The 72089-nt window shown below is 39.0% G+C and overlaps 3 protein-coding genes and 1 non-coding gene across 4 annotated transcripts; 2 read left to right on the forward strand and 2 right to left on the reverse strand.

The window, feature by feature from the left end:
* The first annotated feature begins 32603 nt into the window (after nucleotides 1–32603).
* Nucleotides 32604–34207, forward strand: LOC138900172 (uncharacterized). Its single transcript, XM_070186887.1, has 4 exons — nucleotides 32604–33086; nucleotides 33175–33283; nucleotides 33378–33604; nucleotides 33671–34207. The coding sequence occupies exons 1-4, from the start codon at nucleotides 32604–32606 to the stop codon at nucleotides 34205–34207; spliced, it is 1356 nt and encodes a 451-aa protein (XP_070042988.1).
* An 11426-nt stretch (nucleotides 34208–45633) lies between these two features.
* LOC138900173 (uncharacterized) lies at nucleotides 45634–46715 on the forward strand. Its single transcript, XM_070186888.1, has 2 exons — nucleotides 45634–45822; nucleotides 45885–46715. Exons 1-2 carry the CDS (start codon nucleotides 45634–45636, stop codon nucleotides 46713–46715), a joined length of 1020 nt encoding a protein of 339 aa, XP_070042989.1.
* Nucleotides 46716–51805: 5090 nt separating this feature from the next.
* On the reverse strand, nucleotides 51806–52935 carry LOC138900174 (uncharacterized). Its single transcript, XM_070186889.1, has 2 exons — nucleotides 52600–52935; nucleotides 51806–52375 (listed from the first exon to the last, which is right to left on the reverse strand). Exons 1-2 carry the CDS (start codon nucleotides 52933–52935, stop codon nucleotides 51806–51808), a joined length of 906 nt encoding a protein of 301 aa, XP_070042990.1.
* A 1023-nt stretch (nucleotides 52936–53958) lies between these two features.
* Nucleotides 53959–54037, reverse strand: TRNAR-ACG (transfer RNA arginine (anticodon ACG)). The gene has a single exon. It is a non-coding gene; the product is annotated as a tRNA-Arg (tRNA).
* Nucleotides 54038–72089: the final 18052 nt, after the last annotated feature.

The following is a 72089-nucleotide window of genomic DNA, read 5'->3' on the forward strand; positions in this document are numbered from 1 at the left end:
ATGAAACCATTTAAAAGGCACTTTTGACATCCATCTGGAAGAGCCTAAATCTTTTAAAGGATGCGTATGCAAAAGGAATTCGTATTGATTCCAGTCGAGCTACTGGAGCAAAGGTTTCGCCGTAGTTGACTCCTTCCTGTTGTGAGTATTCTTGAGCTACTAATCTGGCTTTCTTTCTCACAACCTTTTCATCCCCATTTAGCTTATTTCTGAAAACCTATTTTGTTCTAATTACAAGAGCGTTTTTAGGCTTAGGCAGCAGTTTCCACACTTGATTTTTGTCAATTGATCTAGCTCTTCTTGCATTGCTTGTAACCAGCTTGAGTCTTTTAGAGCTTCCGCTATTTTCTTTAGTTCAATCTGGGAAATCAGTGCTATGTTTGCTTTCTTCTTGAGAGCTCCCCTGGTTTTCATTCCTTCGCTTGGGTCTCATATGATAAACTTTTGAGGATATTCTGGTTCACCTCTCCATTCATTTGGACGAATTGTACTTGTATGAGTAGTTGACTCCTTCGGAGATTCTGATTGACTGTTGCTAATCTCATTAGTTGACTCCATTACACCAATAGGTTTATTAGTCGACTCTTGAGATTTGATTGTCTCCTGAATTTTTTGAATTTGATCTTCATCATCTGCAATAATTCCTTTCTCGGCCGAAGTATTATTTTCATAAAAAAATAACATGTACTAATTCTTTTACACACTATGTGCGTTTATTATAGACTCTAAAGGATCTACTATTTAATGAATAACCCAGAAAAATACCTTCATCACTTCTTGGATCGAATTTTTCAAGATTGTCCTTACCATTATTGTGAATGAAGCACTTGCTTCCAAACGGATGAAAGTAACTTATATTGGGTCGTTTATCTTCCATAATTCACAAGGAGTCTGCTTTAGGATGGGTCTTATGAGGCATCAATTAAGAATGTGGCATGTTGTACTTGCTCCTTCTACCCAGAAGTGATTTGGCAATGAATATTCTAGTATCATAGTTCTTGCTATATCTTGTAAAGTCCCATTTTTTGGCTCAACAACTCCATTCTATTGGGGTGACCTTGGAGCAGAGAAATTGTGGGTGTATCCTTGATCATTGCAGAAATCTTCAAATGCTCTGATTTCAAATTCTCCTCCATGATCACTTTGAATTGTTGTAATAAGATACCCCTTTTCTCTTTCGACCTTTTTACAGAAGATCTCAAAAATTTTCAAAGCTTCATCTTTGTGAGATAGAAAAATCACCCAAGTAAAGCGTGATTAATCATCAACAATAACAAAGGCATATCATTTTCCTCCTATGCTAGCAGTTCTAGTGGGTCCAAATAAGTCCATATGAAGCAATTTCAAGGGCTTTGAAGTAGATACAATATCTTTGTTTTTGAAAGAGTTTCTAGTTTGTTTACCAATATGACATGCATCACATACATGATTTCTAGAGAAATTGCGTCTAGGTAAACCAATAACTAAATCATTCTTGGAAAGTTTCTCTATCAGATGCATGCTTGCATGACCAAGTTTCTTATGCCATAACCATGGATCATCATATATGGATGTTAAAGAAATATGACCATCTATATTTTCAAAACCATCAAGAATATAGACATTTCCATACCTTTTACATGGGAGGATTATTTTACCTGTATCATCTTCAATAGCACAACCTATTTTCTTGAACTTTACTTCATACCCTGAGTCGCATAGCTAACTTATACTCAGAAGATTGTAGTTAAGTCCGTCAACAAGATAAACCGCAGTGATATCACAATTATTATTGAAAGGAACTGTTCCGGTACCGACTATTTTTCCTTTTGAGTCATCACAAAATTTGACACTTCCTCTGTCTATTTTGTGACTTCTTTAAACAGGTTTTTGTCACCTGTCATGTGACTGGAACACGCACTATCTAAGTACCATTTTCCTTTGCGACACCTTCTGTGGTGTTCCTGCAAAATATAATTATCACTTTATTTTAGATACCCAAGCTTGCTTGGGTCCTTGTTGGTTAGTATTACTGGACTCAATGTTTATTTTTGGGTTTCCAAACCCATACTGAGACATTTGATTTACGAAATTGACAAAAAGAATATTTATGTCCACTTTTGTTATAGTAGTGACACGTAAGTCCTGATCCATTTTTGGATCTTTCATTTGTATTAGTACTAGTGGACTCTGTTCTGGCTGGTCCTTCTCCAGTTGACTTGTAAGTTGCCTGGTTCGACTTGACAGAACTATGACTGGTGGATTTGCGCATGCCATTGAGTTGCATCTGCAATTCCTGAAACTCATCTTGAAGTACTTCTTTTTCAATTTCGCATACATCAAGCTTGAGTTTCCAGTCTTTTACTTCTTTGTTGAGTCTCTTTAGTTCATTCATCATTTTTTGAGACTCTTTCAAAGTAAGTTCAAGAACATCCTGCAATTCATTACATCTTTCACAGTTATAAGATCTTACCTCGCTTCTTTCACCTCGTGCCATGAAACAGTTCTCATTGTCATCTTTGCATTCGTCATCTGAAGTGTCCTCATCTGTCCAACACCCTGAGAGTTTGTTCATGTCATTTTCCAGAATTGTCCTGAAATATAGGTTTTCTATCTCTTCGTATTTTGAACTGTCTTCATCACTCCAGCTTCCAAATAATTTGTTCTTGTTAAAACCTCTAGAAACCTTTCTTTTAAGATCAGGACACTCAGCTTGAACATGCCCAAATCTTCCATACTCAAAGCATTTGCCATCATTTTTCTCTTGTTAGTTATATTGCCTAGTTCGCCTGTGTGGTATCCTGCCCCTTCTTGTATTCATGTATCTCCTCATTAAACCATCCATGTTCCTTGATACCATGAAAATTTCTTCTTGAAGAGCTTCAGGGTCGTCATCAATATCATTGTCTGATCTTTCAGTTGTAGCCTTGAAAGCAACTGTTTTCTTCTTTTCTTCTTGGTTTGTTTTCTTGAGATGAGTTTTCTCGAAGGCTATAAGTTCTCGTCGAAGTTCATTGTATGATAATTTTTTCAAATAATGTGATTCAAGTGTAACCACTTTTGTTCACCAAGTAGTGGGTAGACTTCTCAAAATTTTCCTAACTTGATCACCACTTGAGTATGGTTTGCCAAAAGCTTTTAGATTGCTAATGATTTTGCTAAATCTAGAAAACATCTCTTCAATGGATTATCCTTCTTTCATCTGGAAGAGTTCGTAGTCATGAACCAATATGTTGATATGGGTTTCTTTCACTTTAGTAGTTCATTCATAAGTAACTTCAAGTTTATCCCACATCTTTGGTTGTATCGTAACTGGAGATTTTCTCATATTCCTCACCACTTATAGCATTATAAAGCATATTCCTTGCTTTAGCATTAACTTGCACAACTGCTATTTGTTCATCAGTATATTCATCTATATCTTCAGGATCAGCAGGTGGTTGAGCAGCAGCCGACAGAGGATAGTTCCCCTTTCTGATAACTTGCCAGACCTTGACATCATAAGACTTTGCATATATTTCCATACGCACTTTCCAGTGAGAGAAATGTTGATCATTGAAATATGGTGGCCTTACATGCGATGTTCCTTCTTGGAAGAGTGCTCCGACAATAACTTGATTAGCCATGATCTTTTCTCACAAGCTGTTAAGCAAAAGAAAAATGTAAGCCTTGCTCTGATACCAATTGGAAGTACAAGAGGGGGGGTTAATTGCTTATTTTAAAATTAATTATTATAAGTTGACTGGTTTTCCAATTAGTCGACTAGATCTAATAGCGAGATAATAAGAAGTGCAGAATTAAAATGCAGAAGTAAAGTACATGAATTAAAGATACCAGAGTTTTTATACTGGTTCAGATTCAATGTGAATCCTAGTCCAGTCCTCTTAGGTTGCAAGGGAGTTCTCTTTCAGTGATTGAGTTTCTTGAGTACAAAGTGAATGGTGTAGTTTACACCAACAGCTCAGTTTCTATGTCACTCATCTTTTCTTGATACAATGCCTCACCAGTATTTTTCTCTCTTTCTTCTCTAACTTGTTACACATCAGATCTAGTAGAGCTACAATGTTTGTTTGAAGTAGAACAAAGAGAGGGTAATTGGTTTGATCAAAGTATGTCTCTCTAAGACTTAAGGTTGCGTATAAATACTTTGTAGAAGACCGTTACCGAAGAGATTTTCCAACCCAAGAGATTTGATCCTTGGAAAGAAATTGATTCTTTCCAAGAATAAGGTTAATTCCTGTTACTCTTCCTTAATGTCTGGACTTTGACAGCTTTTCATTTTTAAGTCTTGATAGCAACGAATTTGCTCCTTAATTCTGGGTCCTTCCAGTAATATCTACTGATTGATTATCTTGCCGGATCTTCAATGCTTCTTTTCCTTTTTAACTCTTCTATCAATCTCGGATTGATTATCTCGCCGGATCGTGAGTGCTTCTTTTCCTTTTGAATGCTTCAATCAATCTTTGATTGATTTCTTCCTACAGCTTTGATATTTTCTCTTTGTGCACTTCGATCTTGGTTGATTTCCTTGAGTCCCTACACGAAAAGCAAATATATTATTTTTCATCATTAAAACTAAAACCTAACAAATACGAATACCGTATGTGATGCAACACAATGAAAACCTCAAGTACTCACACTCCCAGAGTACTCAATCTGACTGTCTCAATTCTCGCTCGGCATACTCAGTCACTCAGCACTGTACGGTACCTGCTGCGTTGTGCAGCCCAATCCACATATGGCCATAAGACCTATTGTGGCGTGCAACCTGATCCACATATAGCCATAAGGCTTGTTACTGTGTGCAATCCGATCCACATATAGCCATAAGGCCTGTTGCGGCGTGCAACCCGATCCACATATAGCCATAAGGCTTGTTGCGGCGTGCAATCCGATCTACATATAGCTAAAAGGCTTGTTGCGGCATGCAACCCGATCCAAAAATATCACTCACAACACGGCTCTCAGGTCCCAACTTAGTCATCAATCTCTCCAGTCTCTCAGGCTTACAAATCTTATGCTAATTAGCCCACACAATGATATATAACACAACAATAATTGTAACAGAGACTGAGATATGATATGAAAATAATGGATGTGACTGAGTATAGAATAGCCATCTAAGCAAATAATTCAAGAGCAAAAATGACCATGGTGAGTCTCAACAGGATAAACATATAACCTAACATGGTTTCTATCATGAATCGGCAGCTCAATTACTCTAACACATAAAGATCAGATGAATGGCTACAAGGTCTGATGACTACGAAGTACCATAGAATCAACTAGATCACAATTTCTTCGGTGCACACACACGCCCGTCACCCAGCATGTGCGTCACCTCAACATCAATCACATAGCACGCAATTCAGGGATTCGTACCCTCAGAACCAAGCCCTTGCCTCACGAATTGGCCTCCGACCGCCTCAAATCTAGCCACAAACAATTTGATACAATCAACACGAGCTATAGGAATCAATTCCATATGAAAATGCTAAGTTCTTAATCAAAAGTCAAAAAGTCAACTCACAAAGTCTACCCCAGGCCCACATCTCGGAACCCAACAAAAGATACAAAATCCAAACACCCATTCAACCACGAGTCCAACCATACCAAATTTACTAATTTCCGACACCAAATCGTCACTCAAATCCCCAATTTTAACTCTCCAATCCCTAGCCCAAAACTTCCAAAATTCCACCTCAATAATACATAAACTAGGTGGGAAATTCAATGGGTAAACAATATTATTACATAAAAATGATCAAAAGTGGCTTACTCAAGAAATCATTCGAAACCCCTCTCAAAAATTGCCATAATCCGAATTTGCAAAGTCCAACAATAATAAAAACCTCGGAATCCTTTGATCTATATTCTGCCCAGTGCTTTCGCACCTGCGACCCTTTTCTTCGATTTTGTGATGCCTCTTTTGCATCGGCATCTTCGAACAGTAAAACTCTGCTCCATCGCTTTCGCGGCTGTTGCGACCAAACACACTCACGCAAGTATACGCGGTCGTCAAGTAATAAAGTGACTCAAAGTCGGATGTCGAACCCACGAGGACTTATGATTAACTATTAACTAAATTAGCCTATCTTAATTATCTAAACAAGAATTAAATCTAAAAATATTTTATTCTAACTAATTAAATAAGAATAATATAAATAATAAACTTTGAACAGAGAAAGAGCAGACTTTTATGATATCAATGTAATGAAAACGATCTAGGGTTATGGGCTATCTAACAATCCTATTGTATTCTTCAATTGAATTGACCGACTAATTTATCTAGCTTATTGGTTGACAGGGTTAATGCTCATAAGAATCTGTCGAGTTCTTACTCGCCTATTCAAGCTAACCTAACGCCTATATGTCTATGGAGTTAGAATCAACAAGAACGCATTTATAATTCCTGTAAATCAACCAAGCAAGGCAATTAGGTATATGTCTATCCTAACTACGAATCCGTTCCCCGATGCCCGAGTTCAAGAACTTGCCCTACTCAATCCTATATGCAATATAGAATTTCCACTTTCGAGTTCAATTCTAGATTCGTAGATAATATTCAATTGATGATCAAGCAATTAAATAATTAAGTGCAAGATTGAATAAATAAACTAATATGATAAATCAAGAAGTCAAAATCAATATCCGAATAACAATAGTCATGAAAGAACCACAACCCTAGAACGTGAAATTTAGCTCCACATAGACATGGTAGCCAAACAACAATTCATATAAAGAAACATAAAAATTACTAAGTTTGGTGGGAGAAAGATGAAACTCGATGAATTCCGGCCTCCACAGCTTTTTCGTGGCTTTTTCCCCTTCCCAATATGTTAGATAACCTCAAAGAGGCGTTTTTAGCTTATATATTGCGTACAAAAGTCGTGGGCCAAAGCTCTCCTATTCCTAGTCCAAATCGGCTTCAGGGGTTGATGCTAAGGTGGATGCGACGCATCCACCTTGTCCTCCATTTCAATTTTTTGCCTGCGAAGGTGGATGCGACGCATCCACCTTGTCCTCTATTTCTCAGCTTGCATGCGATGGTGGACGCGACGCATCCAACTTCACTGCTAAGGTTGCATGCATGATGATGTTTCCCTAGGTTGGATGCGACGCATCCAACCCTTCTTCCTCTAGCTAAACCACCTTTTCTTCATATTTTGCACTCCGAACACCTTAAATCGTCACACATAACTTAATTAGTCATCAAACCAATAATTACACCATGTTGGGTGTTTTAAAGATTAAATAACATCAAAAAGTGGTTAAAGCATGGGCAAAGTAACATCAACACATATCGAAATATGCCAAACATCACTACCCCACACTTAAACCTTTGTTCGTCCTCGAACAAACCATCATATAGTAGACGAAACAAAATTAAACTCTTATCATTCAAAGCACACTGCACCTATGACCATGGTTATTTGCTACAATTAGGCTCTAGACTATGCATCAACACACTTCCCTTTTCTTAGGCCCTTCTTTAAACATATTCGAACAAAGACAACATGCTCATAACAATCCTAACCTCAAAAACCGACTCAATGTCACAATGCACTCATGGCTTGAACACCCAACATCATAGAGAAGTCTAATAACGTTACCTATCCCTCGTGAAACCATGTGCCCTCACAACAAAAGCAAAGAGAGTAGAATCAATCCACACATTCGAATCTCATGCTCACAAAGAAAATCGCTCACTCTCACAAAAGAAGTCGCATGCATGCAGTTGGTACCATAGGCTTGCCCTTAATGTAAATCTCTACTAATGTAAGCTCGCTCGATCTAAAATCAATTAGGACTTTTTCATGGTTGTAATGTGGGCTAAGGGACGGGTAGGATATATTTAAGGAATAGTGATTCACCCTCCTAAGCACTTTAACACATCATCAAATAACTTAAGCGCAAATTCTTCAACACCACTTCAATTTCACAAATAATATCACCCCAACAATATTTCCTCTTTCTTTAAGCACTACTTTAATTCATACCCACTAGCAAGAACAAGACAACAATTTATTCATTTATATTTTTCTTTCTTTCAATTTCCGCTAGTGGTGTATTATTTTACAAAATAAGTGCACCCTTCTTTCTTTCATTGGTTCCACTCAAAAGTCACCCCACACTTAGTCCCTTCTTACTTCTTTTAGCGCTCATCTAACACTTAAAGTGCTTTAAGAGGTAAAAGGATCAAAACAATGTCAATTAAGAATAAAAAGGGTATAGGCTTGTAATGTGGGTACCAAATAAAAGGTCTACAGGCTCAAAAGGTTTAACTAGGGATAGATTTTATTTGTGATAAGCAATAAGCTCAAAAAGATCAAAGAAAGCCTAAAATCATTTTTCAAACCGAGCATCACCTAAAATTTCGCTTCAACTCACATACCGGGCAAGTTCTAGACACAAGTACACTACATGGACTACACAAAAAACCTCACCACACATGGCACATGACTCGCTAAGGACGGTCACATTCCGACTCTCAAACAATGCAAGTATTCACGGAGCAACGAGATATTAAGCATTAAGCGCAAAGTGAACACAAGTCAAGAAAATGAGAAATAGGCTGCAACAAAACATGCTATCCGTTTTAACAAGGCATCATCAATAATTTCAGAGTGAGAAGGGAAGATATTACATATGTAAAAGCTTAAATATGCCAGTATCAACCAAGTCAAGGTCACCTAGGTTCATCATTCTTCCTCCTTTTATTCCCTACATTCCTACTCTACTCTAAAAAGAAAACAAAATTACCCGGTTCAAACTACATCCCATGGAAAAGAACCGAGGTACAAAGAAAAACCACAGGGGATTATTACTACCTAAAGAAAGCTAAAAGACATATTTTGAATTTTTGTTTAGACTTTAATCCCTCAAGAAAACTGTCTAGGAGATCAATCGTCGGGAAAAGTCCAATTTTTCTACTTTTTCGTTTTTTTTTTTTTTAATTAATTTTTTTTTTCTTTTTTTTTTCACAAAAGCTACTACACTTAAGAATGAGTACTACAACTAAGCTAAAATAGCACAGAAACTCATCCAAACGATCTCCTCACCCCACACTTAAAATTTTGCAATGTCCTCAATGCACATTATAAATAATAAGAGGGTAAACGAGACTCCCTGGTAGGCCAAAGGCCGAAGCAATAGCGGCTCACGAGGTACTCAGACTTCCCCCAGGCATCGTCCTTTGTGTGGGCACCCCACACTTAGTCCTCACCATCTAGCTCGCTTTTGCACTCTTCTAATGGCTTTGCTTCCTATGCTCATAATCCTACAAAACAAAAATAAATACTACAAAATAATAAAAATAAAATAAAATAAAATGTAAACAAAAATAAAAGAAAGCAGTAACGCTGGGTTGCCTCCCAACAAGCGCCTGATTTAACGTAGCGGCACGACGTGAACCACTTTTTGCCTCCACCTCGAACTTATGAATTGAGCCCCTAACATGGCATCCAGTTTGCGGCTATGCTCCAGTGGTGGGGCTACAAAGATAACCAGGCCAAGTAATAAATTTTTCACTCTACACTTCTCGGCCTTTAGATGAGAAATGTATTTTTTGCTTTTTGGCATGACAAATTCAAAAATATAGGCATCATGTTCCTCTTCCATTGACTCCTCCAAAGGCTTAGATGACTCGATTTCCATGTCATCATCCAAATACAATGTCGAAAAATGTTTAGAATGAGGACCAACACGCCCCAACTTTAGAATTGTATTACTATTTATATCCTCATATGTGCACACATTAGAGTCTTCAAATATAACATTATCTGCTACCTCGCATGGCTCTAGTGTACTTTTCTCAACATGGGCATCATCAACAGAAATATGCTCGAATGATTGGCTCTCCACTTTTAGCTCCTCAATTTGGCGTATAAGCTCCTTTTCAGCTTCTGACAACTCATTACTATTTTGTTGGGCGATAGACGCAACAACCTTTGCATTTAATTTATCTTGCAAGTCGTGAATAGTAGTGACAAATTTATAGATCCCTTGTCCCAGTTTAGATCTTCCCTCTATAAAGTGTCTCATCCCATCAGTAAGTTCCTCATGTTGAGCTTCATATATTTCTAACTTTTCAGCCTGTTCTGCCAGCCAAGTTTGGCTCAAAATCTCCTCTTTTTCAAAAATTTTCTCTTGCTGGCACTCGCTCTCTTCATTCAATTCTTCCATATTGGCCTTCATTCTTGTGATTGCTGCCCTCATTCTTTTCATATCTTTTTTGAGTTCATCCTGTTGCTCTGCTACTTGCCTCAGAATATCCCTAATATATGCATCAGGCTCCATATCCTGCACTTCATTGCCCCTATCAAACTCAGAAATATCATTAGAAAGATCATAATAAGGGCTCAGAGAAGGATGAACAAAATTAGGACAACCATCCCAATGGCCATCTTGACCACCACACATATTACAAATATTCCACTCAAAGGATTGAGATTGTGCACACAACTCGCTCCTGGGAACATTCTGACAATTTTTCCACCAGTGGGGTCCTCCACAATATGGACAAGGATCATCAAAATAAGAATAACCATCATTCGAACAATTTTTATTCCAAGATGCCATGCTAAAATAAATAAAAAATACTAACTAAAATAAAATAAAATAAAAAAACATGAATAGATAAAAAAATGTCTAATCTAGAAAAATAGCAAATTTCTAAGTCCCCGGCAACGGCGCCAAAAACTTGTTGCGACCAAACACACTCACGCAAGTATACGCGGTCGTCAAGTAATAAAGTGACTCAAAGTCGGATGTCGAACCCACGAGGACTTATGATTAACTATTAACTAAATTAGCCTATCTTAATTATCTAAACAAGAATTAAATCTAAAAATATTTTATTCTAACTAATTAAATAAGAATAATATAAATAATAAACTTTGAACAGAGAAAGAGCAGACTTTTATGATATCAATGTAATGAAAACGATCTAGGGTTATGGGCTATCTAACAATCCTATTGTATTCTTCAATTGAATTGACCGACTAATTTATCTAGCTTATTGGTTGACAGGGTTAATGCTCATAAGAATCTGTCGAGTTCTTACTCGCCTATTCAAGCTAACCTAACGCCTATATGTCTATGGAGTTAGAATCAACAAGAACGCATTTATAATTCCTGTAAATCAACCAAGCAAGGCAATTAGGTATATGTCTATCCTAACTACGAATCCGTTCCCCGATGCCCGAGTTCAAGAACTTGCCCTACTCAATCCTATATGCAATATAGAATTTCCACTTTCGAGTTCAATTCTAGATTCGTAGATAATATTCAATTGATGATCAAGCAATTAAATAATTAAGTGCAAGATTGAATAAATAAACTAATATGATAAATCAAGAAGTCAAAATCAATATCCGAATAACAATAGTCATGAAAGAACCACAACCCTAGAACGTGAAATTTAGCTCCACATAGACATGGTAGCCAAACAACAATTCATATAAAGAAACATAAAAATTACTAAGTTTGGTGGGAGAAAGATGAAACTCGATGAATTCCGGCCTCCACAGCTTTTTCGTGGCTTTTTCCCCCTTCCCAATATGTTAGATAACCTCAAAGAGGCGTTTTTAGCTTATATATTGCGTACAAAAGTCGTGGGCCAAAGCTCTCCTATTCCTAGTCCAAATCGGCTTCAGGGGTTGATGCTAAGGTGGATGCGACGCATCCACCTTGTCCTCCATTTCAATTTTTTGCCTGCGAAGGTGGATGCGACGCATCCACCTTGTCCTCTATTTCTCAGCTTGCATGCGATGGTGGACGCGACGCATCTAGCTTCACTGCTAAGGTTGCATGCATGATGATGTTTCCTAGGTTGGATGCGACGCATCCAACCCTTCTTCCTCTAGCTAAACCACCTTTTCTTCATATTTTGCACTCCGAACACCTTAAATCGTCACACATAACTTAATTAGTCATCAAACCAATAATTACACCATGTTGGGTGTTTTAAAGATTAAATAACATCAAAAAGTGGTTAAAGCATGGGCAAAGTAACATCAACACATATCGAAATATGCCAAACATCAGCGGCCCCAATCCCGCATCTGCGGACTCGCTCCTGCGTAACAGGGTTCGCTTCTGCGAACTTCCATTTTCAGCTCACCCTCGCTTCTGCGGAACCAAAAACGCATCTGCGGGCTCCATTACATATATGTATTACATTTTCATACTGTTTATTTATATCCTAGTAAGTGTCTTGACCTGGCCTTGTCACTACTTTTCTGAGATTAGGCTTGATACTTACTGGGTAACGTTGTGGTGTATTTATACTATGCTTCTACACATTTTGTTTTGTGCAGATCCAGGTACGTCTACTCGTGCCGGTCGTTAGAGATTTTCTGCTAGCTGCTTTTATCAGAGACTTCAAGATATGCCTGCTCGGCGTCCGCAGGCCTCGTAGTCACCTTCCTTTATTCTCATATACTGTTGTACTTTCTTTTGAACATTGATGTAGTAGTTACTCTAGTTGTACTCTGTAGAACTTATGGCTCGGTTCCACCGGTTTTGGGGTGTGTATTATGAGATTTGTTTTCGGAAGGTCTTTATCTATTATTCAGTCATTTCCAGTAACTTGTTAATTTATATCTGTCCAGTTATTATTATCTGTTAGGCTTACCTAGTTATAGAGACTAGGTGCCATCACGATATCCTTCGGAGAAAAATTGGGATCATGACACTTTTGCGATGCTATATCCGCATTTGCGGAGGTCGTATTTGCGAACTCCATGTCGCAAATGCAACATCTACAGCTAGTTTATAGATGAGCACTTCGGGATTTAGCTTCATTTTAATATGTTTTGAATTCTAGACTCGGTGGGAGACGATTTTGTGAAGATATTTTCATACAAAACTATTGGGGTAAGTAATTTTAATCAATTTTCAATTATATTTTAGATTTAACATCAAATTCATGAGAATCAAAGAGGAAATTTTGGGATTGTTTTCAAAGTTTTGAAAAATAAAAATTGGGAATTTGAGAGTCGAATTGGACTCGGATTTGGAAACAAAATACATGTATGGACTCGTAGGGTTATGGGTATTTAAGACCTACCCTGTGACCTGGGTATTCATAGCTTTGTTAATTCTCTTGCATTATTTGATGTATTTAAGTCATCTTTGGCTAGATTTAGCCGAACGAAGGTGAATTTATAAAGGAAAAGATAATTTGAGTATTGATTTGGCCAAATTGAGCTAAGTATCTTGCCTAACATTATGTGTGTGTGTGGGGGGGGGGGGGGAGAATTACCCCTTAGGTTTTGGATTGATGGTACTATTTGAATTATGTGGAAGGCATATACATGAGGTGACAAGTGTGTACAAAAACGTATATGTGGTATTGGACCGGTTTAGACCATTAGGCTTCTTTCATGCAATTAATTGTAGTTATCGTTTCATGTTATATCTTTTGTTGTTAGGCTTGATCTCACATGCTTTACTTGAAGTTGTTAGTACATGTTCTATCTTTTGTTATCAAGTTCACCCTTATATGTTAATTGTTATTTGCAATTACTTGTTGAATTCATGCTTTATCTGTTATATGCTTTAATTGTTAATTGATTCTCAGAAATCGTGTCTTGGTTTATGAATTCTCATTTCTTTCCATTTGATTTTATGAGTTATCGTATAACTTTTTCATCTGTTGTGACTTCTTTGTGTAGCCTCGTTATTTCGTTTGATTTTGTGGTACGCCGTAGTTGGTTGTAATTTATTTGCTTAATTTATGTTTCTTTTGGAGAGGGTTGCACGCTGCAACAGTAATGATAATGATGATGTGGTGGAATAAGGGAGGATTATGATATTTATAAATGATGATATGGTGGGATCTGGTTACACGTCGCAACAAATATTGTTCTTATTGTGTGGGATCGGGTTGCACGCCGCAACGGATGTACATGTTGTAATTGTTGTGATATTAAGGTTATTCCCAGTTGTGATTCTCATGGTACATTTTATATAGGACGGTAATTGTTGTTTCTTAAATAAATTCATTGTATTTTGATCGTATTTGGTTAACCGTCAGTATTCTAATAATGGAACGGTATTGACTTGTTGTGCGAGTCATGCAATCGACGTGATATTTTGTGTTGGTTCAACATGCCAAATTTGTGACTCTGTCATTTCTTGACAAATTGATTGTCAAGGTGAATTTATAAGTACGAGGTCATTATCTTATATCCGATTGAGTTGTTAATAATTTAACGGATTTAAATGAAAGAATTCTTAAGGTGTTTAAATTGTGTGTCTTTCAAAAATAAAACCCGTGTATCATTAGGGGCTTTACTAATTTAAATATGAGTTAAATCTATCTCGAGGATTGCTTCCCCTTCACTGTAACTAACTTCCTGACTCTAACTAATTTCTGGATCCTAACTAACTGCTTGCCACATCAGCTAAGTAACAGCTAAATAAGGCTAATTCATTACTAAACAACACTAAACATTGCAACGTGTGGGTATCGAATACGAGATGAAAAACCAAAGAAAATATGAAGTTTGCTCTACCCTGATAAAAATTAATTAAAAGTCACTACTTTTAACATTAAAGGTTGCTCAAAATATTAACTTGTGAAAGCTTAGGTTAAAGGATCGAGAAAACCTTTTCCTATTTATTCGTTTTATGCCCCAAATTTCTTCCTCTTGCTACTGAATATGATATATTCCGAGTTTCCATACTCAGGTCCTGATGTCTTAGTTGTGCGCGGGAGGGTATTGGAGAGTTCTCGATGGTGTCGACAATGGCTTGAGATGGTTATCTACTACGTGCATAAGGAATATGTTGTGCATTATGGTTTTCTCCTGGATGGATATCAGGAGTTAAGAGAATGCTGGCATTATTGTTTATCGCACGTAAAGAGCGTATATTTTAGGAGGAAACTTGTGTTTTGACTTGCGGATGCTTGACTAGTGTTACAGTGATTGTCGGGTTTTGGGGCTTCTGAGGTTCAGGTCTTGCATCATGGTATGGAAGATCTATGTGAGTGTTTCCGTAAGATGATGGAGTGTGAGTGATGTATCAGCTATTTGAGTAGCGTAGTTGAGATCGGGTATTGAAGTTCTAGTATTCATGAGGTTTTGGGGCTGGATGTTCTCGTAGGTGAACTATCCCTTGATTGTGGATTGTGAAGAAATGTTAAGAATATAATAACTAATGGCGTATGTTATGGATATGTTGCTATAGACTTTTGGAAGGTTATTTACCTGTTTGGAAATGATCGGAATTGGTTTGGGGGCTATTTGGATGCCCAATGAGAATGTGTATTCTATATCATATCAGATTTAGTTGCTATTATGAAATTGATATCCTGGGTTTAGTACCGGCCATAATGGATGTTATCCGCGCCCAGTCTATGTTATGTGATTCTCTCTTATGCTATGATGGGTTGTGAAGTTATATGATTATTCGCACATATGTTTTAATCTCGTTCAGGCCTTATGGCGATATGGGAAAGATGGCCCTCGTGATGTTTATTTGCTCATTGCACCTTTCTTGTTCTTGTTTTTCGCCACGTTGTATTATTTCTTTTCATCTTCCCACAGTTATACTTGTGCACTCTATCGTACTTGATGTTGGCATACATGTGATCAGTGGGCCCGAGCACTTTGGCCCGATGGGTATCCCTATGTAGATTGATATATTTGGGATTCGGTTGTGCGCCGCAATGGATGTTATATGGGATATCCTTCCTTGTGTTTATTTCGTGTTTTATTTTCCCTCTGTGGGATGAGTTAATGAATTTGTACTCCTGTTGTTATGTCTGTTGCATTTGTTAGATAGTCTTCGTACATTTCTTTCTTTCTATTGTTAGATATTGTCTTTCTAAGTTATTGCTTACTTGGTGTATGGACCGTGTTGCGTGAGAATCCATGTGGTTTTGGTGTGACTTGTCAGTGGGCTACTTGTATTGGCCGAGATGAGGTTTCTAGACCTGATGTTTGCATTATCGTATCAAGATGAGGAGTGTTTGGAAGGATGATGCTATATTTCTACTCAGAATTTGGCAATGGCCCTTGGCGTACGAGAGAGCTTCTTGGCTTGTTGATTTCATGTATGGTTATGAGTTTCTGCATGTTTCTTTTATCATAGGCAGCGTTGCGGAGGTCTGGAACGAGGTTTTATCCGATATGAAGTGTATTAACAAAACTAAGACTGTTATTGGACATCTGTGGTGGTCGGAAGTTATGGCTCTGGACCTCTGAGTTATGGTGAATATCAGGTGATTATACCTTGGGTTGAAGTAGTGTCTAAATTCAGCTTGTTCGGGCTTATACAGTGTACTAAAAAGATATTCGGGTCTTATGATGAGTTTCAGATGTTGAGGATTAGGTTACGTTCTAAGGTTTATGGACTTAGGATGAAGTGAGATCTTCAGTTAAGTTGTGTTGTTAGACCTACATGGATTGGGGTGATGTGGAATCATCCCGGGGTGTATGTATGGTGAGCTCATGCAGTGATTTGATAGCTTTGGAATGAGTCTTAGCACGCTCGAGAACGAACGTATGTTTAAGTGGGGGAGGATGTAACGACCCGGCCAGTCATTTTGAGAAATTGCGCATGGTTCGGCAGTTTGAGGTCATGAGTAGCTTCACATAGTGTATTATGACTTACGTGCATGGTCAGCATTGGGTTTTGAGTGATCCAAGATTTGATTTTGAAGGCGGACTTCCACTTGAGAAGCTTGAAGTTGAAAAATAGACCACGTTTGACAGTATTTGACATCGGATCGGAGTTTTGATGGTTCCTTTAGGTCCGGATGATGATTTTGGACTTGGGCATAAGCCCAGGCTTGCATTTAGATGTTTGTAGAAGGTTTCTGCACCATTCAGCGAAAGTTGGCAATTTAAAGGTTTGGAATTTTCCGAAGTTTGACCATAATTTGCCTTAAAGGCTATCGGGTTCGGATTTTTATTTCAGAACTTGGAATAGGTCCGTTTCGTCATTTGGAACATATCTGCAAATTTTGGTGTCATTTGGAGTTGATTTGATGTGGTTCGGACACGGTTGCAATTCTAGAAGTTCTTGAAGTTCATTGTGATTTTCATGCGTTTTTGCGTCCGATTCATGATTCTAGATGTTATTTTGGTATTTTGATCGCGTGAGCGAGTTCGTGTTATATTTTTAGACTTGTGTGATTTTTCGGTTTGGAGCTCCCAGGACTCGAGTGGGTTTTAGATTAGTTTCGGAGTGTTTTGTTAAGAATTGTGTGTGTTGGTACTTGTGCCATTGCAATTACGATGAGCAGGTCGCAAATACGACCACCGCATTTGTGAGTATTTTCTCGCTTTTACGAACCAGGGGAGGATTGGGATTTTATCGCAAATGCGATGCTGGAGTTACATTTGCGACTCTGGGCTATCCGATTTTGCGATGATAATGTTCGCTTTTGCGGCTGTTGTTGCTTCACAACTTTGTATGATCTGTCAGGGGTCGCTTTTGCGATGCTTTGTCCGCATTTACGGAGGTCACATTTGAGAACCCCGTGTCGTAAATACGAAATTTGCTGCTGGTTTATAGCTGAGCACTACGGGATTTAGCTTCATTTTAATGTTTTGTAACCTAGACTCGGTGGGAGACGATTTTGTGAAGAGATTTTCATACCAAACTATTGGGTAAGTGATTTTAATCAATTTTCAATTATATTTTATGATTACATATTAGATTTAATATCAAATTCATGAGAATCTAAGAGGAAATTTGGGAATTTTTGTCAAAGTTTTGAAAAATCAAAATTAGAAATAGAGAGTCGAATTGGACCCAGATTTAGAAACAAAACAAATATATGGACACGTGGTGTTATGGATAGTCAAGACCTACCCCTGGACCCGGCGGACCCGGGGTTGACTTTTGTTGACTTTTTGAAAATTGTATAAAGATCTTAGCTTTGTTAATTGAAATTGTCTCCTCTTGCTTGTTTGATGTATTTGAGCAGAGCGGAGGTGAATTTGTAAAGAAAAAGTTAATTTGAGTATTGATTTGGCCAAATTGAGGTAAATATCTTGCCTAATTTTGTGGGGGGGAGGGGGGAGGGGACCCCTTAGGTTTTGGATTGATGGCACTATTTGAATTATATGGATGGCGTGTACACGAGGTGAAGAGTGTGTACACAGACTTATATGTGGTATTTGACAGGTTTAGACAATTAGGCTTTTTTCATGCAATTAATTGTAGTTATCGTTCCATGTTATGTCTTCTCGTTTGACTTGCTCATACGTTCTTTACTTGAAGTTGTTAGTATGTGTTTTATCTTTTGTTGTCAAGCTCACCCTTATATGTTAATTGTTATTTGCAATTACTTTTTGAATTCATGCTTTATATGTCACATGCCTTAATTGTTAATTGATTCTCAGAAATCATGTCTTGGTTATGAATTCTCATTTCTTTCCATTTGATTTTGTGAGTTATCGTGTATCTTTTTCATCCGTTGTGACTTCTTTGTGTAGCCTCGTTATTTAGTTTGATTTTGCGGTACGCCGTAGTTGGTTGTAATTTATTTGCTTAATTTATGTTGCTTGGGGAGAGGGTTGCACGCCGCAACAGTAATGATAATGATGATGTGGTGGAATAAGGGAGGATATGATATTGATAAATGATGATATGGTGGGATCGGGTTGCACACTGCAACATATATTATTCTTATTGTGTCGGATCAGGTTGCACGCCGCAACGGATGTACATGTTGTAATTGTTGTGATATTAAGGTTATTCCCGGTTGTGATTCTCATGGTACATTTTATATAGGACGGTTATTGTTGTTTCTTAAATCACTTCATTGTATTTTGATCTTATTTGATTAAATGTCAGTATTTTAATAATGAAATAATCACTTCTTGTGTGAGTCATACAATCTACGTGATATATTATTGATTGTCAAGGTGAATTTATGTGCACGCAATCATTAACTTATATCCGATTGAGTTGTTAATAATTTAACGGATTTAAATAAAAGAATTCTTAAGGTGTTTCACTTGTGTCTCTTTCAAAAATAAAACTCGTGTATCATTCGCCGCTTTACTAATTTAAATGCTTATCACATTTGTACTTTAATTGGTTTCTCAAATTCTACTCATCACCTTATTGTCGTGTAATTTACTTAAAAATATTTATCATGCTTTATTTTAACAAATTCTATATTTTACTCGTTAAATTTAACTGGTGTTTTAACTTTGTTTAAATACGATATTTTACTTCATCTCATTTATTTCTAAACTAAGCTCACCTGATACTCTATTTGCATAACCTTTCCTTTATTTTACTTTATTTTCATCCTAAATTAAGCTTAATACCTCATATGACACTTTACTTTATTCAAGTTTAAAATTCTGTTTTGTTGTGTTTAAATTTATTTATCGATCATCTTAGTTGATATTGATACGAATATGATGTACATGGTAGCACGTGGGTATTGCCGTGCGAAAGTGATGTAGAAAATATGGGCACGGGGTGCTATATGTGTAAGATTTGGAAGTTGTAACTTATGATTTGAAATTACGAGGAGTGGTACCTCGGGTAATTCTTGTTGTAATTCGTTAATTAGGAATGATTTGATTGATTGAGTTCTCATCGGATTTACTTACTTGAATTCATTCATATTTCATCTGTATTATAACTATGTTGTTACTTTATTACCTGGTTGGTTTTTATTGCCATTCGTGTTTCTATCACCTTCACTATTGGTTGTAAAATTGTGAACTTTCTGCTATTGGTCTTACATTGATGTTTTTTTCATTGATAGCTTTATGTTATATCCTGCACAAGTTTACATTTCTGGTAGATGTCTTGACCTGGCCTCGTCATTACTCTACCAAGGTTAGGCTTGATACTTACTGGGTATCGCTGTGGTGCACTCATGTTATGCCTCTGCACATTTTTGTTCAGATCCAGGTACTTCTAATCGAGTTGGTTTTAAGACTTATGTCTGTGCGGCTGGAGATTTCAAGGTATACCTGCTCGACGTTCATAGACCCCGAAGTCACCTTCTATTGTATTTTATTTTTGCTGTCTGGTATTATTCCGGGACAGTGATATACTTATTATTTCTAGTTTCTCTTAGAAAAGCGTATGACATGTACTATCAGTTTTCTCAATGTTTCGTTCAGACTGTAGATGTAGATGTATTGGGAGACCAGTCAGTTGTTCACTTGGGGGTGCAGCGGGTTCTGGTGTCTGGTTGATAAGTACGAGCTGGGAAAGATTTAATTAGTTGCCTAATCATCGCAATCGTGGTAGAGTCATTAGGTGGATGTTGATTTGAGGATAGTGGGTGGTATTGAAGACTATGTGGTTCGTATGGGATTTCTACTAAGTGAAAGGTACATACTATCATTCAAGGCACTGGAAGAATCGAGTTTAACTGTCACGAGAATGGACATGCGCTTAGTAGTTGATTTGAGGTATATCATGATTGATGTGGTACAAGCTATGATGGTTAGTATTATGGATCATCGGATGTTGTGTCCTATAGCTTCACGCCAAGTGGGGGGGGGGGGGGGTCCACTATCGATGATCAGATTGTAGAGTCATGTGTAATATCAGTTTTGGCGTGAGATATATATATATGTGGTATTGAAAGGTTCCCCAAAATCTGTATATCATTAAGATCTGAAATTTGCATAGGATACTTCTGGGACTTGCGGTATTTCTGAATCACTAATAATTCCATATTTCAGTATTAGAGAGGTTAGAGAAGCAATTTCAGATTCATAGGAGGTCTTTTCAGCGTGGGTATCTCGGTTGCGGAAATATGGGGTTCTTCGGAGAAATTCAGTGGTTTATGAGCTTCTGGGCTACGTAATTTATTCTAGGATCTTTTGTAGTGACCTTTGTTTTTGGGATCATTGTGTACCGACAAGGAGAAGAGTTGCCCTAAAGAAAAGTTGAGGAGGATCCAAAGAAATAGGTCGGCTTGGTGGTGTTGGATCAGCATAGAAATGGAGGTAATTGGTCCTTTTTGGGTGGTGATTCTCTACCTGTGTTTGTGGCAGTATGCTTGGGGTTTACGAGTTACATGACTCGATTGAGTTGGGGAGATTTGGTCCTGATGGCTTAGTTGTACGCAGGCGAGTCTTGGAGAGTTCTCGATGGTGTCGACAATAGCTTGAGCTGGTTATCTGCTATGGGCATAAGGAGTATGTTGTGCATTATGATTTTCTCCTGGATGGATATCAAGAGTTAAGATAATGCTGGCAATATTGTATATCACACGTGAAGAGCGTACATTTTATGAGGCACCTTGTGTTTTGACTTGCGGATGCTTAACTAGTGTTGCCGTGATTGCCGGAATTTGGGGCTTCTGAGGTTCAAGTTATGCTACACGGTATGGAAGGTCTATGTGATTGTTTCCGTAAGATGATGGAGTGTGATTGATGTATCAGCTATTTGAGTAGCGTCGTTAAGATCGGGTATGGAAATTCTGGTATTCATGCGATTTTGGGGCTGGATGTTCTCGTAGGCGAACTATCTCTTGATTACAGATTGGGGGCTATTGGAAGCCCAATGAGAATGTGTATTCTATATCATATCAGATTTAGTTTCTCTTATGAAATTGATATCCTGGGTTTAGTACCGGGAAGAATGGATGTTATTCGCGTCCAGTCTGTGTTATGTGCTTCTCTCTTATGCTATGATAGGTTGTGAAGTTATATGATTATTGGCACGCATGTTGTAATCCCGTTCAGGCCTTATGGATATGCCCTCGTGATGTTTATTTGCTCATTGCACCTTTCTTGTGCTTGTTTTCCGCCATGTTGTATTATTTCTTTTCATCTTCCCACAGTTATACTTGTGCACTCTATCGTACTTGATGTTGGCATACATGTGATCAGTGAGCCCGAGCAATTTGGCACGATGAGTATCCCAATGTAGATTGAGATATTTGGGATTCAGTTGCGCGCCGCAATGGATGTTATGTGGGATACCCTTCCTTGTTTTTAGTTTTGTATTTTATTATCCCTCTGTGGGATGAGTTAATGCAATTGTACTCCTGTTGTTATGTCTGTTGCATTTGTTAGATAGTCTTCGTACATTGATTTTTTTGTATTGTTAGATACTGTCTTTCTGAGTTATTGCTTGTTTGTTGTATGGACCGTGTTGCGTGAGAATCCATGTGGTTTTAGTGTGACTTGTCAGTGGGCTACTTGTATGGGCCGAGATGAGCTTTCTAGACCTGAGGTTTGCACTATTGTATCGAGATGAGGAGTGGTTGGATGGATGATGCTATATTTCTACTCAGAATTGAGAAATAGCCCTTGGCGTACGAGAGAGCTTCTTGGCTTGTAGATTTCATGGATGGTTACGAATTTTTGCATGTTGCTTTTATCATAGGCAGCGTTGTGGAGGTCTTGAACGAAGTTTTATCCGATATGAAGTGTATTACTGGAACTAAGACTATTATTGGACATCTATGGTGGTCGGAAGTTATTGCTATGGACCTCTGAGTTATGGTGAATATCAGATGATTGTAGCATGGGTTGAAGTAGTGACTAAATTCAGCTTATTCAGGCTTATACAATGCATTAAAGCAAGATTTGGGTCTTATGATGAGTTTCAGATGTTGAGGATTGGGTTATTTTCTATGGTTTATGGACTAAGGATGAAGTGAGATCTTCAGTTAAGTTGTGTTGTCAGACCTACATGGATTGGGGTGACATAGAATCACCCCCGGGTGTATGTATGGTGAGCTCATGCAGTGATTTGATAGCTTTGGAATGAGTCTTAGCACGTTCGAGGATGAACATATGTTTAAGTAGAGGAGGATGTAACGACCTGGCCGGTTGTTTTTAGCAATTGCACACGGTTCGGCAGTTTGAGGTCATGAGTATCTTCACATAGTGTATTATGACTTGCGTGCATCGTCGGCATTGGGTTTTGAGTGATCTAGGATTTGATTTTGAAGGTGAAGTCCCACTTGAGAAGCTTGAAGTAGAAAGAGTAGACAAAATTTGACAGTATTTGACATCAGATCGGAGCTTTGATGGTTAATTTAGGTCCGGATGATGATTTTGGACTTGGGCATAAGCCCGAACTTGCATTTGGATGTTTCTAGAAAGTTTCGGCACCATTCGACGAAAGTTGGCAATTTAAAGGTGTGGAATTTTCCGAAGTTTGACCATAGTTTGATTTTAAGGTTATTAGGTTCAGGTTTTTGTTTTGGGACTTGGAATAGGTTCATTTTGGCATTTGGAACTTGCTTGTAAAATTTGGTGTCATTTGGAGTTGATTTGATGTGGTTCGGACGCTTGGTTGCAATTCTAGAAGTTCTTGAAGTTCATTGTGATTTTCATGCCTTTTTTGCGTCTGATTCGTAATTCTAGATGTTAATTTGGTGTTTTGATCGTGCGAGCGAGTTCGTGTTATGTTTTTAGACTTGTGTGGTTGTTCGGTTTGGAGCTCCGAGGGCTCGGGTGGGTTTCAGATTAGTTTCAGAGTGTTTTGTTAAGAATCGTGTGTGCTGGTACTCGTGCCATTGCAATTGCAATGAGCAGGTCACAAATACGACCACCGCATTTGTGAGTATTTTCTCGCTTTTTCGAACCAGGGGAGGATTGGGTTTTATCGCAAATGCGATGCCGGAGTTACATTTGCGACTCTGGGCTGTCCGCCTTTGCGATGATAATGTTCGCTATTCTGGATGTTGTTGCTTCATAACTTCGTATTATCTGTAAGGGGTTGCTTATGCGATGCTTTGTCCGCATTTGAGAACCCAATGTCGCAAATGTGACATCTGCTGCTGGTTTATAGCTGAGCACTTCGGGATTTAGCTTAATTTTAATATGTTTTGAACCCTAGACTCGGTGGGAGACGATTTTGTGAAGAGATTTTCATACCAAACTATTGGGTAAGTGATTTTAATCAATTTTCAATTATATTCTATGATTACATATTAGATTTAACATCAAATTCATGAGAATATAAGAGGAAATTTGGAAACTTTTGTCAAAGTTTTGAAAAATCAAAATTAGAAATTTGAGAGTCGAATTGGACTTGGATTTGGAAACAAAACATATATATGGACTCGTGGGGTTATGGGTAGTCAAGACCTATCCTTGGACCCAGGTTTTGACCGAACGGCCCAGGGTTGGCTTTTGTTGACCTTTTGGAAATTGTATAAAGATCTTAGCTTTGTTAATTGAAATTGTTTCCTCTTGCATTGTTTGACGTATTTAAGTCGTCTTTGGCTAGATTGAGCCGAGCGGAGGTGAATTATTAAAGAAAACGCTAATTTGAGTATTAATTTGGACAAACTGTGGTAAGTATCTTGCCTAACTTTGGGGTGGGGAAGAACTACCTCTTAGGTTTTGGATTGTTGGCACTATTTGAATTATGTGGATGTCATGTACACGAGGTGACGAGTGTGTACACGGATTTATATGTGGTATTTGTGCGGTTTAGACCATTGGGCTTCTTTCATGCAATTAATTGTAGTTATCGTTTTATGTTATGTATTCTCGTTAGACTTGCTCTTACGTGCTTTACTTGAAGTTGTTAGTGCATGTTCTATCTTTTGTTGTCAAGTTCAACCTTATATGTTAATTGTTATTTGCAATTACTTGTTGAATTCATGCTTTATCTATTACATGCCTTAATTGTTAATTGATTCTCAAAGATCGTGTCTTGGTTTATGAATTGTCATTTCTTGCCATTTGATTTCGTGAGTTATCGTGTATCCTTTTCATTCATTGTGACTTCTTTGTGTAGCCTCGTTGTTTCGTTTGATTTTGTGGTACGTCGTAGTTGGTTGTAATTTATTTGCTTAATTTATATTGCTTGGGGATCGGGTTGCACGCCGCAACAGTAATGATAATGATGATGTGGTGGAATAAGAGAGGATTATGATATTGATAGATGTGATATGGTGGGATCGGGTTGCACGCCATAACATATATTGTTATTATTGTGTGGGATCGGGTTGCACGCTACAACGAATGTACATGTTATAATTGTTGTGATATTAAGGTTATTCCCGGTTGTATTCTCAAGGTACATTTTATGATAGGACGGTTATTGTAGTTTCTTAAATCACTTTATTGTATTTTGATCGTATTTGGATAACCGTCAATATTCTAATAATGGAACGATATTGACTTCTTGTGCGAGCCATGCAATATACGTGATATGTTGTGTTGCTTCAACATGCCAAATTTGTGACTCCGTCATTTCTTGATAAATTGAGTTCCAAGGTGAATTTATGTGCACGGGGTCATTATCTTATATCCGATTGAGTTGTTAATAATTTGGCGAATTTAAATGAAAGAATTCTTAAGGTGTTTCACTTGCGTGTCTTTAAAAAATAAAACATGTAGCTCATTCGGCGCATTACAAATTTAAATGGTGATCACATTTTTACTTTAATTAGTTTCTCAAATTCTACTCATCGCCTTATTGTCGTTTAATTTACTTAAAATTGTTATCACGCTTTATTTTAACAAATTCTATATTTTACTCATTAAATTTAACTGACGTGTTAACTTTGTTTAAATACGATATTTTACTTCATCTCATTTATTTCTAAACTAAGCTCACCTAATACTCTATTTTCACAACCTCTCCTTTATTTTACTTTATTTGATTCCTAAATTAAGCTTAATACCTCATTTTACACTTTACTTTATTCAAGTTTGAAATTGTGTTTTGTTGTGTTTAAATTTATTCGTTGATAATCTTAGTTGATATTGATACAAACATTATGTACATGGTAGCACATGGATTTTGCCGTGCGAAAGTGATCTGGAAAATGTGGGTACAGGGTGCTATAAGTGTATGATTTGAGATTATGAGGAGTGGCACCTCAGTTAATTCTTGTTGTAATTTGTGCATTAGGAATGATTTTATTGATTGAGTTGTTATCGGTTTTTCTTAATTAAATTCATTCAGATTTCATATGTATTCTAACTATGTTATTTCTTTATTACCTGGTTGTTTCTTATTGCTATTTGTGCTTCTATCACCTTCACTGTTGGTTGTAAAATTGTAATATTTCTGCTTTTGGTCTTATATTGATATTCTTTCCATTGATCGCTTTATGTTTTATCCTGCATAGGTTTACATGTCTGGTAGGTGTCTTGACCTAGCCTCGTTACTATTCTATCGAGGTTAGGCTTGATACTTACTGGGTACCGCTGTGGTGTACTCATGCTACGCTTCTGCTTACTTTTGTGCAAATCCAGCTACTTCTGATCGAGTTGCTTTTGAGACTTATGTCTGCGTGGCTGGAGACTTCAAGGTATATCTGCTCGACGTTCGCAAGCCCCGAAGTCACCTTATGTTGTATTTTATTCCCGTTGTCCACTATTATTCCGGGATATTGATGTACTTGTTATTTCTAGTTACTCTTATAAAAGCTTATGACATGGACTACCAGTTTTGGGATTATGTAACTGATGTTGGTTCAACTATGTTGTTACAAATATTATTTAATGTAATGTAGTTAAGTTAGTTAAATTTTATTAATAATAAGCATGTGCTAGGCTTACCTAGTCATAACGACTAGTTGTCATCACGACATCCTAAGGTGGGAAATTAGGGTCGTGACAAGATGGTATCAGAGCTTTAGGTTCATAGGTGCTACGAGATATAAGCAGGTTTAGTAGAGTCTTGCGGATCAGTGCAGAGACGTATGTACTTATCTTCGAGAGGCTACGGAACTATTAAGAAATTTCACTTCTTTCATTCCTTATCGTGCGGCATTGATTCATCTTGAAGCATATATCTTATATTCCTTTATCCACTCATGTATGATATTGCGCACTCGGTATCAACTATACGCTGAAGATTCATGATGATACGAATGGGCTACAAGGGAGCCATAGATGCTCAAACATTGTCTCAATGTGTCGTTCAGACTATGGATGCAGATGTATTGGGAGACCAGTCAGTTGTTCACGTAGGGATGCAGCTGGTTCTAGCATCTGGTTGATAAGTACCAGCTGAGGAAGATTTAATTGGTTCCCTAATCATCGTGATCGTGGTAGGGATATAAGGTGGATGTTGATATGAGGATAGTGGGTGGTATTGGAGACTATGTGGTTCGTATGGGATTTTTACTCAGTGAAAGGTACATATTATCATTCATTGCACTAGAAGAAGCGAGTTTGACTGTCACGAGAATGGACATGCGCTTACTAGATGATCTGAGGTATCTCATTATTGGTGTGGTACAAGCTATGAGGGTTAGACTTCATTTTTGTGTTTCGAGACCTTGAATAGCTTCGTTTAGCCTTCCTCAATTTGCGTGCGCAGTCCGTGTCTTTTTTCGAAAAATGTTTATGTGAAAAAATGTAGTAAATGTGAATTTTAATCTTAAAATGATTTGAGTAGACTACAATCAGCCTTTTTGTGTAAATAGACCCAGATCAGTGTTCTGAAGTTCCAAGTGGTCTATATCATGATTTAGGACTTGGGTGTATGTCCAAAATCGAATTCAGAAGTCCCTAACTTGATTTAACGTGATTTGTTGAAAATTGTTAATTTGAAGGCTTAATGAATTCCTTAGTTTGACTTTGTTGCTACTGGGTTTGAATTTCGTTTTTGGAAATTGGAATAGGTTTATTTCACTATTTATGACTTGTCTGCAAAATTTCGTGCAAAACGAAGTTGATTTGACGTGATTCGGACGTACGGTTGTAAATTTGGACGTTTTTAAGTTTCGTTGAAAATTTCATTCATCTTGATGTTTGATTCGTAGTTCTAGGTGTTATTTTGGTATTTTGATCACACGAACGAGTTTGTATGATGTTATTACACCTGTGTGTATATTTGATTTGGAGCCCGAGGGGCTCGGGTGAGTTTCGGATAGGCTACAGAGTGATTTTGAACTTAGAAGGAATGTTGGTTTTGCTAATATCTGGTGCCTGAGAGTTTGTGCTTCGAGATCACGAAGGTGCTCTCGCGATTGCGAAGGGAAGACTGGGCTGTGGAGGAATTTACTCTTCGCGAATGCAAGGAGTCGGTCATGAACGCGAATGCGTAGTGTTAGGAGGGGGCTAGGCAGTGAGTTGTTACTCTAAGTAAACGTGAGCCCTGGCTCGCGAACGCGAAGAACAGGGGGAGAAGCCTTCGCGAACGCATAAGGAACATTGCGAACGCGTAGGCCAATAGGGTTATTGTGCTTCACGATCAAGCCAGGCCCTTCGGGAACGCGAAGAAGGCATGACGCCCAATCAATTAAATATCTCAAAGACGGGATTTTCTTCATTTTTCACCATCTTCATATTAGAGCTCGGCCTAGAGGCGATTTTGAAGAGAAATTTCATCCCCACTTCATAGGTTAGTATATTTAACTCATTTTCTTCCATTTCCATCAACACCCATTGGTTTCTAACCTTTAATCTATGCTCTTTCATGGTAGAAACTAGGGATTTGGGTAGAATTGGGGATTTTTGTAAAATTGAGACTTAGACCTCAAATTGAAGTCGGATTTCAAAACTAATCATATAATCGGGCTCGGGGGTGAATGGGTAATTGGGTTTTGGTCCGAATCTCGGTTTCTAACCAAGTGGGCCCGGGGTTGATTTTATTGACTTTTTTAAAAATCATTAAAGACTGAATATTTTTCACTCGTGGGTAGATTCTAAAGCTTATTTTAAATTTTTTGAAATATATTTGGTTAGATTCAATTGGTTTGGAGGAAAACTTTAGAGGAAAGGCCTTGGTTGAGTTTTGATTTGATTGCGGAGGGAGGTAAGTGTCGTGGTTAACCTTGACTTGACGAATTATGACTTGTTAGTCTAATTGCTATGTGTTTAATGTGTGGGTACAATGTATATGTGAGGTGTCGAGTACTTATGTGTTGTTGTTGGGTTAAAGCATGTTGGTGAAACTTGTTTCCTTGTGTTTTATTGCATTATTAATTATCATATCCATGCTTAGGCCAGGTTATTACTTCTTTGATTATTCCTTCCGTAATTATTTTTTATTTCGTAATTGATGAGTATTTTGGAAGTTGAAGTTTGGTATCTTGGCATCATATTTGACGTTAAATACATTCTCCGCATTATTTATTTTTCTGAATTCATATTATTTTCATTACATGGAAATGAAGAGTGTAAAGCACGAAGGGTGAAGTCGTGCCATTGCATTTATCTCATATATTTATTAATACATAGTGAGGAAGAGAGTAAACGCACGAAGGGTGATGCCATGCCATTTATCTCATTTATTCATTATTATATGGTGAGGAAGAGAGTAAAAGCACGAAGAGTGATGTCATGCCATTCATCTCATTTATTCATTGTTACATGGTGAGGTTGAGAGTAAATGCACGAAGGGTGATGTCGTACTATTTTATTTTACTTATATCGTCATTCCATGGTAAGGACGAGAGTAAAAGCACGAAGGGTGATGTCGTACCATTTTCATATCATTGGTTTATCTTATTTCACTGGTTGATGATTTATTTGACTATTATGTGATTTCATACCTGTCGTAGTTATCATATTTTTCCCCCTTTTTGCATGTCCCCTCCCAGTTTGTACATTGTTATTCTCTGTTATTGTTACTGCTTCGTACACACTTGTACATGTTTATTTTCGTAGGTGTCCTGTCATAGTCTTGTCACTACCTCGTCGAGGTTAGGCTCGACACTTACGGAGTACATTGGGTCGGTTGTACTCATACTACACTTCTGCACTTCTTGTGCAGATTCTGGTATTGGTCCCAGCAGTGCGTGAGGTGCGTCAGCTCGGATCATTTCACGGAGACTTGAGGTAGATCTGGTGGCGTCCGCAGACCTTGAAGTCCCCTTCCTCTTCCCTCTTTTACTATTCATTTCCTTCAAAACAGTTATATTTATTTCAGACTCTGTTTTTAGAACTTGTAGTTGCTCACGTACTCGTGACTCTAGATCATTGGGATAGATATTATCACATGACTTATGTTGGTATTGTATCTCATTGGATTTCTATTTCTCATTGTATATCGTCATTGTGTTTAAACTGTTAAAAATTGGCTATTTAACTATCTCACGTCGACTTGCCTAGCAAGTGGATGCTAGGCACCATCACGACCCCGAGGTTGGGATTCCGGGTTGTGACAAGTTGGTATTAGAGCCCTAGGTTGCATAGGTCTCACAAGTCAGGAGCAAGCTTAGTGGAGTCTGGAGGATCAGTACGGAGACGTCTGTACTTATCTTCCAGAGGTTATGGAGTTTAGGAAAAGTTACACTTCTTTCCTTCGTTGTCATGAAATTTTATTCTATCATTGATGATTGAACCATTCTATTCTTGTTCTCTCGCAGATGACGAGAACACGCACAACATCTGCAGCCGGAGCCCCCTGTGGCAGCTACTACCAGGGGCAGAGGCCGATGAAGAGGCAAAGCTTAGCCTAGAGCTCGAGCAGTGATGGTAGGCTATAAGTGCGTGTTTTAGTTGTTTATCGCACTCTAATTTACAGCACTTTAATTGAGTTTGAGCGTTTATCACTAGTGTTTTGCACTAATGATGTTTTTTATGCCTTGTAGGAGTGATCCCGAGCTATGTTGATGTTATGACATGAATTCAAGCTACTCTGGAGCTTTGAAGTCTGAGTAAAATCTCAAGGATTAAGTTGGGATCGTGTTCGGGGATCAACGGACAATCATGCACTTAACGAAAGAAACGGAGAATCGGGCAGGATGCCACCCAAGTGGGCGAGCGCTCACTGGGCGTGCTTGTGAGGCAGAATACCTTGCAAAGTGCGCGGCCATATGCACAAGCACACTCCCAGGTGTGCGTCCACGCACGTCCTATTCCGGAAAGAGTCCTTTTCGCGTAGGAGAAGGTGTGTTCATTTGGGCCTGACCCTACTTGGTATATATACATGGAAAAATGGGATTTTTGGGACTTTTGACACATCTAAGACCTAAGGAGGCTAAAAAGAAGTGGGAGAAGCAAGAGCACAAGGATTTGGATCATTTATGCTTTCCTTTAATTTAAACTTATTTGCGATGAATTACTCCATATATATGGAGTAGTTCTCTTTAGGGATTGATGGAATTGGTGTATTGATATTTGTTTGTGGATTATTAACTCTAGTTTGTATGTATTGAATCGTTTTGGGTGTTTTAGTTGTTGCATCTATTTTCAAATGTTCATGTAATCGAAAAAGGCATAACTTGTGATGTTTTATCATTATCTTGGTTAAATTCATTGATTCTTCTTAGTAGTCGGAAGAGGCTAGTTGAATTATTGTTTAGACCTAGTTAGGAGGATAATCAAAATAGGTTCTCCTAAAGACTAATCCACTACAAATTCTTGCATATCTTCACCGAGCATAAATTGGTTCATATTGTGAGGTTGAGACTTAATCGAGAGAAGAGTTTCTACTGAACGTTTGAACTAATATTTGAGTGAATTTGAGAGACTCACTTGAACCTTAGGAGTGAATTAGCTAGAGTTAAATCCCAGACAAGTATCTTGTACCTATCCAATCAACCCCTTTTTTCTCCCATTGATATATTCCTTACTCGTTGCTGCGATTGTCATTAGTCAATAGTTGAAACTCTTAGTTAAATTTTAGTTTTAATCACACAAATCTTAATTGTTGATCATCTTAGATATAAATCAAGCTATAAACTACAAAAATACTGTTTAACTCCAATCCCCGTGGATACGATATTTTATTGTACTATATTCGGCTAGAGAGCATATTTAAGTATGTGTTTTGCGCTGGTCAATTTTGGCGCCATTGCCGAAGATTGGAAATTAATAGTGTTTGAAACATTTTGTGGTTCTAATTCAGGAATTTTTTCTTTTAATTTTATTTTTCTCTTTTTACATTTGGTGTTACTTGATTGTGCGCAGGCTACAGGTTAGATTGGTGCATGACTCGATCCTCTGGAAAGAAAGTGCCCCCATGCGAACAAGAAATCGAGAAACAACTGCGACAGTTGAGGGAGGGAAAGAAATCTCCCCGAGAATATAGAGAAGGTTGGGCAATCCTCAACCAAGGAAGTTATGGCGGGAGATGAGGATAATGTTGATTTGGCTACAAGAGAGGCAACCCAGCAAAGAGAAAAAGTTGCACGGGATGCTGAGGAGACAGCTCTTTGAAATGCGCAACTTATCTATGAAGAGGAGAGAGCTTGGAGAATTGCTCAGAATCTACCTTTGGGTGCAGACCAATTCGGAATTATAGCTCTCGGTGCTGGGCAACCACTGGGTGATTATGCTAGACCGGTCTACAACCAAGGCTTATCAAGTGTGAGACCACCTCCAGTTGCAGCTAACAATTTTGAGTTAAAGCAAGGGTTGCTTCAAACCCTTCAAAACAACTGTGTCTTCAGAGGAAAGATGAACGAAGATCCAAACGGTCATCTAATAGACTTCAAAGAGATTATGAATACCTTTCAATACAACGGTGTGTCACAAGATGCAGTTTACATAATGGCATTCCCCTTCACACTCAAAGACGATGCAAAGTACTGGCTTCGAAGCTTGCCTAATGGATCGATTAGAATATGAGATGAGATGACCAAAACATTTCTTGACAAATATTTTTCATCAGCTAAGACAGGCAAGTTCAGAAGAGAAATCCATAACTTCAGCCATAACGAGACTGAAACTGTGTTTGAAGCTTGGGAGAGGTTTAAGGAGATACTGCGAAAGTGTCAACATAGCGGAATTGAACTCTAGATGCAACTCCATGACTTTTGGAATGGATTGACACCCGCCGCTCGCAGAACATTGAGCAATGCAGCTGAAAGACCATTGATGAAAAAGACTCCAGAGGAGAGAGTCACAATTCTAGATGAGTTATCTAAGGATGCAAAACAGTGGCCCTCTGAAATTGCTAAAAGAAGAAGATCAATTGGTGTTCACCAAGTTGACGCTAACACATCTGTGCAGGTACAACTTGATGCCATGGACAAGGAAATAAGGAAGCTGACCTTAGCCTCGATACACAGTGAGACCCATGCAGCGTGTAATATATGTGGAAGAGGGCATCCCAATCATGAGTATCAAGCCTTAATCGAGGAAGTTAATGTTGTCGGAAATTATAACTTCAATGCAATAGGTCAGAAGCACCCCAGTTTTTCATGGAGTTCACCTGGGGGGTACTGCAAAAGCATGGCAACAAAACAATCTAGATTTCAAGGACAAAGAGTTCCTGGTTTTGTGAATCAACCGAGACCGCAGTTCCAGCCTCAACATCTCACTCAGCCTGTGCTAGAAGATCTAATGAATTACTACATTGTCAAGACAGATGAGATTAGATGCTCATGGTTCAGCTGTCAAAGAACTTGGCACTGGTTTGCGAAACTTGGAGAAGCAAATGGGGCAAATTGCAACTATATTGTTTGAAAGAATCCTAGGTACTCTGCCATCTGATACTGATAGAAATTCCTAAAGAAACGGTGAATGTTGTGACCTTGAGAAGCGGGCAAGTGCTGAAAAATCCCACTCTAGTCCATAGAGAGGTGGTACCTGAAAAACAAAGTGAGGAGAAGCTGAAAATTGAAGGTGATAAGAGAACGAAAGGCAAGAAGGGAGTTGACAAAAAGAAGAAGGAGGACACTTTGAGAAAGGAAGATCAGAATGAGAGCGAGCACATGCCTGCTCTACCTTTTCCCCAGAAGTTGTATAGAGAAAAGATGGACAAGAAGTTTGAGAGATTTCTAAATATGCTGAGACAGGTTAACATAAACTTGCCATTCATATAAGTGCTCTCACAAATTCTAGCTTATGCCAAATTCTTGAAGGAGATCCTTACAAAGAAGAGGAAGATAGAAGAGACCTCAGTGGTCAAGCTCACAGAGCATTGTAGCGCAATCTTGCAAAACAAAGTCCCACAAAAGTATGGAGATCCAGGGAGTTTTACTATACCTTACTCGTTAGGCACTCTTAATTTTGATAAATCTTTATGTGATTCTGGTGCCTCAGTTAGTTTAATGCCTTTGTCTATTTACAGGAAATTGGAGAATGATCTTGGAGAGATAAGGTCTGCGCCAATATATTTGCAGCTGGCAGAACAAACAACTATAATATCTGAGGGGATAGTGGAAGATGTCTTAGTTCGGGTAGATAAGTTTGTATTTCATGTAGATTTCATAGTGGTGAAGATGGAGGGGAATAAAGAGGTCCCCCTTATTTTAGGAAGACCATTCTTAGCGATGGGCAGAGCAATATTAGACATACATGATAGAAAGCTCATGCTTAGAGTGGGTGAGCATACGGTGACTTTTGAGATGAATGTGGGGATGTGGGTGAGAAAGGAGAAGCCAGCTGCAAATGTATAGTGGAGAGTGAAAAGCTCGAAAGAGAAGGTCCCAGTGATTGACAAAGACAAGTGTAGGGTGTATCCCAAGAAGACTGAGAAAAAGATGTCCACGTGGATGTGTGCACTAGTTCGGGCACGAAGAATGGAGCTCGACTTTGACTCAGACCCCGACTAGAGATTCAGGGAAGTTCCTATACCTTATGCTTTTTAATTGTGTGTCATGGGAACATGCCACAACTTAAAATGTGGGGTGGGGGATATATTTGTATGTATGTTTGTATGTATATTCTTTTGGTTAGTCATAGTAGTTTGATAGAAAAAATTGGAAAACCGTAAAATATTTAAAATTTTTGATTTTTCCCGACGATGGATATCATTCGACGGATTTCTGGAGGGATTAAAGTTGAAAGAAATAGGCAAAAAGATATTTTCTTGTTAGGTAGTGTATTAATTCCCCCTTGCTGTTTCTTTGGGCCGCGGTTATTTTCCAAGGGTTTTGTTTGAACCGGGTGTAGTTAGTTTTTAAATTTTTGTTAGTAGTAGGAAACCTTGTGCTATGATTTGAATTGAAGACAATTTCTCTTGAGTTTATTATGCCTTGAGAATAGTGAGTGCTTTAGTTGTGATGCTTAGGCTAAGTTTTTGACTCTAGTGTAAGTACCTTAAATTGTGTGATCTTAACTTTGCTTAACTGCTTTGACTAGAGTGTCTTGATGATCTAATCTTGAGTGAGTTACGTGCCATGTGTGTGGTTTTGTGTATTCTGTGCATTGCATTTGATGTCTAGAACTTGCCATGTGTGTTTACATAGCGAAATAGTAGTTTTGTTCAGTCCTGGAAGTGATTGAGGCATTTCTTTGTTGAACCAGTTCTATGCTTTTAATCTCCTAATTGTTATGTATCCTAGTTAACCCTTTTGAGCCTGTAATCTTGTTTCTTTGGCAACCATATTACAAGCCTTACCCATTTGTTCGAATTGACCATATATTTGAACCGCGTACCTCTCGTGAGCACTTAAATTTGTATGAACTTTGTAAAAGTTGAAGTGTGGGGTGATTGGGTTGGTTTTTGAGTGGAGCTAATGAAATAAGGAGAAAGGTGCACTGTTTTGAAACAGTAAGAGCCACTTAAATTGAAAAGGAAAAAGATGTAATTGTGCTTAAAGAAGTAGGGAGTTAATGCATAGTAAAGTGAAGGTGGAGTTTTGGTTTGACATAAGTGTGGGGTTTTGAATTGTTAATGTATATGTATTAAAGTGCTTAGGGAGGTGTAGTCACTCTTATATCTAATTGTATCCTACCCGTCCCATAGCCTACATTGCAACCAATGAAAGTCCTATTTGATCCTTGACTAAATGAGCTCAATTAGTAGAGTAGTACACTATGGGCAAGCCTATGGTGCATATTTTGTGGCATATGAATGTTATTTCTGAGAGTAAGTGAATTGTTTCTATCTTGAGTTCCTAATTGTTCTTAAATTTTATTGTGTGCGGAACTACTCTCTATTGTTGTGTGAGGGCACTTGATTCACGAAGGAAAGGTAATGCTTGACCTCTATACTAGAGTAAGTGAGCGGGTTATAAATAAGGTGTGGTGCTTTTGAGTCAAATCTTGAGGTTAAGATGTTACACTATTGTGCTTAGTCTATTTTAAATATTCTTGGTGTAATGAGTTAGGAGAGCTGTTTAAAAAGTTCGTGTCATTATAAAAAGTAGTTTGAGTGCTCGAGGACGAGAAATCGTTTAAGTGTGGGGTGTTGATGGTAGGCTATAATTGTGTATTTTAGTTGCTTATCGCACTCTAATTTACTGCACTTTAATTGAGTTTGAGCATGAATCGCTAGTGGTTTGCACTAATAGTGTGTTTTATGCCTTGAGGGAATGATCCCGAGCTATGTAGATGTTATGATATGAATTCAAGCTATTCTGAAGCTGTGAAGTCTGAGTAAAAGCTCAAGGATTAAGTTGGGATCGTGTTCGGGGATCAACAGATAATCAACTTAACAAAAAAAATGGAGAATCGGGCAGGACGCCACCCAGGTGTGCGAGCGCGCACTGGACGCGCATGTGAGACAGAATACCTTATAAAGTGCACGGTCATATACGCGAGCACACTCCTAGGTGCGCGGCCATGCACGTCCTATTCCGGAAAGAGTCCTATTTCGCGTAGGAGAAGGTGTGTTTGTTTGGGCCCGACCCTACTTGGTATATATACATGGAAAATGGTATTTTTGGGACTTTTGACACATCTAAGACATAATGATGCTAAGAAGAAGTGGGAGAAGCAAGAGCACAAGGATTTCATGATTCAATCCTCACTCAAGACAAGAGTTTGGATCATTTATGCTTTCCTTTAACTTAAACTTATTTGTGATGAATTACTCCATATCCATGGAGTAGTTCTCTTTAGGGATTAATGGAATTGGTGTATTGATATTTGTTTGTGGATTATTAACTCTAGTTTGTATGTATTGAATCGTTTTGGGTATTTTAATTTTTGAATCTATTTTCACATGTTCATATAATCGAAAGAGGCATAACTTGTGATATTTTTGCATTATCTTGTTGGTTAAATTCGTTGATTCTTCTTAGTAATCAGAAGAGGCTAGTTGAATTATTCTTTAGACCTAGTTAGAAGGATAATCGAAAGAGGTTCTCCTAAAGACCAATCCACTACAAATTCTTGTATATCTTCACCGAGCATAAATTGGTTCATACTGTGAGGCTGAGACTTAATCGAGAGAAGAGTTTCTACTGAACGTTTGAACAATTGAGTGAATTTGAGAGACTCACTTGAATCTTAGGAGTGTATTAGCTAGAGTTAAATCCCAGACAAGTATCTTGCAAATATCCAATCAACCGCTATTTTCTCCCATTGATTTGTTACTTACTCGTTGCTGCGGTTGTCATTAGTCAATAGTTTAAACTCTTAGTTAAATTTTAGTTTTAATCACACAAATCTCAATTATTGATCATCTTGGATAGCAATCAAGCTATAAACTACAAAAATACTGTTTAAATCCAATCCCTGTGGATACGATATTTTATTATACTATTTTCGACTAGCGAGCATATTTAAGTGTGTGTTTTGCGCTCGAGCAGCAGCACCCGCAGTGGATCCTCATATTGATCATGAGGAGGAGGTCACAGCATAGACCGTGCCCGTCGGACTAGCTCAGGTCCGGGAGGGTTCATAGCCACTCCAGTGCTTCAGGACGCTCTAGTCTGCTTGGTGGGCATTATGGAGAGTGTGGCTCAGACTGGTGCATTTCTGATGGCACCAGCCGTCTCTCGGGCTAGAGGAGGAGCATAAACTCCCGCTACTCACACCCCGGAGCAGGCGGCTCCCCTATATTAGACTCCAGCAGCCCAGCCCATTGGGGTGGTTTAGTCAGTTATTGCGGCACAGGCCGTTGATAGGCCCGCTATGTCTTCTGAGGCCTTATTGAGGCTGGATAAGTTTACCAAGATCTTTCCTGTTCATTTAGGTAGTGCACCTTATGCGGACCCACAGGATTACTTGGACCGTTATCGCAAGGTGTTGCGCAACATGGGTATAATTGAGACTAATGGGGTCGATTTTGCAGTGTTCCAGATGACCAGTTCTGTAAAGAGATGGTGGAGAGATTATATGATGACTAGACAAGCTGGTTCACCTCCACTTATCTGGGATTAGTTTTCACAGCTATTTCGAGAGAAGTTCATTACTTTCACTCTGAGAGATAATTACTGCAGGTAGTTTGAGCATCTTTAACAGGGTTGCATGACTGTTACCCAGTATGAGACTCGATTTGTGGACCTAGCTCGCCACGCCATTATCTTGCTCCCTACTGAGAGTGAGAGAGTGAGGAGATTCATTGATGGGCTCACTTTCACTATCAGGCTATAGATGGCCAAGGAGACCGGAGATGATATTTATTTTCAGAGGGCCGTAGAGATTGCTAGACGGATCGAGATGGTTTGTGGTCAGGAGAGGGGGGCCGGTATCTGATAAGAGGCCTCATCATTTCGGTGGTTTCAGTGGTGCCTTATCTAGAGGCAGGGGTACTTTTGGTAGAGGATATCCTCCCAGGCCATTTCAATCAGTGCTTTAGGCATCCCTCGGTGCTTCGGGCAGTCGTGGTCCTTATGTGGCTCATCCTGAGTAGCTAGCCTACAGTGCAACACCAACTCCTATTAGTGCACCTACGATCCAGAGGTATCAGAGTGGTTACCCAGGTCGACAGGGCCAGTTTCAGGGTAAGCAGTCACAGCAGCCGAGGGCTTGTTATACTAGTAGATATCTGAGGCACCTTTTCAGATTTTGCCCTTGATCGCAGGGCGGCATGCACCAGTAGGGTTCTCGTGCCATAATTCTGGCATCGGTTTCTCCACCACTTGCTCAGCCAGCTAGAGGCAGGGGTCAGGCTGCCAGAGGTGGAGGTCAGGCCATTAGAGCTGGAGGTCAGGCCGTTAGAGGTAGAGGCCAGACGACTAGAGGTCATCCGAGAGACAGAGGCTATGATGGTGGGGCCCAGCCCTGATTTTATGCATTCTCAACTAGACTTGAGGTCGAGTCATTTGACACTGTCATCACAGGTATTGTTCTAGTTTGCCATAGAGATGCTTCAGTTCTATTATATCCGGGCTCTACTTATTCCTACGTGTCATCCTATGTTGCTTCATATCTGGTTGTGCCTCGTAATTCTTTTGAGTGCTCTTGTGTATGTGTCCACGCCTGTCAGAGATTTTATTATTGTAGATCATGTCTATCGCTCGTGTGTGATTACTATTGGGAGTCTTTAGACTAGCGTAGATCTCCTACTTCTTGATATTGTAGACTTTGATGTTATTTTGGGCATGGATTGGTTGTCATCTTATCATGCTATGTTGGATTGTCACACTGATAAGTGGAAATTTTGACTGCTTATTAGCACCTTTTAGCTTTTGTTTTAGTTCGAAAGTATTGAATTGTGCTCCCGAAATTAATGAAGTTATGTAAAATTGCAGGAATGCTAGAAGTTTGGTCTCTCGAAATAAAATCTGACTCAAAAAGGAGTATTTCAAAGCACAAGGCAATAAAGGGCGCAGAAGCACAAATATGTATTCCGCAGAAGAAATTACGGAGATCATAGATGTGAGGAGATATTCGCATTTGCGAGTCGGCAGGTGCAGAGGAGTGGTCCCAGATGCGGACGATGCTAGCTTGGTCTATTATCGCAGAAGCGGGCCTTGCCCGCATGAGCGAGTGTGCAAAAGCGCGTTTTAGTTCGCAGAAGCGGAATCGCAGATCCGCGTTTGGTCCACATAAGAGGAAAGTCATGGCCTAAGTGGAAATCGCACCTGCGATGGTTTTTCTGCAGGTGCGACTAAAGGCCAGCAAAAGTGAAATCGCTGGGCAGAAAAGGCCTAATTTCAAGGGTTTGATTTCATAATCCATTTTTGGACATAGAGAGCTCGGTTTGTGGCGATTATTTAGGAGATTTACAAGAAAATTATTGGGGTAAGAAATTCTAACTCGATTTTTGTTTAAATTACACGAATCTATTATTAATTTCATAATTTAATTAGTGATTTGAGTTTGAAATTTGGGGAAACATTTGTAAAACTTCTTAGGCTAAAGTTTGGGGATTTGAAAGACCATTTGAGGTCGGATTTGAGTAATTTTTGTATGGTTGGACTCGTTATCGAGTGGGTGTTCGAATTTTCTAATTTTGGTCGGGTTTCGAGATGCGGGCCCGGGTTGAATTTTTGAGTTGATTTTTTATTTGTTTACAAAGATTGTAATTTTATTGTTTGAAATAGTTTCCTATAGTTTATATTTATAGTATGAAGTTATTTTTGCTAGATTCGAGCCGTTCGGAGTTGTATAATCGAGGGAAAGTCCTACTAGTGAATTGAGTTAGCGTGTTACGAGGTAAGTGTCTTGCCTAACTTTGGGGGGGAGGGGGGGTTTACCCCTTAGGATTGGTGTTGTTTATGATAACTATGATGTGTGAAGGCCGTATACGCAAGGTGACGAGTGTGTGCACGGGCTAAATGTAGAAATTTATCGGTTTTAGCTATGTAGATTCCTTTAATGCCTTAATTGAGTTATCTTAACATGTTATAGCCATCATTTCTAGTCTATCTTCACATGCTCTACTTATCTTATCTCTTACTTGTTAATTGCCCTACATGTTTAGTTGAAGTTGTCGTTGTTTCCTTTATTCCTTATTCATTATTTAACTGTGAATTCTTTACTTAAATTTGTTATTCTTGGAATATCTTGTTGATGAAATCGGTATTGAGTTATGAAGGCCGTGATTCATATTGAGGCAAAGTGTTAAGTTGTAAAATACTATTCTGTTGAGTTATTCACTTTTGACTGTTATTGTTGAGATTCTTGTGTACATTGTGGTTGAGCCATGGGCTCTTTATTGTGAAAATATTGTTATTGACGGTTCTTTGACAAGTTGTGATATTGGGTACTTGAGTTGAGATTTGTGATATGTTGTGATATTAATACGCATGCAGTGGTATAAGGTTTTGGGGTTGAAACGCATGCGGTGAGATAAGATGGGCTTGATACGCATTGATAGTAGGGAAACTACTAGAAGCCACACGGTGTGATAAGATATGCTAAAACGCGAGATGCTATTTCTGAAAAATAATTTTCAAAACTAAATGCAAGGCTCCCGCAGAGATATAAGGAAAGATTGTGAATTATTCTTGTAATTTGAGATTACGAGGCGGTACCTCGGTAGTGAATCTTGTTGGTATTTCTCCATTGCCGCACTTGTCTTTGGTTGTTTTGGTTTCCTTAGCTTATCATTCTTTGTTTTCTCCGTGTTGCATTATTTGCTTTAGTTCCGTGTAGGTATACCTGCGGACGTCCGCAGGTCTCGGAGTCCCCTTCTACCTAGACTATTCTATTTTTCTTATCCTTTTATAAACTTTTATGTATAGGATTATTCAGTACTACTATTTAGATCTTGAGACATGTATTCACCGGGTTTTGGGAAACTGTATATACTGAGTTGCAGAGTTGCTTTATATTAAATTATTGAGTATTTGAGAGTTATTTGTCATTTCAGTTATAGTCTGCATGTTTTGTTAGGCTTACCCAATCTTAGAGATTACGTTCCATCACGACATCCTACGGAGGGAAATTAGGATCGTGATAGAAATAATAAAGTAGCACATTAGTTCCTTTGGGTTTGTGTGAATTTTAAAAAAATAATTAAATTCTTGAAGAAAATAGAATCACGGAGGGGGGAGGGGGAAGGAGTACAGGAAACATGAGTATTTTGGGGAAGGTGTGTTAAGGAGAGTGGCATAAAAAATTATTTTTCTAAAAATATTTTATACTCTCTAACCAAACACTAAAAAATATTTTCCGAAAAAAGTTTACCGATTCACCAACCAAACAAGGAAAAATAAGTGATAAAACTCATTTTACATGATTTTCCATGGAAAATATTTTTCTTCATACCAAACACATCCACAGTGGAAAAGATAGTAGAGAAAAAGAAAAAAAATCTAAGTCTCCAACTTATTCTCTACAAAAGAGAATATTATTTTGTTGAAGGAAGGTGTTTATTTTGGTGAAGTTTTGGACTTAACAACTTGTCCAGAGTTTGTTCGAGTCATACGACATTGTCGGGCTGTCGTATCCTGAAAGGGACAAGTCAAGAGTATTATTGCTGGATCGGTAAAGATGCTACCACAGTGGGCTTGAATCTCCTTGAAAAGAGCATGATAAAATATTTATTAATTTTTCTTTATCTTATTTTACAATTGTAATTAATTGTATTTTCACTAACAGGAAGAAATAATTTTTTAATTAATCTAGTGAAATTTGAACAGTTCTTTGGACTGTTGGACAAATGTGCCAAAAAGAAAAACAAAATGGTATGGCAAGGGTAAAATGGGGAGGGGAACACACAAATGTAAACATAAAAGATAACATTGAAAACAATTGTATTAATTATCAGAATCTATAGGACCTTTTTTCAGGAAGGCATATAATTCTCACTGAATCAAAACCCTATCATTTCCAGCATATAGACTTATCTTGTTCATGAAAATAATGCAGCAATGTTTCAAGGCATATAAACAGAAAGCAGCTCATATGAGGGGACTTGAGCTTAATACATAGAGATATATGGTTGATATCGGTTTCAATATATATTTATATTAATCCAAATTCGGTGTATAGTATATATTGATCGACTATTTTTTTTACACAAGATAAAGATAACAAGTGTAACAAACAACTCAAATTCACGAATCTTTAAATGATGGCATGTTTTGTGGTCTCTCCCCGTACAAGTCTAATAATTTGTCTGTTACCCAATTAAATTCTGAATTTACCTCTAACACTGTCACAAATTAACTTTTTCTCACTAGAATATTTCATATATTTTTAAAATAAGTTTTTTGGATAACTGGAGGTCTCTTGTGAGTTGGCGCAATCGAGTAGTATGGGCCTGGTCCCTATCTTGGACTCTTACTTAATTAGGTGAACTCATTTATAGTCATTCGGGCCAAATTTATAATACCCGATAGCCCAAAATTACAATATATATTTTATAACCTAAAAGTAATTCTAGTGGTTAGCCACCGAATTATAGATATGACCCGCGAGCACAAACACCGATTCACTAGAGAAATAATTTTCGGCCCGAAATGCTTTAGCCGGAAAATTTCACCGGTCGCATCAGTGGCCAAAAAATTCACGGTCGCCGAAAAAGCTATATACCGGCCAGATCTTCCGAAATTCAAGTAGCAAGCAAACCATCTTTTAGATCTAGATTTTCATAATATCAAAAGCCCCAAAAACAATAAATAAAACAAGAAGAAAGAGTTGCCAAATTTAATGGAGGGTCGCCGGTGTTTGAGTTTTTGTCTAGATCTAAAGCCAACGAGATCGAGCACAGTGGGTTAGACTGACTGGGTTTTGATTTCGATTTCATGATTTGTGGTGAGGTCGAAGCTGGAACGTGGGCACCATTAATATTAATATTACAACGGCGGCTGAGATTTGACAAATCTTGTATTCAATTCTTGAAACCTTCCATTTCACCATGAAACTCAACAATGTCTTTTCTGATCATTGTCATTTCCTCTGTGTAATCTGTTTCAGAGAGTTGGCTCCCATTTGGCCCCCAAGTATCAATTACTCTCCCTATCCTTTGTTGCAACTCGTGCATATCAAACATGAGTATTTTATCAATCTCTTTTTTGGATCAATTTTTTCATAAAAAATTGTATATGAGGCTAATATTTAAAAGTCATTTTAGATTATGTATTAGACTGGAGAGCATTTCTTTTGAATATTGGTATATTACAAAATATATACAAAATAGACTGTCACTATACAAAATATATACAAAAATAGACTGTCATTATACAAAAATATACTAAATAGACTGTCACTATACAAAATATATACGAAATAGACTGTCATTATATAAAAATATACTAAATAGACTACCACTATATAATTTATATACAATAGACTGTCACTATACAAAATAGATACAAAATAGATTGTCACTATACAAAATATATACTAAATAGACTGTCACTATAAAAAAAAAAATAGACTGTCGCTATACAAAAACTATACAAAATAGACTGTCACTATACATAAAATATATAAAATAGACTGTCACTATACATAAAATATACAAAATAGACTGTCACTATACAAAAAATATACAAAATAGATAATTTCGGGCTATTAGATGTAATATGTTTGGGTCGGAGGGCTATTTCGTATCAATGAGAAAAAATATGGGCTATTAAAATTTTGAGAGGCTATAGAGGGTCATTTTCTCAACTTCGCCCCCATCAATACATCCCACGTTGTGTCTTCATCGCTGAAACAAAGTCTTGTGAGTTAAAAAATTACAAAATATAATTCAAATAAAATAATGTGCTAACTTATAGTACTTTCATTAGTTAAATATGCTAACTTTAATTTGTTTCTTCATACGAAGGGACCAACTGTATGGGATAAAATATGTTCATATTTAATGATCGCATTAGAATGTGACACGTGGAATCGAAGGCAGAAGATAGCTAAACCCGAATGCATTAATCTCGCTTGTCATCGGAGAGAATGATACTCATAACGACAAAATTAATGCCGCCATCCGGTAGCATTCAATAAGGAATATTCTATAGTATTAAATGCATGATCCGTTATAGTGAATATGACATTCACTGCCCACCGTTACACATCCTTCAATATAATTGTCATTAAAAGAGGAGCTTGACCCTAGGACCTTGTTCCCTAGGTGCAACTATAAATAATGGGTTCTATTATTATTGTAAGATGACGAATTTACTGACAAGCATACACTATATTCTATCAAAAGCTCAATAACATTTTACTTTCTTGCTTATTTGTATTGTTCTTATTGCTCGCGGTAGCTCTGCGCCCAGAACCAAGATATATGTCATCTATATCAATTTTAAGGCTAAATCTTATATTTCTGTCTAATTCCTCTATTATTGTTTGATCAAATTAATTTACTTGTCTTTAAATCATGTATAAATTTAATTATACCATTTTACGGGTAAACAGTTTGGCGCCCACCGTGGGGCATAGACAGTCATGTAATTGAATTGATCCCTGCATCTGTTACTAATTTGTTTGACTCTTTGTTCTTAGCAAAAATCATTAAAAATGGTAGATAATGGTGTTAACAACACATACAACGTTGAGGCACGAGGAAATTAGCCTCTACACGAGGATTCAGTCAGTGATACCCGCAATGAGGGGAACGAAGCCACGCCGGTCCACGGCGGCAGATATCCGCGACATTTCGGGATGCAACTCCTGATGATGCTGAAGAAGAGCACGTCGTCGAAGCAGTTAGGGTCTTGCAAGAGCATCAGGAGGCCATTATAGGCCATCTCACACGACTGGATAAGTTCATAACAGAACTGAAGCACGCATTGTCAGGTGCTTCCAACAATGCGAATGGGCGAGGCCCGGTTCTTCCCGGTTCTCCCGCGTACCAAACGACGCAGAGGGTCGACAACAACACCCTGAGGGGTGAGGTCGGCTCCGATGGGGCCAGAGGGAACGAATCTGGTCACAACAACAAGAGTGATCCCTTTAAAATCGAACTCATGCGATTTATGAGGGAAGTAAACGCTCGAACGAATTAAATTTCGGGTGCACCACCGATGCTGAAAGGGCCAGACTCAAAGAAGTACACACAATTGTCGTACAAGCCAAGCGCGGCACAGAACTGATCCCGAAGCAGTTTGAAATGACTGACATGCCGAAGTATGATGGAACTTCAGATCCCTAGGAGTATATTACCACCTATACAACGGCGGTGAAGGGAGACGATTTAGCTCCCCACGAGATTGAGTCTGTTTTTCTGAGGAAATTTAGGGAGACTCTTACGAAGGGAGCCTTGACGTGGTATTTGCTTTTTCCCGAGCATTCCATAGACACTTTTGAAATGCTCGTGGATTCTTTCATCAAGGCCCATGCCGGGGCCAGAAAAGTACAGGCCCGAAAGGCCGATATATTCAGGATTGTGCAAGGAGAGTCCGAGTTGCTGCAGGAGTTTGTAACCAGGTTCCAGAAGGAAAGGATGTTGCTACTGGCCATTCCGGACGAATGGGCGGCTGAAGCATTCACCAAAAAGGTCTGAATCCGAGAAGTTCCGATGCTTTTCAGAAGTTGAAAGAAAGTTTTCTCGAGTTCCAGGAAACAACTTGGGCGGATGTTTACAATCGGTACGAGTCAAAAATAAGGATTGAAGATGATTATCTCGATTTTCCGTCGTCGGTTAAGGGTCGGGAATGGGAGAATAATAAAGAGAAATCGAAATACAATTTCAATACAGATGGATGGTCTTCGAGGAGTCGGTTTTTGCCCTATGAACGGGCCGAAGGACATGGTAGAGGTTTCCGGTCAACGGATAGATTTGCTATCGATAGGAGAATCAATCGTGGCCGAAACCACAGGTCGTTGCAGAAAAACAAAACGTCAGATTCTTCCTACCCCAGACTTTCTGAATACAACTTCAACGTCAGCGTAGTGGATCTGGTATCGTCCATGAGAAACATCAAAGGAGCATGGTTCCTGAAGACAATGAGATCTGATCCCGGCCAGAGGGATCCTAATTTGTGGTGCAAATACCATGAGACAAACATTCACCTGACCGGGGGCTGTGGCCATTTGTGCGAAGAGGTGTCGACATTGCTGAAAAATGGTCATCTCAGTGAATATATAAGCGACCGGGCTAAAAACAACTACGGTCGCAAGCGTGATAATGCAGAGCCTTCAAAAGCAGGAGAAAATCCCCTTCGCCTGATGATCAACGTGATTTTGGGGGGGAACGAGATTAACGGGGTTACATTTTCGGTGGCAAAAAACACGAAGGTATTAGTGACCCACAACAAAAGACTCCGGGAAGTCGTTGCAGACGACATTACTTTTACAGAGGAAGACGCGGATGGACTGCTACTACCACATAACGACGCCCTGGTAATCTCTCTAAATGTCTTAGATTTTGAATTAGATGTGTTCTGGTAGATCCAGAAAGTTCGGCCAATATTATCCAATGGAGAGTGTTGGAGCAAGCCAAGCTCACCAAAAGTTTCATTATGGCCACAAAACTCCTCGCCGGGTTCAATATGGCAAGCGTGACAACCCGGGGAGAGATCTTACTGCCCACGAATGCCGAGTGGGTGATGAAGACAACCCTTTTCGAGGTAGTGGATGGCGATATGGATTACAATATTACCCTGGGGAGACTATGGTTGCACGAAATGAAGGTTGTGCCATCAACATGTCATCAATTGCTGAAATTTCAACTCTCGAGGGAGTTAAACAAATAAGAGGCGACCAACCGGCATCAAGGGAGATAAATGCAATCTCAGTCTCCAGTAGCAAAGGGAAGGAGCATGCGGCATAGCAATTACAGGAGCCAGCGCCTGTTCCCTAGCCAAGCGAAGTTAACCAAGAGGAAGGGGTGTCAGAATCTTATCAGGTGCCAAGGTATTTCCAAGTACTAGAAGAGACGGACGCAACAAAGTCCACAACGGAAGAACTTGAGCAGGTCTGGATTCCACTTGGGAACAGAACTGCACCCCGAACTCAGGTCTGGATTTATTGAATTTCTTAAATTTAATGTCGATTGTTTTGCGTGGTCATATGCTGATATAATAGGTATCCCACCGGAAGTGGCCATACATAAGCTAAGCCTGGATCCCGGCATTCCTCTGGTAAGACAGAAAAAAAAGTCCTATTGCCGAGGCTAGAAATAAATTCGTCAAAGAAGAGGTAACTCGCCTGCTTGATATCGGTTCAATCCGAGAGGTAAAGTATCCCGACTGGCCAGCTAACATAGTAGTAGTTCCAAAGAAGAATAATAAATTTTGCATGTGCGTAGACTATAAGGACTTAAATAAGGCGTGCCCAAAAGATTCATTCCCATTACCAAACATTCATCAAATGATTGATGAAACCGCCGGGCACGAGCTAATGAGTTTCTTCGATGCTTCTTCCGAGTACAACCAAATCAAAATGGACCTGGAGGATCAGGAAAAAACTTCGTTCAACATGAATTTCGGCACATATTGTTACAATGTGATGCCCTTTGGGCTAAAAAATGTCTGAGCCACTTATCAACGGCTCGTGAACAAGATGTTTAAAAAGCAAATAGGGAAAACCATGGAAGTTTACATAGATGATATATTTGTTAAGTCCTGGAACGCAACTGATCATCTCAAACACTTGCAAAAAACTTTTGACATCTTAAGGAAGCACAACATAAAGCTTAACCTCGAGAAGTATGTGTACGGGGTCCGCTCCGGTAAGTTCCTGGGATTCCTAGTGTCACAAAGGTGGATTGAGGTTAACCCTGATAAAATAAAGGCCATCGAAGACATCCCGGACCAGCTATCAAGCATAAAAGAGGTTCAAAGGTTAACAGGGAGATTGTCCGCTTTAAGCAGATTCATTTCCCGGTCTTCAGAGAAATCCCATCATTTATTCTCGCTTCTCAAAAAGAAGAACAACTTCGAATGGACCCCGGAATGTCAACATGCTTTGAGGGATTTGAAGAGGTATTTGTCAAGTCCTCTGTTACTACCGAAACCGGAAGAGGGCGAAAAACTGTTGGTCTACTTAGCAATCTCGGAGGTAGCAGTAAGTGCTGTTTTAGTCCGTGAAGATGAAGGTATGCAATCTCCTATCTATTATATTAGTAATATTTAAATGGGAGCAGAAATTCGCTACCCTCATCTGGAAAAATTGGCCTTAGCCCTTGTAGTCGCCGCTCGAAAACTAAAGCCTTATTTCCAATGTCATTCGATAGCTGTGGTGACCACTTTTACCCTACGGAATATCCTTCATAAACCCAAACTTTTGGGTAGGCTAGCCAAGTGGGCCGTTGAAATAAGTGAATTTGACATAGAATATAAACCTAGAACTGCGATTAAGTCATAACCTTTGGCCGACTTTGTGGCCGATTACAGTCTGGGACTGTTACCTTTGGCAACCAAAGAAGCAGTGATGGTGTCACCATCGACATCAGGAGTTTGGACCCTATACACGGATGGAAATTCCAACATAAAGAGGTCCGGGATCGGCATAGTACTAACCACACCTTGGGGAGAAACCCTAAGGCAGGCCATAAGAACGGTCCCGCTGACTAACAATGAAGCGGAGTATGAAGCTTTGATTGCATGGCTCAAATTGGGTCGGGGACTGGACTCCGATGTCATAAAAATCAAGTATGACTCCCAGTTGGTGATAAATCAGGTCTACGGGATCTTAGAAGCCAAGGAGGAACGTATGCAATAATACGTAATAAAGGTTCAAACTCTGCTCACTCGGTTTCGGGAATGGTCAATCACGCATATCCCGAGGGAAGAAAATGCAGAAGCATATGCATTAGCTAACCTTGGCTCGTCTACGAAAATTAAAGGATCAGACTCCGGTACAGTCATACAACTTATGCAATCGGAACTGGACGCAGATAGCTATTATGAGGTAAACGCGACTAATTTGGTCTGGGACTAGAGAAACAAAATTATTGACTATCTCGAACACAGAAAACTACCTGAGGATCCTAAGGCATCTCGGGCGCTACGAACTAAGGCCGCATGATATAGTTTCAAATGAGGTCAATTGTATAGAAAATCTTTCCATGGCCCATTAGCCCAATGTTTGGGAGCCTCCGAAGCTAACTATGTTATGCGAGAAGTCCACGAAAGGATCTGCGGGAATCACTCGAGCGCAAATTTCTTAGTACTAAAACTAATAAGGGCAGGATACTATTGGCCCCAGATGGAACAAGACGCCAAAGCATAAGTTCAAAAATGCGATAAATGTCAACGCTATGCACCGTTGGTACATCAACCGGCATAGCCACTACACTTAATTCTGTCACCATGGACATTCATGAAGTTGGGAATGGATATCGTCAGACCACTACCACCGGCCCCCGGTAAGGTAAGATTTCTTTTAATTTTAACTGACTATTTTTTCTAAGTGGGTTGAAGCAGGTCCTTATCAAAAGATCGGCGAACGTGAAGTGGAAGTTTTTTGTGGGAGAACATAATTTGCAGATTTGGGATACCAAAAGAAATAGCCTGCGACAATGGGCCACAATTTATAGGTGCAAAAATCAAAAAATTCCTCAAAGATTTGAAGATCAAGAGGATCACATCATAACCTTATCATCCGAGCACAAACGACCAAGCAGAATCAATGAACAAAGTGATCATACAAAATCTCAAAAAGAGATTAGAAGCAGCTAAAGGAAAATGGCCCGAAGAGGTTCCAGGTGTACTATGGGCATACCGAACAACAGCCAAGTCAAGCATGGGGGAAACTCCGTTTTATCTTGTGTACGGAGGAGAAGACCTGATCCGGTGGAAGTAGGTGAACCTACCATGAGATATTTTCGGTCAAACGAAAAGGCAAACAGCGAAGTATTGTTAGTCAATTTAGAGTTGCTCGATGAACGCAAGGACTTGGCGCATATTAGGATAGCAGCTCAAAAGTAGCGAATAGAGAGATATTATATTGAAGAACCATCCTACGTTATTTTAAAGTAGGAGACTTGGTTTTAAGGAAAGTAATTCAGAACACCCGGGAACTCAATACGGGAAAGCTAAGTCCAAGATGGGAAGGTCCCTACCGTGTTTCAGCTGTCACCAGGAAAGGGTCGTACGAGTTAGAGAGTCAAGATGGAGAAAAGTTGCCAAGAAACTAAAATGTGGCACACCTCAAGAGATACTATTGCTAATGAACATCGCCTGTACTGAAAGTTTGTGCTGCACTCTTTTTTCATTAGTCCGATTTTTGTCCCAATTGGATTTTTCTGGCAAGGTTTTTAATGAGGCAGCAACAGAAAGCATACTACGAAGGAAGTTTCAATAGCAACAATAAGACCTTTTAATGACAAGGCACACAAGCGAATAACCACTACGGACCGGTTAAATAGTCTTTCACTCTATAGTAAAGTTCCTACTGAGAAGTTGAGTTTGCTGTCGAACAGAGATTATCCGATCGTTCATAAGTGCAAGCCACTGGGGGATTATTAGATAATCTTTGGCTCGATAGCATAAATTCCTAAGGGGAAGTGAAATTTGTTACCGAAATGAAGATTATCTAGCAATCCATTAGTGGAATTCTCGAAGGTGTAAAACTCCTAGTATTCTAATACACATTCTTCGCATTCGAACACTGGGGGGGGGATGATATAAGGATATGTCAACAACGACTGCCACTTCGATTAGAATACGAAACCCAGAAACATAACTGTATTATCGGGATCGGGGACTGCACGACCAACCCCGTAGAAGCAAGTTGTACAAGTTAGCCACAAGAAATGGCAATTTCTTTTAGCAGAACGAATGCTTATGTAGTTTTGAAAGTGGAAGGAATAAAGTAAAGTTCTTTTATTTCTATTTTGTTTTTTGTATGAACGATGAATTGATTTTATCATTTGAAATTTAAACAAGTACTTCAAATGCTAGTGCCATAATGAACAAGAGACGCCCTCTTCAAGAGCACCTTAAACATAAGAGGGCCCTCTCTTATGAAAACCCTCACATTAAAGGGTTGATTTCGGAAAACTTATGCCCGAAATTCAAATAATATCGAGGAAAAATACACCCGAAGCCTTGCATGATTAGATGCAAACAGTAAAACTTATGCAAACACTTAAATGAAAAAAGATGCAAAGAGCAAACTTGCACAAATGTTTAAACAAAAGTACCCAGAAAGGGAAACTTATACGATACTTGAACAAAAAAGTGTTTTTTATAATAAATATGCCAAACAACACAAGTACAAAAGTTTGAAAAGGAAATCACGGACTAAGTTATTGCGTCTTCGGAACCCAGAGGAAGAGAAGTATTGCGCCCCCAGGAGAAGAGGTTAGATCCGCGGCCGGTTCGATGTCTTGGCCTTCGTCATTATGGCCTTCAGCATCTTCGCCCTTCGATTGCTATTCAGTTCCCGAGAACTCTGAACCGGAACCAAAAGAATCGGTAGCATCATGCCTGGCCGGAAGACCCATTTTAGCAGCCAACTCCAGCTCACGAGCTTTAGCGATTTCGGCATAAAAGTCAATGACACCCGCTTTAGACTCTTCCAAGATTTTCTCCTCATGACATAGCATATGTTTTTTCAACCACAAGGGAAGCCGCTCGGCGCTTGAGTTCTTCTTTAAGTTGGTCAACCTCGGCAGAAAGACTTTCTCGTATGGATCTAACGGATTGGAGGCTAACATCGAGATCACGGACAATAGAGCTGAAAAGTCTATGATGCTCTATAGTCTTTTTATGCTTCTCCTCCAATTGAGCATACTTCACCCCGGCAGCAGCAAGGTCTTCAATTTTGGAGTTCAAGCCCGCCTCCAAATTGTTCAACATTTCAGCGGAGGTAGCCTCGTGATTGGATGCATCAAGAACGACATTATGGATTTCAACACATTTTGCCCTAGCTTCTTCAAATTGAACCCTCAACAGGGCGATTTCTTGGCTAAGGGTATCTACTTCTTGCTCACTTTGCTGCAACCGAGCCTCCAACACAACAGCCTCAGCAGCTCTAGCTTCCAGATTTGAGAGGCGAGCAACAGTTTGGTCCCGCTCGGCCAAAAGTTGATCCCGCTCGGAGGTAAGTTCCTCCTTATATCGAATCAACTTTTGGAGGCCCTCTAAAGCAAGAAATTTGGCCTACAAAATGAAAAATGCAAATTCAAAATCCTACTAAATCAAAGATAGAAGAGATAACGAAGGAAACGAAGAATATACCGATGTTGCATTGTGCATAACATTGTTCAACAAACACTCTCGAGAGAGAGAGATTGCATATTTTCCCTATCATTTTCTAAAGCCAAAGGCTAGAGATAGTTTGCAAGTTCCACCAGCGGGGAAAGCAGGTGGCATCCTGTAGAGACCGAGAGAGTAACGCTCCTCTTCATTTGCTGATCTTTTGAGGGGGCAGCATAATTTTGCCCCAAGTTCCCATGAAATGGGACTAGGGAAAGAGGGGCATCCTCTTCTCGGACAGTTGCGGCCGGGGGAGATGATGCAACAGTTGTTGGTGGCGAACAAAGAGTTGGTGAAGAAGGAGATGAAGCTGATTGAGTTAAAGGATAAGAAGTGGTTGCGGCAAGCGCAATGATGGTTGTTGGTTTCTCATCAACCGAAGACACCAGGGACCCGGTACTCAGCCTCACGGTACCGGGTATGTCGACTGGGATCCAGAAGCGGGAGTTAACATTTTCCACCATCTCATACTCCCCCAAGAGTGCCGAGGCATCGTCCTCGATTTGTGTAACTAACTCAACCCTATCCGCTCCTCTAGGTCGGGAGCGATAATGTCTAAATCTTGACAGTGGCAGTTTTCCTTCATAGCAAGAATACTGGAAGGACGGATGGAAGAAGGATATACGCTAGCATTCCACGTACGAGGGTGAGCGGAAGGATACTTCTCTTCAAAGTCTTTGGCCGTAACAAGACTCTTTGGGATGATGGAGCTCACTGTAGGAGGAACAGAGTCATCAGCTTTACCTTTGTTCTTTGAAGAACTAGTGTATCTGGAAGAAGAAGCCATTTTTTATGAGAAATGATGGAAGTTTTCTCTCAAGAAGAAGGATAAATAAAGGTTGACGACAAAATACGAGTTGAGTAAAGAGATTTTGAGAAAGCATAGAGAATTATAAAGTGTAAATGAAGAGGTTTGATGCATATAAGTAAAGGTACAGGCGGTTAAAATCGTGGCCGTAATTACTTCGATAACCGGCAAAAGTGATGCTAAATCATGGAATGAAACGTGTTCGGGGCATTAAATGTGGAGAGATGTGCGTCTAATCAACCGTCATAAACTTTTCCGAGGGAGTCAGAGAATTTCCTGCCAAAAAAAGGTATTTCTACCAACTTTCCGATAACATAAAGTTATGCCACTGAAAAGCAAGGGACTATCTGTATGGGGTAAAATATGTTCATATTAATGATCGCATGAGAAAGTGACATGTTGAATCAAAGGCAGAAGATAGCTAAACCCGAAGGCAATGATCTCGCTTGTCATCGGAGAGAATGATACTCATAATGACAAAATTAATGTCGTCATCCGGTAGCATTCAATGAGGAATATTCTACAATATTAAGTGCATGATCTATTATAGGGAATATGATATTTACTGCGCACCATTACACATCCTTCAATGGCCCTCATAATTATCATTAAAAGAGGAGCTTGATCCTATGATTTTCCTACCCCCAGAGGGAAAGGTACTTCCCTTTTGGGCCGGTTGTGGGCGAGGAGGGATTCGAACCCCCGACACCGTGGTTCGTAGCCACGTGCTCTAATCCTCTGAGCTACAGGCCCCACCCCGTCTCCACTGGATCTGTTCCCGGGAGTACCCTCAAAAAAAGGAACCTTTCGTCTCCCCAGCCATTTCGGGTTAAGAAGATGTGAAAGCGCGTTTATCTCTATAAGAAGGGTGCGTTCCGAGGTGTGAAGTGGGAGAGAAGGGATGTCACAATTGGGGTTTTGAATAAAACGACCTTTTGATTTTTCATTTTTTTTTTTTTCGTTTTCATATTGAAAAAGTAATAAGAATGAGAGGTGTTAAGCTTTTTATCATCCTGGCGTCGAGCTATTTTTCCGCAGGACCTCCCCTACAGTATCGTCACCGCAGTAGAGTTTAACCACCAAGTTCGGGATGGATTGGTGTGAACTGATCATTCTTTTTGAAACAAAAATAAAGGATTATATAAGTCATATATAACATCTTAAACTCGATATCCAGTAAAATATTGCCATGTTAAAGGAGACTGGAAAAGAATTACTTTTGGAGACCGGAAAAGAATTACTTTTTATTATTTGAACTTTAGTCATTGTGCTAATGCTTAGTAGAAAAATATTAGATACTAGTACATGTAGCAGATAAGATAGACTTTCAATCCATTTACAATTCTTTACTCTATAACAGTTTGATAGTGTGGTTTTGTAGAATGTAATACTTAATTTAATTGGATTAGACTCATATTTTAATGATATGTTGGTCTTTGCTGCTTCTAAATAGTGCAAAATATTAAGTCTATTGTTGGTCATATGTAAAATTGACTTTTAGTAGTTATTAAAAATGTTAGTGCAAGAATTGTTTTTTTAATGTCAGCATTAAGCTTAGCTCTATTCAGCTTGAATTATAAAAATGAAAAGGTTCTGTTCTATCTAGAGAAAATTAGTGTTAGCAAGTAGAGTGCTCAAATGTACATGATCGATATAGCATATCTGTGATATAACCTTCTTCCCGATTATTTTATTTTCGTTCAAGCTACAAAAACTCCTCCTGTAGCATTTGAATAGCCAAAACTCCTCCTGCAGCATTTAAATATTAAGATCAATTTTTTAGAACTTTGTTAAAATTCTAAGATCTGGTATGTAGAACTAAAACTTGAGTATTATAGCACCGTTCCCCCATTTATTGCTTATTCTATGCTCAATTGTTGTTATGTGACTTGATGGGGTGGTTGGTTTGGTTCTGGGGATGTTTCGGAATGAGTTGGGACATTAGTCCCAAGGTTGGAAGCTTAAGTTGAAAGAGTTGACCAGATATTGACTTATGTGTAAATGACTCCGGAATAGAATTTTGATAGTTCCAATAGCTCCGTATGGTGATTTTGGACTTAGAAGTGTATCCGGATATTGATTTGGAGGTCCATAGGTGATTTTGGCTTGAATTGGCAAAAGTTAGAAAAGTTGAAGTTTGGAGAGTTGTGAAGTTTGACAGAGAGTTGACTTTGTGGTTATTGGGCTCGGATTTTAGTTCCGGAAGTTGGAATAGGTCTGTTATGTCATTTATGACTTGGGGTCAATCGGAGGTTATTTGGTATGTTTCGGCATTAGTTTTGGAAGTTAGAAGTTCATAAGTTTATTAGGCTTGAATCGATGAGCGATTCGTGGTTTTAGTGTTGTTTGATGTGATTTGAGGCTTTGAGCGACTTCGTATGATGTTTTAGGATATATTGGTATGGTAGGATGGGGTCCCGGGGCCCTCGGGTGTGATTCGGATCATGTTCGACGCATTTTTGGACTTTGAGGAACTGCTGATTGTCTATTGCTGGTTTCCTCTTTCGCGATCGCGGAGAAGGAGACACGATCGCGAAGAGTGTTATTGGCAGCTGGGTAATTTCTGCTACGCGTTCGGGAGAATGGGTCGGCAATCGCAAAGCTTGGGGGGTTAGTGAATCGCGAACGCGTGAGCTCGATCGCGTCCGCGAAGAAGGAAGGAGGAGGTTGGGAAGTCCACGCGAGTGTTCTTCGTGATCGCGTGAAGGAGTCCGCGATCATGTAAGTTGAGGATTCTGTTCATCGCGTTTGCGATGGGTTATCTGCGTTCGCGAAGGTCACTTTGAGGGCAGTATAATTTTGTCCTTTGTGATCGCGAGGGACTTTCCGCGATCGTGAAGAGGAGCACCTAGGCAGAATATAAGATTCAAAAATGAGGGTTAGAGTATTATTTCATAATTGGACATTAGGAGCTCGGATTGAGGCGATTCTTGGAGGGATTTTCAAGGGATTAATTGGGGTAAGTGATTGTAACTCGTATTTGGTTAATATACATGAATCTATCATTGTTTTTACCATTTAATTAGTGTTTTGAGTTTGAAAAATTGAAAAATATTTTAGAAATTTCATAAACTATAATTTGAGGATTTGAAGGTCGAGTTGAGATCGGAATTGAGTAATTCCGGTATAGTTGGATTCATTGTTGAATGGGTGTTCGGATTTTTTTTTATTTTGTCGGATTTAGAGATGTGAGCCTGGGGCAGACGTTTTGGGTTGACTTTTTGACTTTTGTTAAAGAACTTAACTTTATCATATGGAATTGATTCCTATAGCTTGTGTTGATTGTATCGAGTTATTTGTGGCTAGGTTCCAGTCGTTAAAAAGCCAATTCGCGAGGCAAGAGCTTGTTGGAGTAGAGATTTACACAGTTTGAGGTAAGTAACACTTCTAAACTTGGTTATGAGGGTATGAATCCCTGAAATACGTGTTATGCGTTGGTGTTGAAGTGATGCACATGCTAGGTGACGGGCGCGTGGGTGTGCACCATAGTAATTGTGACTCGATTGATACCGTAAAAATGTGTAATCGTCTAATCTTGTTATTATTCATGTTTATTCCGTGTGTTAGAGAATTCGAGATGTGACTCATGATAGAAATAATATTTAGGCTATATGCTGGTACTGTTGGGACCCACAAAGATCGTTCTTTTGCTGTTGAGTTTTTTTTACTTAAATTACAGTTATGTACTCGGTCGCAATCATCCTTTGTATATCATATCTCAGTCTCTGTTACCATTTATTATTACATCATGTATCATAGTTTTGGGCTGATTGACATGAGTGTTGTGAGCTCGAGAGACTAGAGAGATTGATGACTGAGTGAGGGCCTATTTGTGAATGATATTGATAGGATCAGGAGTATTATTGATTCATGATGGGATCGAGTTGCACACCGCAACGGGTATTATTAATTCATGATGTGATCCGGCTTTACACCGCAACAGGTATTATTGATTCATGATGGGATCGGGCTACACGCCGTAGCAAGTTTATTAGCGCTTGGGCAGGATCCGTCCCTGTACCAGCAGTGAGCGTATGTACCGTACAGTACTGAGTGACTGAGTGTGATGAGTAAGAGATGAGACAGTCAGATTGAGTACTCTGAGAGTATGAGTACGTGAGGTTATCATTGTGATGCATCGCATGTGGCATGCACTTTTGACATGTAGATATAGAGATATAACATTCCTCACATCAGTCATTCTTGACATATTTTATCCTTCTTGAGCTTAAACTGTTAATTACTTGAAAGCATGTCTACATTTATGAACTGTGTACAAACTGATTACTGAACTTCTTTCTGAGTTACTACTGTTATTATCTTGATTTGGAATGTACCTTTCTGAGCTCGTCACTGCTTTCAGCCCAATGTTAGTCATGTTACTTATTGAGTACATTGGGTCGGTTATACTCATACTATACTCTGCACTTCGTGTGCAGATTCAGGTACTTCTGGCATGGTGATTGCTAGATTTGGAGCTGCATCTATTGGAGACTATTGCGATAGCTGCCTTGACATCCGCAGACCTTGACTCTCCTTTTTTTATTTTATTTTAGCATTGTTCTATCCTTCTAGATAGTTTTTTTAACAGTTAGACTGTATTGACATTTAGATGCTCATGTACTCAGTGACACCTGGATTTTTGGGGGATTTTGTATTGTGTTGCAGTATTTTCATTATCGGTTAATTATGAGAGTTACTACTGTTAAACTTGTTTCACCTTGTTTTCAATTTAAAAATGCATAGTTATTTATGGATGTCGGCTTGCCTAGTACCATGATAGGCGCCATCATGATATTGTTGAGTTTTGGGTCATGACAAGTTGTTATCAGAGCCTAGGTTACATAGGTCTCACGAGTGTTGAGCATGTTTCGTAGAGTCTTGCAGATCGGCACAGAGACATCTTTACTTATCTTCGAGAGGCTATCGATCCATTAAAAAAACTTCACTTTCTTGTATTCTTGTCGTGTGAATTTGTTGATTCCGAAAACTAAATTTTTGTTATTCTATTCTCTCACAGATAGTGAAGACACGTGCTACCGGATCAGGTGGAGGGCCACCAGTACGATCAGCTAGGGCCAGGAGAGACTGGGGCCACAGGAGAGGCCGTGGTGCAGCTCATACTGTAGCTAGAGCAACACTTGTAGACCCACCAGTTTCTCTAGCTCAGGAGCATATCTAGATATAGTTGAGCCGGTGGGACCAGCTCAGGCACCAGCTGTGCCCATTGTAATCTCAGGCCTTTAGGAGGCTTTGGCCCATATATTGACTGTATGCACTAGTCTCGCTCAGACGATTTTATATTCTGCAGTGCGCACTTCTAAGCTTCTGTACCTTTTATGTCCTTGAGTTCAGATTACTCCTTTTTGAGTTGGATTTCATATCGGGAGTTTATCTTCCAATATTCGTGCAATTAAGCATATTTCATTAATTTGCGGGAACAGAATTAAATGCTTTTGGACTAAAACAAAAGCTAAAAGCGCTAATAAGTAGTCAAAATCCCCACTTATCATTCTACACTTGGTTTTGATTATATTTCGTGATTTTTTCTTCATTTTTGGTAATTGGATTATGAGTTTTAAAGAGAAAATTTGGGGACTTTATCCTAAAGCTTCATATAGTGAGTTTTTGAGTTTTGAATGTCGATTCCGAGTTAGATTTGAGTGAAACTAGTATGGTTCGACTTGTAATTGAATGGGTTATCGGATTTTGTAAGTTTTGTCGATTTTCGAGGCACAGGACCGGGTTGGAATTTTGGGTTGATTTTGGACTTTTGATTAAAGATTCGACCTTTATCAATTGGGTTTGATTCCTTTAGCATTATTTGATGTATGTGAGTTGCTTTTGGCTAGTTTCGAATTGTTCGGAGGGCGGTACGCACGAGATGGCATTTCTGGAGCATCGCCTGGCTTGCTCGGTATTGGATTTGGCTTGTTTGAGGTAAGTAACACTTCTAAACTTGGTGCTAAGGGTATGAAACCCCAAATTATGTGATATGTGTTTAGTGTTAAGGTGACACATGCTAGGTGACGGGCGAGTGGGCGTGTACCGTGTGAGCTGTGACTCCGTTATTGCTATGGTTCTGTGTAGTTACCTGATCTTATCTACAACCATGAAATCTCTATGTGCTAGAGCTATTGAGCTGTGATCCATGTTAGAAATCATGTCTAGGTTACATGCTTATTCTGTTGGGACCCAATGAGGTCATTTTAGTTGTTGAGTTATTTGCCTACATTGCAATTTCATACGTAGTCATGTTCATTCATTTCATATCATATCTCAGTCTCTGTTGCTATATATCGACACATCATATCATCATTTTTGGTCTACTTTCATGGCATTGTGAGTCCGAGAGACTAGAGAAATTGATGACTGAGTGAGGCCGAGGGCCTGATTGTGAGTGATATTATGGGATCAGGCTGCACGCCACAGCATGTTATATTGATTTATGCCTGGATCTGGCTTAATATGGCGCTAGGCCTGAAGGAGACCCTACGGAGTCTATACACACCCCTAGTGAGCGCAGTTGATTACATTAATGGATGGATCTTCCCTGGGCATGGATCTTGCCCGAAGCATTTATATTTGGGGATGGATCTTCCCCGGGTTGGATTGGCCTTATACAATACTGAGTAACTGACTATCAGTTGATATATACATATTTGGGATGAATCTTCTCTGGGCTGAAATGGCCATATACAATACTGACTGACTGAGCGTGTCGAGTGATTGAGCATGGTGAGTAGAAAGTGTGAGACAGTGAGATTGAGTACTCTGGGAGTTTGGATACATGAGTTCATCACTGAGATACATTGCATTTGACATGCATACTTGAGATAAATGCACAGAGATGCATTTCTTTCTGCCACTCCGATTTTGGTGTCATTCATGATTTCACCTGCATATTGACATGTATGCATAAAGATGTATTTTCTTCATGCCATTTGATAATGAAACATCTTATCTGTTGTTGAAATATTTTTGGAAAAAATCACAGTTTGATTACTGATATATTTGGTGATTTCGGTAAAAGATTTGGATTTTCACTGATATACTTGAAAAGCAAGCCAATTTTTCTAGAACTGTGAACGAGCTGAGCATTTTATCTCTGAGCTACTTCTTATATTACTTCCACTATGTTGTTATGAACTGTTGTTGGCTATTGGTGTTAGACCCCGACCTGTGTTCCAGCTCGTCACTACTTTTAACCTAAGGTTAGGTTTGTTACTTATTGAGTACATAGGGTCGATTGTACTCATACAACACTTCTACACCTTGCGTGCAGATGTTGGATGATGATGTTGCTGTGATCGACGGGAGCTGGATTTGAAAACGTAATTGTGTTCTGGTTGTAGCTGCCTCTTGTTCATGGTAACCTTAGATTTATAAAAAAATTTGTTTATGTACATTTCGAACAGATGATGTATTTATTTATTTCATATCATCTTTGTAAATTCTAATCTTAGAAGCTCGTGATTTGTACTACCAGTCCTTGGGAAATTCTTGTATAAAAGCAGTTTTATTTGCATTTCTTTTCTTAATAAATCTCATTTAAATTAGATAGTTGTTAATGGGCTTACCTGACGGGTTGGGTTAGGTGCACGACTGGGTGGATTTTGGGTCGTGACAAGTTGGTATTAGAGCTCTAGGTTCATAGTTTCTACAAGTCATGAGCAAGTGTCTCGTAGAGTCTTGCGGGTCGGTATTATGACGTCCATACCTATCTTCTATAGGCTACAGGGCATTTAGGATAAATTTTCCGTCCTTCTTTGCTTGTCGTGCAGCATTTATTCAGCTTGAAGTGTAACTTTTTGAATTCCTTCCACGCATTCGTATGCGTATGTGAGCACTCGGTATCAGCCGTGCATTGCCGGCTTATGATTCCATGGATGATGTGCGAGATATGATGTCGGGCAAGTTTCGTATGCATCTGTGTGCTGATGATGGGCAAGTTTGGAGGACTTGAGGCCGGGTTTTGACTGTAACTTGAGCACGAGGATTTTGGCAGTGTAAGCACGTGCTTTTGGACTTATAATGTCCCTATTAGTGGAAATTGTTGCTCGATGAGTGGTTGGATGGCTATATGATCAATATGATGTGAGTGCGGTTGTGTTCAAATGGATTTAATGTGATGAGAAGAGTTTGGTTGAGAGATAAAAAGGGCTATTAGGTGCTTGATTTCTGTCTTGATGTGACGTATAGTCTCGAGTTTTGAGTGTATTGGACAATATTTCATGTTGTTTAACTGTGGAATGAATCAGGTTCTCATGCCTTGTTGGTGAGTTCAGACCCAGGAAGATTAAGTGATTGTGTAGTAGTTGTGGCTGTGAAAGAGTATAAAGAGATGTCAGTTTAAGGCTAAGCAGGTGGGTTATAACTTGCGAGGTAATCTACGAATGTGTGACTTTTACGATGTTGTGTGGAGGCTTTCTTTTCTATCAATGGGTTATGTTTGTGAAATTTGAGTTTGGATCAGTCGTGATAGTTGACCTGACCGTCACGAGGATGAATGCGAGATTTGTAGATGATTTGAGGTATTAGATGGATGTGTTACCTGAGCTTATGAAGGATTGAGTTGAACTTCGGTGCAGAATAATGGCAGTAATGGGGTATGGTTATTGTAAGATATCAGATGTTTTATTCTAGGGTCCTGAGACAAATGGGGGAGTATGTTATCGACGAGTGGATTGCACGGTTATGTGTTGTATTGGTTTCGATTTGAGGTATACTTATGAATCAGTTATGACTTGCAGAGGTTGAGATCGAGGATGACCCAAGTAAGGGAATTTACTGATAGGAGTTGTATTACACTTTATAGGTATATGGAAATCACGGGATGATTTGAGTTTGTTATTTATGACGGATGTAGTGTGCTTGGAGTAGGGATTCACTCGATTTCTTAGAGGTGTAGGTTACTTCTTTTGGTGTTGTTGATCTAATGGGGCACAGGTCGTTCGGCTCGTTTAGGTCGGTACAATTGAAATTTGAGCAGAGTGGATGACTCTCGACAACGTTCTAATAGATTCAAGATTTTTATGTAGCAATTGTGAATTTTTCTGGATTTGTATATGGCTAGGATCTGAGATTTTTCATTGGATGGTGTAGAGACTTGTGGAATTTCTATATCATTATGGATTTTACATTTCGGTATCAGAAAGGTAAAGAAAATGACTGTAGATTCACAGAAGGTCTCTTCAGAATGGGTGTCTCGGTTGTGGTTTCATGTTAGGGTCTCTTGTGATGAGTTTTGGGTAAGGATCGTGGTGTTCTGGAAAGGAGAAGTATCAACTAGAAGGAAATTTGGAAGGAACTCAGAGAAATATGGTAGCTTGGTAGTAGGTTGGATCATTGTGGCAATGGCATGCTCGGTTCTTTAGGTTCTTACGACGTGGTGAGTCTCTATAGGTGTTTCGTGGAAATTCTCTTGGGTTTTGACGACCTGCGTGACTTAGTTGAGTTAGAGGGATTCGGTTCTGATATCTTGGTTATGTGTCAATGGATTCCAAAGAGTTCTCAATGGTTTATACCATGGTTCGAGGTGTATATTTCCTACCGTCGTGAGGAGTAGGTTGCGTATTATGATTTTCTCCAAGATGGGATCAAACAGAAGGTTTCTGTCTGATCGGGTATGTGTTCTGCTGGTGACTCAGAGTTGATTATGATATCCTCTTACATTCCATATGATGGTATGATAGATGCGGTGGATTGTGTGGGATTGATATTTGCATGTGCAAGGTCATAGTTCAGTTTTGAAAGGAAGTTCATGAATTCTTAGGCAACATGGACGGTTTCAGATGACTAGGTGAATGATATTACTATTTGGTATTTCTTGAGAAGAGTGTACATTTTAGAAGGCGCACTGTATCTTGTCGTATGGATGTTTCATTGGTATTATGATACTCACCTGGTTGATCTATTTCTAATATTCAGATTTTTGCTATGTGGAACGGAAGAATTATAGAAGTATTCCTCGTAAGATGATTGTGTATAAGAGATGTGTTAGACATTTGGGCAGTGGAGTTAGGATCGGATATAGTGATTCATGTGTTCTATAGACTTGGAGACCAGAAGTTCTCAGAAACAGATCCTTTTGTGGTTGTGGAATGTGAATATGTGGCCAAAGCTAGCCAGGTGATAGTATGTATTATGGTTCAGTCGTTGTGGACTTTTGGAGGGTTATATATCTATTTGTGGGTGACCAGAGTGGATTTGGGGTCCATTGGCAGGCTTAATGCGGATGTGTATTCTACACCGGTCGGATTAGTTGACTCTGTATTGTTGTTGTTGAGGGATGTGCCATTTGGTTAGAATTGAGCTTATTCGTGTTCTGATATGATCTATGTGTTCATCCTCTATGCTACGAGGGGTTATGATTTGTTTGTTATATGCATATATGGTGCGGTTCTGTTTGGGGCCATATAGCGAAATTCGAGCTAAATGGTTATTAGGGTGCGGAATGGTCGATTGCGCCTTGGTTATGGCCTTTGTCCGGTTATGATGTATGGTGTTGTTTGCTTCTCGGTGGTTACGGTCATGCACTTTTGGTACTAGGCGTCAAATTGCACGTGGTTGTTAATTTTGAGCATGGTGGTTTGAGGTATTTCATATGGACCAGTGTTTGGATGGGGCACGCATTGCAGCAGAGTTATGTTGAGATATTATCCTGTGTGTTAGATTCGTGTGTCTTGGTTATACTATGTAATATGGCTTTGTTGCATTGCGGTTGTGGTGGTACTTGTTGAGCTTGCGGGATAGTTCTCTCGTTTGTGTCATTTTCAATTTTTGGATACATTTGAATTGTTGCTTATTGGTGCACGGATTGCACGGTTTGTGGCTCTAGGTTGAATTGGTGTGACATATCAGTAGGGCGGCTGTATTTGATAAGTAAGGTCATTGGACCTAGAATGGGTGCTATCGTATTTATTTGCGGTATATTTGCAATGATAATATCGCTGATCATCTTAGAAATTTGGCTTTAGTTCTTGTCGAAGGAGAGGGAACTCTATGGCTTGTTGACCTGATAAGTGGTTATGAGTTTTTGTGTGTTTCTTCCATCATTGGCAGTGTACGAAGGATTTAGAACGAGGTTTTGTTTGATACGAGGTTTATTACCGGTACCGGGTTTGCTTCGAGCAGTTATTGTGGTCGGAATTATTGCTATGAGTACTTGAGTTATGTGGTATATCATATGCTTTCATCTTGGGTTATGGTTATGTCTTAATACAGCTTGTTCACACTAATACAGTGTCTAGATGCGAGATTCAGATCTTATGGAAATTTCGGATGTTGGAATTGGATTCTGTGGTTTACGGACTAAGGTTGGAGTAATGATCTTAAGTTATGTTGCGTTGTCAGGCCTATATGGAATAGGGTGACGTAGGATCACCCCTGGGTATGTGCCTGGTAAGGTTACACGGCGATTTGATGGTTTTAGAACGACTCTTGGCACATTCGAGGACGAACGTATGTTTAAGTGAGGGAGGATATAATGACCCGACCGGTCGTTTCGAGCATTTACACTTCTCTTGGTAGTTTGAGGGAATGAATAGCTCTGTATGATATATTATGACTTATATGAATCGTCAGTTTTGATTTTCAAGTTATTCGAACTTAATTTGGAAGAATGAATTTCATGATTTAAGCTTTAAGTTAGAAGGGTTGACCATGTTTGACTTTGGAAATTTGACACCGGGACGAAGTTTTGAGGGCTCCATTAGATCCGGGTAGTGATTTTGGACTTGGGCGTATGCCCGGATTTGTATTTTTAAATTTCTAGAAGGATTCAGCGCTAATTGGAGAAAGTTAGAAATTCGAAGGTTTGGAAAGTTCATAAGTTTGACCAGAAGCTGACTTTGATGATATCGGATTCGGATTGTGGTTCCAGAATTGGAATAGCTTTGTTATGTCATCTGGGATTTGTGTGCAAAATTTGAGTTTATTCCCAGTTGATTTGATATGTTTCGGCGCGAGTTTTGAAAGTTGAAAGTTCAAAGTTCATTTAAGTTTGATTTGAGGTGTGATTCATCATTTCGATGTTGTTATGTGTGATTTGAGGGCTCAACTAGATCCGAGTTATGTTATGGGTCTTATTGGTATATTTGGATGGGGTCCCGAGGGGCTTAGGTGTATTTCGGACGAGGTACGGACCATTTCGTCGCATGTTGCATTGCTGAAGAGGAACTGGACCTGGTGTGATCGCACCTGCAGCTGGTTCGCGCAAGTGCGATGGTCGCAAAAGCGATGAAAGGGTTGCAGAAGCGAGGTGAGATCTGGGCGCGAATGATCGTAGAAGCGGACTTAAGGGCGCATCTGCAAAGTGTTGATTAAATTAAATTTCACCATTAGAACTCCTTTTTGCACTCTTCTTTTGTATCATTTTGTTAAACGAAGAGCTGATCGACAGGCTTCTTGTCTTTGCAAATGGTGTCATAAAGTGTCCTTATTTCATTGACTCCGCCTATAAGAATGTTTAACTCCATTTAGATGACTTTTTGTCTCTTCTGAAAAACTGTATAGTGCTTGTTCAGTTACTATCTTTGGTAGTGCTTGATCATCCATGAGTTATAGATGATATGTCACCAACTTTTCAGGATTAGGCATCACGAAATGTTAGCGGTCAACAATAAGTTGAGAGGTGTAAGCCGTAAGGTGGAAAACATGCAATTACTACCTATATCTAATCTTGAATTCTTGAAAAATGCCATCTTTTCAAGATTTAAGAAGTTAGCTCAACAGCAAGTAATCACATGTGCACTAGACCTAGGACAGAGCCTATGCCATTCTTGTCCTACTACTGGCAACTGAGTAACGTGACATTTCTGCTTCAACAAGAATTCGAGCAAGAATATCATACAGATTTTTTCTTACTCCAGGTATATTAAGGATAATTCTTCTTTTCTTTTTGGTATGATCCTAGAAACGATACGTAAACGTAATGATATTCCATGAGTGGTTCTACTCTCAGCAGTTAAGGATGTCTATGTTATTCATTCCAGTAAAAAAAATATTCAAGCATGTCTAAATATGTATCTAGTTCCCTATTGAGGTATTTGATAAAGATGTTAATGTTTGTAATATGGTACTACATGCATCTTCATGCATATTCATTTACCACCGTGCTACGGATAGTCGGGCAGTTACCACCGGTTGGGCAGTTATGTATCATTATTTACCACCGATTGGGTAGTCATGCATATTCATTTACCACCGAGCTACGGCCGGTTGGGCAGTTACATATTTACCATCGAGCTACGGCCGGTTGGACAGTTACATATTTACTACCAAGCTACGGCCGGTCGGGCAGGCATGCATTTACCACCGCGCTACGGCTGGTCGGGCAGTTACCACTAATCAGTTGGGCAGTCATTCATCATACTATATGGATAATAGTCTCAAAGAGAAGCATTGTATATATATGAGTATAATAAGTATGCATATACGGTGGCACTTCAGAGATTCAGGTTGATTCTTATGTCTTTAATTAATGTTGACTTATTGTTACGTTTCAATTCTGCCTTACATACTCAGTACATTATTTGTACTGACGTCCTTTTGTTGGGGACGCTGCATTCATGCCTACAGGTATAGATAATCAGTTTGACGAGCCCTCATAGTAGACGAGATTGACATTCAACAAAGGATCGGTAAGACTCCACCTCACTCGGAGTGCGGCCGAGTCTATTAGCCATCGTGTCAGAGTTTTGCTAAAGACTTATGGGTAGGCCGGTACCCTATCCCATTTGATGTCAAATAATCTTAGAGACTTTGTAGACAGAGGTTCATTTTGTACAGTATGTCAGAGGCCTTGATGGTCCATATATATTCATGTTTTAAGAAAAAAATGATTCAGTGATACAATGTTCTCCCACTTACAATTGTACATTATGAGTGGTGGCCATGTGGGCCCATGATAGTTACAAACGAAATGCGTTCAGTTAACTCGACCTATGTACGCTCTAGTTTTGGTCGAACGATCATGAGTTACAAAGTGGTTCGCTCGGGCTAGCTTGACACCGGGTGCCAGCCACGCCTCGCCGGGTTTGGAGCGTGACAAAGTGGTATCAGAGCAAGTCGTGTCTTAGGGAGTCTACAAAGTCGTGCCTAGTAGAGTCTCACTTATGGGTGTGTTGCACGTCATATTTATAATTGAGAGGCTATAGGGCATTTAGGAAATGTTACTCTTCTTTTGTTTCCAGATCGTGCCATAGAGTTGAGTCGTAAGAAGTCAGTATGAAACTTTCGCTAGATTTTGTATGCACCAGAGGTGCAGGTATTACAATAGAGCTTTAAGGCGCAATATGGAAGGTAGGTTATGAAAGAAACAGAAGATACAATGCGAGATTGAAAGGTAAGTAAGTTAAAGATGAAGAAGATACGAGATACTCAAGTAGAAAAGGTTGTGAATAGTCGAGACTTCAGATAGAGGTTGGGTTTTAGTTTAATTTACAGAGGATACCCTAGTAAAAATTTTATAAATCTCTAAGAGTTAACATTCGAGGACGAATGTTCTAAAGGGGAGAAGGATGTTACATCCCGTACTTTTCTACAAAGGATTTGTGACCATAAGACCCCGTAAGTTTAACAACCTTGATACCGTTAGATACATTTTGATATGGTATTTATATTGAGTGGAACATTTTTGTAAAAAGTTTGAAAAATATAATTTTGTATAGTTATTAATATTACTACTTGCGAATATATTTTAAATTATACACATGATATGAGGAAGTTTATGAGATTTTCTTTATTGTAAAGATAGAAATTATTTTCTCACAAGAAAAGAAGGATATCTTTTTACCATTTTAATAATTAAGCGTACGAAAATTTGTACTCTTTATATGAGATTAGGAAAATTAGAAGTTGAGAAAATATGTGAATTTTTTTTACATGGATGTTTTAATGAAATAATAGTATATGTATTGATTTTATATGGTACCACATGACCATGATAGTATGATGTATAAAGTATATTAAAAATGAGTAGAATTTTAAGTAATTTGAAATAATTCTTAATTATACGGGTAATTGGTTAATTATTGGGTACTGGGATATTACCCACTTAATCCCATTACCCACTTAATTAATTAATTATTTGGATAAGATGAAAAAGACCAACGCGGCAGCAAGCCACTCTTTAACAAAATGACTCTTGATCAATTTTAAATAGGTGTCAACTTAATCTACTAAGTACAAGACATGTCATTCTAATACACATGAAAGAGAAAAGTTTAGCAAAGTGTTGATTAAATTAAATTTCACCATTAGAACTCCTTTCTGCACTCTTCTTTTGTTTCATTTTGTTAAACGAAGAGCTGATCGACAGGCTTCTTGTCTTTGCAAATGGTGTCATAAAGTGTCCTTATTTCATTGACTCCGCCTATAAGAATGTTTAACTCCTTTTAGATGATTTTTTGTCTCTTCTGAACAACTGTATAGTGCTTGTTCAGTTACTATCTTTGGTAGTGATTGATCATCCATGAGTTATAGATGATGTGTCACCAACTTTTCAGGATTAGGCATCATGAAATGTTAGCAGTCAACAATAAGTTGAGAGGTGTAAGCCGTAAGGTGGAAAACATGCAATAACTACTTATATCTAATCTTGAATTCTTGAAAAATGCCATCTTTTCAAGATTTAAGAAGTTAGCTCAACAGCAAGTAATCACATGTGCACTAGAGCTAGGACAGAGCCTATGCCATTCTTGTCCTACTACTGGCAACTTAGTAACGTGACATTTCTGTTTTAACAAGAATTCGAGCAAGAATATCATACAGAGTTTTCCCCGCTCCAGGTATGTTAAGGATAATTCTTCTTTCCTTTTTGGCATGATTCAAGAAACGATACGTAAACGTAATGATATTCCATAAGTGGTTCTACTCTCAGCAGTTAAGGATGTCTATATTATTCATTCCCGTAAAGTGATATTCAAGCATGTCTAAATATGTATCTAGTTCCCTATTGAGGTATTTGATAAAGATGTTAATGTTTATATTATGGTAGTACATGCATCTTCATGCATATTCATTTACCATCATGCTACAGACGATCGGGCAGTTACCACCAGTTGGGCAGTTATGTATCATTATTTACCACCGGTTGGGCAGTTATGTATATTTATTTACCATCGAGCTACGGCCGGTTGAGCAGTTACATATTTACCACCGAGCTACGGCCGGTTGGGCAGTTATATATTTACCACCGAGCTACGGCCAGTCTGGCAGGCATGCATTTACCACCGTGCTACGGCCGGTCGGGCAGTTACCACTGATCAGTTGGGCAGTCATTCATCATACTATATGGATAATAGTCTCAAAGAGAAGCATTGTATATATATATGAGTATAATAAGTATGCATATACGGTGGCACTTCAGAGATTCAGGTTGATTCTTATATGTCTTTAATTAATATTGACTTATTGTTATATTTCAGTTCTGCCTTACATACGCAGTACATTATTCGTACTGACGTCCTTTTTGTTGGGGACGCTGTATTCATGCCTGCAGGTATAGATAATCAGTTTGACGAGCCCTCATAGTAGACGAGATTGACATTCAGCAAAGGATCGGTAAGACTCCACCTCATTCGGAGTGCGGCCGAGTCTATGAGTCATCGTGTCAGAGTTTTGATAAAGACTTATGTGTAGGCCGGTACCCTATCCCATTTAATGTCAAATAATTTTAGAGACTTTGTAGACAGAGGTTCATTTTGTACAGTATGTCAGAGGCCTTGACGGCCCATATGTATTCATGTTTTAAGAAAAAAATGATTCAATGATACAATGTTTTCCCACTTACAGTTGTACATTATGAGTGGTGGTCATGTGGGCCCATGATAGTTACAAACGGAATGAGTTCAGTTAACTTGACCTATGTACATTCTAGTTTTGGTCGAACGATCATGAGTTACAAAGTGGTTCGCTCGGGCCAGCTCGACACCGGGTGCCAGCCACGCCTCCCCAGGTTTGGGGCATGACACAATATTCTTTCCGCAGAAACGGAGGTCACAGATGCGACAATTTGACCGCATATGCGGAAATGCTGGGCAGAAGCTATATATCGAGGTTTTGGGTTCTTTTATCATATTTTGAGATGTGGGACGCGGATAGAGGCGATTTTGGATTCAAATTTCATCACAAGGATTGGAGTAAGTATTCTACACTCGGTTTTAATTATATTTTGTGATTTTATCTTTATTTTTGGGAATTGGATTATGAGTTTTATAGAGAAAATTTGGGGACTTTAGCCTAAAGTTTCATAGAGTGAGCTTTTGAGTTTTGTATGTCGATTCGGAGTCATATTTGAGTAAAACTAATATGGCTGGACTCGTAATTGAATAGGTTTTCGAATTTTGTAAGTTTTGTCGAGTTTTGAGATGCGGGCCCGAGTTGGACCTTTGGGTTGATTTTGGGGGTTTTGATTAAAAATTCGACCTTTATCAATTGAGTTTGATTCCTTTGGCATTATTTGATGTATTTGAGTTGCTTTTGGCTAGTTTTGAGCCGTTCGGAGGGTGGTACGTGCGAGATGGCATTTCTGGAGCATTGTCTGGCTTGCTCGGTATTGAATTTCTCTTGTTCGAGGTAAGTAACACTTCTAAACTTGGTGGTGAGTGTATGAAACCCCGAATTACGTGTTATGTGTTTGGTATTGAGGTGACGCGCATGCTAGGTGACATGCGTGTGGGCGTGCACCGTATGAATTGCCACTCTATTATTTTTGCGGTACTGTGTAGTTACCTGATCTTATCTACAACCATGAAATATCTATGTACTAGAGCTATTGAGTTGTGATCCATGTTAGAAACTATGTCTAGGCTACATGCTTATTCTGTTGGGACCCACTGAGGTCATTTCTGTTGTTGAGTTATTTGCTTACATTGCAATTTTATACTCAGTCATGTTCATTCATTTCATATCATATCTCAGTCTCTGTTGTTATATATTGAAACATCATATCATCATTTTTGGGCTACTTTTATGACATTGTGAGCCCGAGAGACTGGAGAGATTGATGACTGAGTAAGGCCGATGGCTTGATTGTGAGTGATATTATGGGATCAGGCTGCACGCCACAGCATGTTATATTGATTTATACCTGGATCTGGCTTATTATGGCGCTAGGACTGAAGGAGCCCCTCCGGAGTCTGTACACACCCCTAGTGAGCGCAGTTGATTATATTGAGGGATGGATCTTCCCTGGGCATGGATCTTGCCTGAAGCATTTATATTTGGGGATGGATCTTCCCCGGGCTGGATTGGCCTTATACAATACTGAGTAACTGACTATCAGTTTATATATATATATATATATATATATATATATATATATATATATATATATATATATATATATATATATATTGGGATGAATCTTCCCTAGGTTGAAATGGCCATATATAGTATTGAGTGACTGAGCGTGTCGAGTGATTGAGCATGATGAGTGGAAAGTGTGAGACAATGAGATTGAGTACTCTTAGAGTTTGAGTACATGAGTTCATCACTGAGATACATTGCATTTGACATGCATACTTGAGATACATGCATAGAGATGCATTTGTTTCTTCCACTCCGGTTTTGGTGTCATTCATGATTTCACCTGCATATTGACATGTAGGAATAGAGATGTATTTTCTTCATGCCATTTAATAATGAAACATCTTATCTGTTGTTGAAAATTTTTTGGGAAAAATCACAGTTTTTAAACTTACTCATATATTTAGTGATTTCGGTAAAAGATTTGGGTTTCACTGATATACTTGAAAAGCAGGCCTATTTTTCTAGAAATGTGAAAGAGCTGAGCATTTTATCTCT

Source organism: Nicotiana tomentosiformis, chromosome 10 (genome assembly GCF_000390325.3).
Source record: "Nicotiana tomentosiformis chromosome 10, ASM39032v3, whole genome shotgun sequence".
Lineage (NCBI taxonomy): Eukaryota > Viridiplantae > Streptophyta > Magnoliopsida > Solanales > Solanaceae > Nicotiana > Nicotiana tomentosiformis.

Excerpts from the sequence above, each read along its gene's own strand:
- LOC138900172 (XM_070186887.1), top strand. The coding sequence starts at position 32,604 with ATGCAACTCCATGACTTTTGGAATGGATTGACACCCGCCGCTCGCAGA. Across the intron at positions 33,087-33,174 it reads GACAAAGAGTTCCTGGTTTT|ATGAGATTAGATGCTCATGG; the intron begins GTGAATCAACCG and ends TTGTCAAGACAG. Across the intron at positions 33,605-33,670 it reads TTCTAAATATGCTGAGACAG|GAGATCCTTACAAAGAAGAG; the intron begins GTTAACATAAAC and ends AAATTCTTGAAG.
- LOC138900173 (XM_070186888.1), top strand. The coding sequence starts at position 45,634 with ATGCTCGTGGATTCTTTCATCAAGGCCCATGCCGGGGCCAGAAAAGTA. Across the intron at positions 45,823-45,884 it reads CTGAAGCATTCACCAAAAAG|GAAACAACTTGGGCGGATGT; the intron begins GTCTGAATCCGA and ends CTCGAGTTCCAG.
- LOC138900174 (XM_070186889.1), bottom strand. The coding sequence starts at position 52,935 with ATGGTGGAAAATGTTAACTCCCGCTTCTGGATCCCAGTCGACATACCC. Across the intron at positions 52,376-52,599 it reads AGAGGAGCGTTACTCTCTCG|GCCAAATTTCTTGCTTTAGA; the intron begins GTCTCTACAGGA and ends TTCATTTTGTAG.